Genomic DNA, 72,089 nt, shown 5'->3' with positions numbered 1-72,089 from the left:
GGGTCCGTGTACTGCTTATGTTGGGAAAAATATTGATGTATGCTTTGAGGTTTGATGTCTTGGTTTAGTGCACTGATTGACATGGTCGAGTCATTGGAATTTTAGCATGCCCTAAGTAAGCGATTGAGCTTAGGTATAGGCATGATGATTACGTCTAAGTCACGCAAGTTAAACTTTTGAGCTCATGTTAGCATGTTGCAGCAACGGCCCCAAACGAGATCCAACGAATCCCTCAACGCCAAGTAAGTATGATGACGTGCAAAAGAAAACATTTTAAAGTTTTGAGGTAAGCTAATTGCTTTGTGACCAAATGTATGAATGGGTTTGGAAGTCGGTGAACGTGGCCGAGGACCTCTCCGCCCCGTTAAACTTATGAACGGGTTCAGATCGGGATTGGAAAGCGATAAACTTATGAACAGGGACCAATCCACCCGTTAAACTTATGAACGGGGATCTTATGTATGCGGCAGTGGATACGTCCCTGTCAGCCCAGTACTTTGGTGTGTCTGATCAGGCCTTATTATGTTATGGGTCACTTACTTTGAAACATGCCTCTACGCAAAATTATGCTTTATACGCTCAAGTTTATGTTACGAGAATGTTTAAGAAAAGCTCATGTTGATGGCACGTCTAAGTTAAGCTCACGATGTTCAAGTTCCAAGCATGTTAAATTCAAGTTCAAGTATGTAAGTTCTATTTTTAAAGTTGCATGCGGTTTTATTATGTAGTACTCGCTATTTCCCAGTTTATACGTGTTGAGTCTTTAGACTAACTAGACTTGATCGATGCAGGGGAGTATGTTGATGAGGAGTCAGGAGGTGGCGACCAAGGGGCGGGCTTGGACTGAGCGGGAGGCTAATCCGAGGACCGCAATGTTTATGTTTTTATGCAAATGTTAATCTACTCTGATTTCATGTTTTGAGGGAAACACTTTGAGAAAATCTTTTGTGAGCAAATTTTATTGAAGTTAATTTGAGCAACCATGTCTTATGGGGGACTTGGTTGAGATATTTTATGGCAAATTTTGAAGGTTATGTTATGTTTAAGAAAATTTTAAATTTTTCCGCAAATTTTGAACGGTAAAAGTACGGTACGCTACAGGTAGTAACCAGCCAAGCCTAAGAAACTGCGGATTTCTGAAGCATTCTTCGGTTCAACCCAATCCTTAAAAGCTGCCACCTTTGCTGGATCCACCTCAATCACACTCCTAGACATATGTGACCAAAAAACGCTATCTTCTCCAGCCAGAATTCACACTTACTGAACTTCGCAAATAACTTGCGACTTTGCAAAGCTTGTAAAACTGTCCTCAAATGCTGGTTGTGCTCCTCATGGCTCTTCGAGTAAATAAGAATGTCGTCAATAGATACTATGACGAACTGATCAAGGTAAGGTTGAAATACTCGGTTCATGAGGTCCATGAAAATTGCTGGAGCATTCGTCAGTCCAAACGGCATCACTAAGAACTCGTAATGCCCATACCTGGTCCTGAAGGCTGTCTTGTGCACATCTGCATCTTTCACCTTCAACTGGTGATACCCTGATCGAAGATCTATCTTAGAGAACATTGTAGCTCCCTGCAACTGATCAAACAAGTCTTCGATTTTAGGAAGTGGGTATTTATTCTTGATCGTTACCTTGTTCAACTCTCGGTAATCGATGCACAGTCTCATGCTCCCATCTTTCTTTTTCACAAAGAGCACTGGTGCGCCCCACGGTGAGAAACTAAGGCGGATAAATTCCTTGTCAAGAAGCTCCTGAATCTTCTGCTTGAGCTCTAACATCTCAGCTGGAGCTAGACGGTACGGTGCCTTAGAGATTGGCACTGTTCCTGGCATAAGATCGATTGCAAACTCCACCTCCCTCTCTGGTGGAAGACATGTGACGTCGTCAGGAAAGACGTCTGGGAAGTCTCTGACTACTGGCACATCTGATAATGACGGAGTGGGTATGTCAGGTGTTGAAATGTTGCTGGCAAAGATAGCCTGACACCCCTTGGAAATGAGTCTCCGCGCCTGCATGCAAGAAATCATGCGAAGAAAACTCCTCCATCTAGCTGGCTCAAAGAAATACTGCTCCATACCTAAATTTCCTACTAGCACTGATATCTTCTGGAAGTCAATCAAGACCCTATTCTTCGTCAGCTAGTCCATTCCCAAAATAATGTCAAACTCTGGCATCGGCAAGACTATCAGATCGGCATATACTAGGTGGCCCTGCAGTTCAAGATCAATGTCTTTGACCACACTAGTAGCTGACAAACTCTTCCCCTGATGGGACTGTTAGTCTATTAGGGCCTTCATGGATACTCTCTATATGAAAATATTTCCTGAGATACGTTAGCACAACACAAAACTCATATCCCCAAAATTCTACATTAACCTCAAGCATCGTAGAAATTAATATCCCAAGTCACTCAAAAATACACACTAATAATCTCAAATAAAATTTCAACATGCAAGGAAAAATAATACTGAGCTTAGGTAGAAAAGTTTACCGGTCAGTAATGTCGTGTCTGGGTTTGTCTCCTGCGCATGCATGGCGAACACTCTGCCCTGGTTCGGCTGCCTCCACTGTGGGCACTCCTTCAACATGTGGTCACTTGCTCCGCATTTGATACACTTGCCTGACCCATAGAAACATTGTCCCGGGTGCTGGCAATTGCACTTCGGGCACACAGGGTACTCTCCCGGCCTCTGAGGAGCTTTCTGTTGTGGAACATGGCCCTTGCCTTTCAGTGGTCCCTGATAGGGCTTCTTCCTTGGCTGCCCCTGGAACGGCCTCTTAAACTGAGGTCTTTGTTGCTGCTGCTGCTGAGGTGCCTGATAGGGCCTCTTGCCCTGCCTATCAACCTCGATATCCCTTTGGTCCTGCTCTGCCACCAAGGCCCTAGATACGGCAACCGCATAGGCAGTAGGACCAGCAACCCTGACATCACGGCGTAAGATCGGCCGCAAACCATCAAAGAAATGCCTCAGCTTCCCCTGGGCATCATTAGCTATCATGGGCACAAAGTGACACCCCCTCTCAAACTTCCTCACGAACTCCGCAACGCTGCTATCCCCCTGACGCAACGTCATGAATTTCCTGGACAGTCTGGACCGTACTTCATCAGTGAAGTACTTGGAGTAGAATAACTCCTTAAAGCCATTCCAAGTCAACGTCTGCAAATTGACTGATACTGACACACTCTCCCACCATAGTCTGGCGTCCCCTGACACAAGGAAAATGGCACACCTGACCCGATCTGCGTCTGTCAGCTCCATGAAACCGAAGATTACTTCGATGGACTTATTCCATTCTTCAGCTATCATCGGGTCAGTGGTCCCCGAAAACTCCTTTGGGTTCATTCTTATGAACCTCTCATACACTGCTTCCGGTCTAGGCCTCGCCCCTGTATCCACTGCTGCCTGGTTCCCCGCAAACTGTGCGAAGAACTGTGTCATGCCTGCAAGCATCTGTGCCTGCATATCTGGTGGTGGAGATGGGGGATTGGCCCTCCCCTCATCTCGAGGCTCTCGGTTCTCTTCCCTTGCCTCACGGTCAATCACACGTCTAAGAGGTATACTGTTCCAACAATTCACCCAACACGTAAACCCAACATGCATGAACATGATATCAATGACATAAGATGCACGTAATTTGAGCTTAAAATATGGACATGCTGAAATCATGACTTAATGCTCACTACATAACAAAAATTTAAAACCTTAAAACTTCCAGACTTGAGGTGTGACTTCGTGAGCTTTTTGCGACTGGTAGTAGGCATAACCCTTTACAAGAACACCGCTCTCATACCAACTGTAACGTACCGTACTTTTTACTACTTAAAATTTGCGGAAAAATTAAAAATTTTCTTAAATAAGAAGTAAACTTTCAAAATTTTGATAAAGTAAACCGTACATCCCACAACCATTGTAACAAAAGATCGCAAAGTAAAGTTCACCAAAATATTTGCTTAAAATCTCATAACCAGTAAAGTAACTCAAAATATTTTAAACATTCATAAAACATAAAACATGGCGGTCCTCGGGTTTAGCCTCCCGCTCAGTCCAAGCCAGCTCCTTGGTCCCCACCCCTAGTCTCCTCGAAATCATCCTCACCTATATCGATCAAGTCTAGTGAGTCTAAAGACTCAACACGTATAAACTGGGAAGTAACGAGTAGTACGTAATAAAATCACATGCAACTTCAAACTAGAGAGTACATACTTGAAACTTGAACTTGCAACTAAACTTGAACATGCATACATAGCATAGACGTGCCATAACGTGAAAACTTTCATAAACATGATTGCATACTTGTACATACATAACTTCATCATTTTGTGTAGAGGCATGTTTCAAAGCAAGGGACCCATAACATAAATCGCCTGATCAGACTAAACCACAATACTGGGCTAACAGGGACGAATCCACTGCCACATACATGAGATCCTCGTTCATGATTTAATGGGTGGATTGGTCCTCGTTCATGCTTTAACGCTTTCCAATCATGATCTAAACTTGTTCATGATTTAACGGGGTGGATTGGTCCCTGGTCATGCTTTACCACTTTCCAATTCCATACATAATTTGGTCACAAGACATTTAGCATACCTCAAAAATATAAAATATTTTCTTTGCACGTCGAAGATACTTATTTGGCGTCGAGGGATTCGTTGGATCTCGCTTGGGGCCGCTGCTGCAACATACTAACCTGAATTCACACTCTTAATTTGCATAACTGTAATGCCCGAATTTTGAAAAATGTGGCAGTAGAATGGAATAGATAATGGAGGGGTAGAATCAAAGGTGGAATTTGAGCTGAATAGGTAATGGAAGTGCAGAAACGGTATGAAAAATGTGGCAGTAGTTGTGGTTTTTAGCATAATGTTTTGTATATTGATCCATTTGATATGAGGCTACTTCTATTAGAAAGATAAGACATAAGGCTATAACTTTCCTATTTTGAGTTTTGTTCAAATCATTAGGAAAGACGAGCCAAAAGCGCCCCGAAGTGTGTCGTGCGTATCGTCGTTCCTACAATGACACATGTTGGGAGATTGAGAATAACTTTTTACTCAGACCTCCAAATGACATGAGGCCAATTGGAGATGCAAGCCAAGACATAAGGCTACAACTTTCCTGTTTACCACTTTTCCGAATTCTGAAAAGAAGAGGCGTTTTTGAAGCAATCTTTGACGTAGCTGTGCGCAGAGCGCGTCCGAGCGGAAAAAGATGTCCGCCCGGGCGGGACTTGTTCGAAAATTTTATATTTATGGCCTAGAGTTCCGCACCCAAGCGGAAAAAGATGTCCGCCCGAGCGCCCATCAAGTTAAGAAAACGTGTTTTGGTGTTTGGGAAGGCATAAAATCGAATGGGATCATCTTTTTACTCATTTCCCTTCTCTTTCTTTTCTCTCCATTGGTCTAGAGCTAGGGTTCTTCATTCTCCTTCAATCCAATTTCTTCCAAAACATTAATCTTTGATCGAAGCCTTAATATTTGCTTGGAGATTAGAAGTTCTTCTCCTCAAGAGTTTATAAGCAAGGTAAGAAAGCTTATTTCCTTGGTTTAGTGATTGAAGGGAAAACAATGTGTTGTTTGGTTTGAGTGTTGAGGTAAAGTTGTTAATATAATGATTAATGGTATTATTATTGTATGTATTGATATTTTGAAAAGAAATAGAATTGTAGAGGAACTAACTCTTTAGCACGCACGTCACGTGTTTGACAAAATGATTCAATGAATGTTTTTATGTCATATTACGGTTAAGAAATGATATGGATTCCTTCTTTACACTATTGTTGGGATTTGAGTTTTCTTGAATATCCAAATTGTGGATCTTGATTCGAAGCATTACTGAATTAATTATGAGTTTTGTACAGAAATTGCTATGTTTGGATAAATGATCCGAGTTCTTGAGTTATAGTAGAATTCAGAGGTTCAAGACTTCTCACCTACACATTTCGATCTTTTTTTGGTAATATTTGAAAGGTATGTTACGGTCGGTAACATACGAGGTAAAAGTATCATTTTTATTTTAAATTGAAAACTCTATGGCTCGATGAACTATTGGTGATTTGATGATGATTGTTGTATTGAGATTAGTTGATTATGATATCGAAATGATGATATTGATTTGCATCATTACATTGCATATTGAGCCACTTTTTGATTCAGATTTGATATGGCGGAGGTCGCCTTGATTTATTGATTTGTTGGACGTATGGGCTTATAGTTGAGTTGGCATAGTGTATGCGGAGGTCGCTGCTATGGCCTGAACACTCTCTATAGGCGCACCATAGTCCTGGGATTGTAGAACACAGCACCCCACCCCGAGCGGATGAGTCGGTGGATGTTGCTGGGTGATTTTATTCCCTTGGGTACCCTATGACCAGATGATTCACTTGATCTTGAGATTTATTGATAGCCCACAGCTTCTGATCATGCATTGTATTATATTTCATCTTTATGAATTTTATATGAGATATTTGAAATGTTAATTCTCATATGTTATTGATTGTATTATACTGGGTTTATACTCATCGGCACGTCGACTACCTCTTGTTTTCATGTGCTTGATGGTAGGTGAAGCGAGGTTGGGGATGCCAGAGTCCAGCTCCAGGCGAGGAAATACGAGTTAGAGTGGGATTCTCGGGTCTTAGGAGCTATGTGATGATGTTTGGATTTCTTTGGTTCACTACTTTTTGTTGGCATGTTGAAAATTATATTTCAAACATTTGACACCATTAAATTATTTTGACAATGTTTATGTGAATTTGTGAACCACAAATTACGTATTTATTAAATCATTTGGTTTGTTACAATTATAATTATTAGTATTAGATATCGGACCCGGGGCCCCACATTAAATGGTATCAGAGCGTATGATATTTGGGAACAGGGTAGATCGAGTCAGTTTGAATTGCTTGATCATGTGATATATTTGTTAGCATTTTCATTGTGCTATGATGTGAAATACATGATTTAAATTGAGATATTATATTGTTGAGTTTTATTCGAGATTTTTGAGATTGTTGAGTCTCAAGAGCCAGAGATGATTGTTACAAGATTGAGATGATTATGATATTGTGATTTTATATGTGTTTGATCTATTTTATATCAGACATGGCTGCTCGAGGTAGAGGTCGTGGTAGACCTAGACAGGACATACCAGTGGCACAAGATCAGGGCAGTGCTACTCATACTCATATGGATATAACTCCGACTCCAATGGAGATACTGTTAGCCAGATTTCAGTCTTCGCACCCACCGATGTTGAAGGGTACCGAGAATGCATTAGAGTGTGAGAACTGGTTGGAGAATATGGATCAATTATTTGAATCTCTTGAGTATCCAGATGATCGTAGAATCAAATTAGTTGTTCATCAGTTATTGGATGTTGCTATGAGTTGGTGGATAATGACCAAGAAAGCTTTAGAGGGTCGAGGTACGATTGTTACCTGGGATATTTTTAAATCTGAATTTTATCAGCATTTCTTTCCTACCTCTTATAGGAAAGATAGGGGAGCCGAGTTTGCAAATTTAAAGCAGAGAAATCTGAATATTGAGGACTATGTTGCCAAGTTCTCGAATTTACTGAGATTTGCTCCTCATGTAGCATCCGATGAAGAAGCTAAGTCCGATCATTTCATAAATGGTCTTAATCCTGATATATTTACCCTGGTTAATACTGGAAGGCCTAACACTTTTGTTGAGGCTCTTGATCGAGCCAAGGGAGCTGAAACTGGAATCATTAGGCAGAGAGGTTCTCAGTATTCGCAACGATCCCAACAGCCACAGTTCCGACAGCAGTTCAGACAGGGTAATAGTGGCAACATAAGATAGCAGTTTAGGGCTAGAGGGAAGCAATTTAAGAGGCATGGCAGTAATTTTTCGAATTCTGGTGGATCGAGACAGTCTGGTTCAGTTCAGGGCACTGGTTATTCAGGCACAACTTGTGGTCAGTGTGGTGGTAGACATTATACCGATCAATGTAGAGGAATCTCGGGAGCTTGCCACTTGTGTAACAAGGTGGGACACTATGCTCGAGTGTGTCCTAATCGTGGAAGTGAAATATCTCAGAGTGGGAGATCATCGAGATAAACACCTCACCAGAATCGTCAGACCCCTACAGTTCATTCTTATCAGCAATCAAACCGGTCGGATCATAACCAACATAGTGGTGGCCACAGGGTAGGACAGCCACCTAGACAGCAGGCTCGAGTTTTTGCACTCACTGAGGATGAGGCACATAATGCTCCAGATAATGTTATTGCAGGTAATTGTTTTCTTTCAAGTTATCCTGCTTATGTTTTGATGGATACTGGTGCATCACATACTTTCATAGCTGAGCACTTTGTCTCGTTGCATTCATTGCATTCTATGCCATTATCATCTACATTATCTATTTCTATTCCACTGGGCAAAGTGATGAGGTCAGCAGAAATGATAAGTGGTTGTGAATTTCGTTATGAGGATAATGTCATTGAGATTGATTGCATTGTGTTGGAGATGTCTGATTTTGACTGCATAGTTGGTATTGACATGTTGACAAGATACAGGGCTACTGTAGATTGTTTTTAGAAGGTTGTTAAGTTTAGGCCTGATATGACAGATCACTGGACATTCTATGGTATAGGTTCTCGAGCTAAGATTCTTTTGATATCTGTTTTGTCCATGACTCGTTTGTTGCAGAAAAGAGCCGAATGTTTCTTGGTTTATGCGATTCATATTTCAAGGTCAGTACCTAAATTGGAAGATATTCCAATTGTTAGTGAATTTTCAGATGTATTTCCAGATGAAATTCCAGGATTTCCTCCAGTCCGAGAGGTTGAGTTCAACATTGAGTTGATGCCAGGTACACAACCTATTTCTAGAGCTCCTTATAGGATGGCGCCAATTGAACTGAAGGAACTAAAGGAACAACTTGAGGATCTATTGGCTAAAATATATATAAGACCAAGTGTTTCACCTTGGGGTGCTCCGGTTTTATTTGTGAAGAAAAAAGACGGGTCTATGAGGCTTTGTATCGATTATAGACAGTTGAATAAAGCCACAGTAAAGAATAAGTATCCTTTGCCAAGGATTGATGATCTCTTTGACCAGTTGCAGGGTTCTTCAGTATATTCTAAGATTGATTTAAGATCCGGATATCATCAGTTAAGAGTTAAAGAGGCAGATGTGCCTAAGACTGCTTTTCGTACCAGGTATGGACATTTTGAATTTTTGGTTATGCCTTTTGGGTTGACCAATGCACCTGCGGTATTTATGGATTTGATGAACCGTGTGTTTCAACGGTACATAAATCAATTTGTTGTGATCTTCATTGATGATATTCTTATTTATTCAAAATCTGAAATTGAGCATGCCGAGCACTTGAGATCTGTTTTGCAAATTTTGAGAACTAAAAAGTTGTATGCTAAATTATCGAAATGCGAGTTTTGGTTGGACAGAGTGGTTTTCCTTGGACATGTGATTCCAAGTGCAGGTATATCAGCTGATCCGAGTAAAGTTGAGGCAGTCATTAATTGGTCTAGACCGACATCAGTTACTGAGGTACGTAGTTTTATGGGTTTGGCAGGCTATTATCGCAGATTTATTGAAAGATTCTCACAGATTGCGAGGCCAATTACCCAGCTGACACAAAAGAATGTACCATTTATTTGGTCGCAAGCATGTGAGGCTAGTTTTGTTGAACTTAAGCAGAGATTGACTAGTGCTCCAGTTCTGATTATTCCATCAGGTGTAGGAGGATTTACAGTGCACACTGATGCTTCACATCAAGGACTGGGTTGTGTATAATGCAGCATGGCCGTGTGGTTGCCTATGCTTCACAACAGTTGAAGCCACATGAGTCTAGATACCCAGTGCATGACTTGGAACTAGCAGCAGTGGTTTTTGCCTTAAAGATTTGGCGTCACTACTTGTATGGGGAGAAATTTGAGATATTCACCGATCATAAGAGTTTGAAATACCTCTTTTAACAAGCGGAGCTGAACATGAGACAAAGACGCTGGTTAGACTTGTTGAAAGACTATGATTGCGAAATAAAATATTATCCAGGCAAGTCAAACGCAGCAGCTGATGCTTTGAGCAGAAAAGTATGTAATATGTTTTTGATCACTAGCAGTGTATCTGATCTAGTGGAAGAATGTCGTATTTCTGGTTTGGATTTTGTGGTAGATACTCAACCTGTAAGAGTATTTATGATTCAGGCAGAGCCAGAGTTGTTTGTAAAAATTAAAGAGGCCCAAAGGTTAGATCAAAGCATTCAGAAATTAGTTGACGAAATTGCCGAGGTTGTCGAGGGGTTGCGATTCAATTTGGGTTATCGTTGATAGATTAACCAAGTCTTCATGTTTTATTCCTTATCAGATGACATATAGGCATGATCAGATGGCCAGATTGTACATCAGAGAAGTTTTGAGATTGCATGGTGTGCCTAAGTCAATTGTATCAGATCGTGATCCCAGATTTTCTTCTCATTTTTGGTAGAGTTTACAAGAGGCCCTTGGTACTCGTTTGCATTTGAGTACAGCATATCATCCTCAGACAGACGGACAGTCAGAACGTACTATCCAGACATTAGAGGATATGCTGAGAGCTGTAGTGATGGATTTTGGTATTGGTTGGCAGGATTCGTTATCACTTGTCGAGTTTTCTTATAACAACAGTTATCAAGTGAGCATTGGAATTTCACCATTTGAAGCATTATATGGCAGGAAGTGTCGATCTCCTCTGTATTGGGACGATTTATCTGAAGCACCAATTGTAGGACCTGATATGATAAGAGATATGACAAACAAAGGTGAAATTGATTCGGAGTCGTATGAGAGCTGCTCAGGATAGACAGGCTAAGTATGCGAACATCAGGAGACGACCGTTGATTTTTGAGAAAGATGACAGGGTTTTTCTGAAAATATCTCCTTTTCGTGGTACAGTTAGATTTGGAAAGAAGGGTAAATTATCACCGAGATTCATAAGTCCGTATGAGATTTTGGAACGTGTTGGTGATTTGGCTTATAGATTAGCTCTTCCTCCTGTGTTATCAAGTGTTCATGATGTTTTTCATGTGTCCATGTTGAGGAAATATCATCCAGATCCTTCTCATGTACTTCCACCCGATGAGGTTGAGTTAGATCAGAATTTGAGCTACATTGAGAGACCGATTCAGATTCTAGACAGAAAAGATAAACAACTCAGAAATAAATTGATACCATTAGTTAAAGTACAGTGGAGTAGACATGGTGTCGAGGAGGCAACTTGGGAATTAGAAGATAAAATGAGACAAGAATATCCAGAGTTATTCAAATGAAGTATGCTTCTATTCTCAATTTTATTTTCATTATTGATTATTACATGTTAGACTTTAAAGAAATGATTGATTTCGAGGACGAAATCTATTTTAGAGGGGAGGAATTATAATGCCCGAATTTTGAAAAATTTGGCAGTAGAATGGAATAGATAATGGAGGGGTAGAATTAAAGGTGGAATTTGAGCTAAATAGGTAATGGAAGTGCAGAAACGGTATGAAAAATGTGGCAGTAGATGTGATTTTTAGCATAATGTTTTGTATATTGATCCATTTGATGTGAGGCCACTTCCATTAGAAAGATAAGACATAAGGCTATAACTTTCCTGTTTTGAGTTTTGTTCAAATCATTAGGAAAGACGAGCCTAAAGCGCCCCGAAGTGTGTTATTTTATATCCATTTAATTTTCCGCTGTGTTATTTTATAAAATCGGTCAGAGGTGTTACATACTTCCTCAGCATCGAGACGTGGAACACATTGTGTACCCCGGCCATATTCGGCGGGAGGGCAACACGATAGGCTAGTGTCCCAACTCAGTCCAGAATCTCGAAAGGTCCAATGAACCTCGGACTCAGCTTGCCTCTTTACCCAAATCTCATAACACCCTTCATGGTTGCTATCTTTACAAAAACGTGATCACCTACGGCAAACTCGAGATCTCTCCTTCTCTTATCAGTATAAATTTTCTGACGACTCTGGGCAGTCTTCATCCTATCTCGGATCTTGACCACCACATCTGCAGTCTGCTGAACTATCTCTGGACCAAGTTCTGCTCTCTCACCGACCTCATTCCAGTGAATCGGCAATCTGCACTTCCTCCCATACAATGCCTCGTAGGGAGCCATACCAATGGATGATTGAAAACTGTTTTTGTAGGTAAACTCCACTATAGGTAGCTTCGATTTCCAAGTCCCATGGAAATCGATCATACAGGCTCGCAATAAATCCTCCAGAATCTGAATCACTCGCTCAGTCTGGCCATCCGTCTGCGGGTGAAAAGCTGTACTGAATAGCAACTTCGTCCCCATGGTTGCATGTAAGCTCTTCCAAAAGGACGATGTAAACCTCGGGTCCCTTTCGGACACAATAGTAACTGGAATCCCATGCAATCGAACTATATCCCTTATATAAAGCTCCGCATACTGCGTCATGGAGAAAGTCGTCAAGCAGGAAATGTGCCGACTTGGTAAGTCGATCCACTATAACCCAAATGGCATTGAATCCTCTTATTGAATTTGGTAAACCAACAACGAAGTCCATTGTGATATTCTCCAATTTCCACTCTGGGATAGGGAGTGGCTTAAGCATTCCTGCTGTCCTCTGATGTTCCGCTTTCACTTGCTGACAAGTGAGACATTCCGATACGTATCGGTGGATGTCTCTCTTCACACCTGACCACCAATACAGGATTTGCAAATCTTTGTACATTTTGGTCCCTCCTGGGTGAATGGCATACGGAGATGCATGTGCCTCTGTCAGAATATCATCTCTAATTGAATCAACACTAGGCACCCACATTCTACCTCTGTATCTCGCAATACAATCAGACATTGTGTAGAGTACACTGCCCTTGGCTTCATCCTTCAGTCTCCATTTCTGCAACTATTCGTCTGAATGCTGGCCCGCACGAATACGGTTTAGCAAGGAAGATTGGACTGTCAGATTAGACAGCCTCAGAGCTCTGCCCTTGCGATAAACTTCTAAACCAAACATCTGAATCTCAGACTAAAGAGGTCTCTGCACTGACAACTGTGCTACAACGGCGAATTTTCTGCTCAAAGCGTCTGCGACAACATTAGCTTTCCCCGGGTGGTAGTTAATTTTGCAGTCGTAGTCTTTCACTAAATCCAACCACCGTCTCTGTCTCATATTTAGTTCTTTCTACATGAAGAAATACTTGAGACTCTTGTGATCAGTGAATATCTGACATTTCTCGCCATACAAGTAGTGTCTCCAAATCTTCAACGCAAAGACAACAGCGGCTAATTCCAGATCGTGAGTCGGGTAGTTCTTCTCATGCATCTTCAACTACATGGAAGCATAAGCTATTACCCGACCCTGCTGCATCAAGACCGCGCCTAAACCAAGCTTAGATGCATCGGTGTATAACACAAAATCTCCTTGCCCTGATGGCATGGCTAACACTGGTGCTGAAATAAAAGTTTGCTTCAAAGTATCGAAACTCTTCTGACATTCATCACTCCAAATGAATTTAGCATTCTTCTTGGTCAGTGAAGTGAGTGGCACTGCTATTGAACAAAACCCCTGAATAAACTTACGGTAGTAAGCTGCCAAGCCTAAGAAACTGCGGATTTCTGAAGCATTCTTCGGTTCAACCCAATCCTTAACAGCTGTCACCTTTGCTGGATCCACCTCAATCACACTCCTAGACATATGTGACCCAAAAACGCTACCTTCTCCAGCCAGAATTCACACTTACTGAACTTTGCAAATAACTTGCGACTTTGCAAAGCTTGTAAAACTGTCCTCAAATACTGGTTGTGATCCTCATGGCTCTTCGAGTAAATAAGAATGTCGTCAATAAATACTATGACGAACTGATCAAGGTAAGGTTGAAATACTCGGTTCATGAGGTCCATGAAAATTGCTGGAGCATTCGTCAGTCCAAACGGCATCACTAAGAACTCGTAATGCCCACACCTGGTCCTGAAGGCTGTCTTGTGCACATATGCATCTTTCACCTTCAACTGGTGATACCCTGATCGAAGATCTATTTTAGAGAACACTGTAGCTCCCTGCAACTGATCAAACAAGTCTTCGATTATAGGAAGTGGGTATTTATTCTTGATCGTTACCTTGTTCAACTCTCGGTAATCGATGCACAGTCTCATGCTCCCATCTTTCTTTTTCACAAAGAGCACTGGTGCGCCCCACGGTGAGAAACTAGGGCGGATAAATTCCTTGTCAAGAAGCTCCTGAATCTGCTGCTTGAGCTCAAACATCTCAGCTGGAGCTAGACGGTACGGTGCCTTAGAGATTGGCACTGTTCCTGGCATAAGATCGATTGCAAACTCCACCTCCCTCTCTGGTGGAAGACCTGTGACGTCGTCAGGAAAGACGTCTGGAAAGTCTCTGACTACTGGCACATCTGATAAAGACGGAGTGGGTATGTCAGGTGTTGAAATGTTGCTGGCCAAGATAGCCTGACACCCCTTGGAAATGAGTCTCCGCGCCTGCATGCAAGAAATCATGCGAAGAAAACTCCTCCATCTAGCTGGCTCAGACAAAAAATGCTCCATACCTAAGAGTCTTACCAGCACTGATATCTTCTGGAAGTCAATCAAGACCCTATTCTTCGTCAGCCAATCCATTCCCAAAATAATGTCAAACTCTGGCATCGGCAACACTATCAGATCGGCATATACTAGGTGGCCCTGCAGTTCAAGATCAATGTCTCTGACCACACTAGTAGCTGACAACTCTTCCCCTGATGGGACTGTTATTGAATAATTCACGTCGAGTCCAATAGACTTGACGTCTAGATGACTAGCGAACGATTCTGAGATAAAGGAGTGAGTGGCTCCTGAGTCTATTAGGGCCTTTCGTGGATATTCTCTATATGAAAATATTTCCTGAGATACGTTAGCACAACACAAAACTCATATCCCCAAAATTCAACATTAACCTCAAGCATCGTAGAAATTAATATCCCAAGTCACTCAAAAATATTACTAGCACACTAATAATCTCAAATAAAATTTCAACATGAAAGGCAAAATAATACTGAGCTTAGGTAGAAAAGTTTACCGGTCAGTAATGTCGTGTCTGGGTTTGTCTCCTGCGCATGCATGGCGAACACTCTGCCCTGGGTCGGCTGCCTCCACTGTGGGCACTCCTTCAACTATGTGGTCACTTGCTCCGCATTTGATACACTTGCCTGACCCATAGAAACATTGTCCCGGGTGCTGGCAATTGCACTTCGGGCACACAGGGTACTCTCCCGGCCTCTGAGGAGCTTTCTGTTGTGGAACATGGCCCTTGCCTTTCGGTTGTCCCTGATAGGGCTTCTTCCTTGGCTGCCCCTGGAACGGCCTCTTAAACTGAGGTCTTTGTTGCTGCTGCTGCTGAGGTGCCTGATAGGGCCTCTTGCCCTGCCTATCAACCTCGATATCCCTTTGGTCCTGCTCTGCCACCAAGGCCCTAGATACGGCAACCGCATAGGCAGTAGGACCAGCAACCCTGACATCACGGCGTAAGATCGGCCGCAAACCATCAAAGAAATGCCTCAGCTTCCCCTGGGCATCATTAGCTATCATGGGCACAAAGTGACACCCCCTCTCAAACTTCCTCACGAACTCCGCAACGCTGCTATCCCCCTGACACAACGTCATGAATTCCCTGGACAGTCTGGACCGTACTTCTTCAGTGAAGTACTTGGAGTAGAATAACTCCTTAAAGCCATTCCAAGTCAACGTCTGCAAATTGACTGATACTGACACACTCTCCCACCATAGTCTGGCGTCCCCTGACACAAGGAAAATGGCACACCTGACCCGGTCTGCGTCTGTCAGTTCCATTAAATCGAAGATTAATTCAATGGACTTAATCCATCCTTCAGCTATCATCGGGTCAGTGGTCCCCGAAAACTCCTTTGGGTTCATTCTCATGAACCTCTCATACACTGCTTTCGGTCTAGGCCTCGCCCCTGTATCCACTGCTGCCTGGTTCCCCGCAAACTGTGCGAAGAACTGTGTCATGCCTGCAAGCATCTGTGCCTGCATATCTGGTGGTGGAGATGGGGGATTGGCCCTCCCCTCATCTCTAGGCTCTCGGTTCTCTTCCCTTGCCTCACGATCAATCACACGTCTAAGAGGTATACTGTTCCAACAATTCACCCAACACGTAAACCCAACATGCATGAACATGATATCAATGGCATAAGATGCACGTAATTTGAGCTTAAAATATGGACATGTTGAAATCATGACTTAATGCTTACTACATAACATAAATTTAAAACCTTAAAACTTCCAGACTTGAGGTGTGACTTCATGAGCTTTTTGCGACTGGCAGTACCCTTTACAAGAACACCGCTCTCATACCAACTGTAACGTACCGTACTTTTTACTACTTAAAATTTGGGGAAAAATAAAAATTTTCTTAAATAAGAAGTAAACTTTCAAAATTTTGATAAAGTAAACCGTACATCCCACAACCATTGTAACAAAAGATCGCAAAGTAAAGTTCACCAAAATATTTGCTTAAAATCTCATAACCAGTAACGTAACTCAAAATATTTTAAACATTCATAAAACATAAAACATGGCGGTCCTCAGGTTTAGGCTCCCGCTCAGTTCAAGCCAGCTCCTTCCACCCCTAGTCTCCTCGAAATCATCCTCACATGTATCGATCAAGTCTAGTGAGTCTAAAGACTCAACACGTATAAACTGGGAAGTAACGAGTAGTACGTAATCAAATCACATGCAACTTCAAAATTGAGAGTACATACTTGAAACTTGAACTTGCAACTATACATAGCATAGAAGTGCCATAACGTGAAAACTTTCATAAACATGCTTGCATACTTGTACATACATAACTTCATCATTTTGCGTAGAGGCATGTTTCAAAGCAAGTGACCCATAACATAAATCGCCTGATCAGACTAAACCACAATACTGGGCTGACAGGGATGAATCCACTGCCACATACATGAGATCCTCGTTCATGATTTAACGGGTGGATTGGTCCCCGTTCATGCTTTAACGCTTTCCAATCCTGATCTAAACCTGTTCATGATTTAACTGGGTGAATTTGTCCCTGGTCATGCTTTACCGCTTTTCAATCCCATACATAATTTGGTCACAAGACATTTAGCATACCTCAAAAACATAAAATATTTTCTTTGCACGTCGAAGATACTTATTTGGCGTCGAGGGATTCGTTGGATCTCGCTTGGGGCCGCTGCTGCAACATACTAACCTGAATTCACACTCTTAATTTGCATAACTGTAATGCCCGAATTTTGAAAAATGTGGCAATAGAATGGAATAGATAATGGAGGGGTAGAATCAAAGGTGGAATTTGAGCTGAATAGGTAATGGAAGTGCAGAAACGGTATGAAAAATGTAGCAGTAGTTGTGGTTTTTAGAATAATGTTTTGTATATTGATCCATTTGATGTGAGGCCACTTCCATTAGAAAGATAAGACATAAGGCTATAACTTTCCTATTTTGAGTTTTGTTCAAAGTCGTTCTTACAATGACACATGTTGGGAGTTTGAGCATAACTTTTTACTCAGACCTCCAAATGATATGAGGCCAATTGGAGATGCAAGCCAAGACATAAGGCTACAACTTTCCTGTTTATCACTTTTCCGAATTCTGAAAAGAAGAGGCGTTTTTGAAGCAATCTTTGACGTAGCTGTGCGCAGAGCGCGTCCGAGCGGAAAAAAATGTCCGCCCGGGCGGGACTTGTTCGAAAATTTTATATTTATGGCCGAGAGTTCCGCACCCGAGCAGAAAAAGATGTCCGCCCGAGCGCCCAGCAAGTTAAGAAAACGTGTTTTGGTGTTTGGGAAGGCATAAAATCGAATGGGATCATCTTTTTACTCATTTCCCTTCTCTTTCTTTTCTCTCCATTGGTCTAGAGCTAGGGTTCTTCATTCTCCTTCAATCCAATTTCTTCCAAAACATTAATCTTTGATCGAAGCCTTAATATTTGCTTGGAGATTAGAATTTCTTCTCCTCAAGAGTTTATAAACAAGGTAAGAAAGCTCATTTCCTTGGTTTAGTGATTGAAGGGAAAACAATGTGTTTTTTGGTTTGAGTGTTGAGGTAAAGTTGTTAATATAATGATTAATGGTATTATTATTGTATGTATTGATATTTTGAAAAGAAATGGAATTGTAGAGGAGCTAACTCTTTAGCACGCACGTCACGTGTTCGACAAAATGATTCAATGAATGTTTTTATGTCATATTACGGTTAAGAAATGATATGGATTCCTTCTTTACACTATTGTTGGGATTTGAGTTTTCTTGAATATCCAAATTGTGGATCTTGATTCGAAGCATTACTGAATTAATTATGAGTTTTGTACAGAAATTGCTATGTTTGGATAAATGATCCGAGTTCTTGAGTTATAGTAGAATTCAGAGGTTCAAGACTTCTCACCTACACATTTCGATCTTCTTTTGGTAATATTTGAAAGGTATGTTACGGTCGATAACATACGAGGTAAAAGTATCATTTTTATTTTAAATTGAAAACTCTATGGCTCGATGAACTATTGGTGATTTGATGATGATTGTTGTATTGAGATTAGTTGATTATGATATCGAAATGATGATATTGATTTGCATCATTACATTGCATATTGAGCCACTTTTTGATTCAGATTAGATATGGCGGAGGTCGCCTTGATTTATTGATTTGTTGGACGTATGGGGCTATAGTTGAGTTGGGATAGTGTATGCGGAGGTCGCTGCTATGACCTGAACACTCTCTATAGGCGCATCATAGTCCTGGGATTGTAGAACACAGCACCCCACCCCGAGCGGATGAGTTGGTGGATGTTGCTTGGTGATTCTATTCCCTTGGGTACCCTATGACCAGATGATTCACTTGATCTTGAGATTTATTGATAGCCCACAGCTTCTGATCATGCATTGCATTATATTGCATCCTTATGAATTTTATATGAGATATTTGAAAGTTAATTCTCATATGTTATTGATTGTATCATACTGGGTTTATACTTACCGGCACGTCGGCTACCTCTTGTTTTCATGTGCTTGACGGTAGTGAGGCGAGGTTGGGGATGCCAGAGTCCAGCTCCAGCGAGGAGATACGAGTTAGAGTGGGATTCTCGGGTCTTAGGAGCTATGTGATGATGTTTGGATTTCTTTGGTTCACTACTTTTTGTTGGCATGTTGAAAATTATATTTCAAACATTTGAGACCATTAAATTATTTTGACGATGTTTATGTGAATTTGTGAACCACAAATTACGTATTTATTAAATCATTTGGTTTGTTACAATTATAATTATTAGTATTAGATATCGGACCCGGGGCCCCACAATAACTTAGACGTAGGTATTCGTACTCGCCTCGAATCAAGTAAATAGCTTAAGACATTCTAAAATACTCGGGAATTGACCTCATTCAATCAATGTATTAAACCATGACATGAAACCCCAAATCAAACATTAAAATTTTCCCAAAAAACTGAAGTACACGGACCCCGTGCCCAGGTCTGGCTCCGGGTCCGTGTAGGTACTGTAAAATGTATCGTATAGAAAAGGGAAGGCACGGACCCCTTGCTTAGGTCCGTGTAGGGGTTCGTGTAGATTCTGTTTGTTGACACTTCGGAGGAAACAAAGGCATGGACCCCGTGTAAGGGTCCGTGTGGGGGTCCGTGTAGCCGCGGTAGGAGAAAACCCATGAAACTTCTGTACATGTGCTGCTAATCCTAGGTTACTAATACATTGACACCACCTGTACAAACACCTCGAAACGACGCTATCCAACTTACGACACAATACAACTCAAAATATGGAATTTGACACCAAATTGTTTCCTACGACTTCTAATGAATTCAAGTGCCTATCGACACTAACCGGCATACCAAATATCAACCCAACATCATACTAAACATACCTATATGCAGCAACACTCACCCGTCGATTCTCAACGAAGCCTGCAACAATAAAACTTCAAGAACACATCAATAACATAATTTTTCAGAAACGTAGTTTGAGCAGTCTCACAAAAAACATCATAACTCACTCAATTTTTATTCAAATATTTCAAATTTTATATCAAATCGAAGGTATTGAAAAGTTCTACGATTCATATGTTGAAAGTTTTCTCAAAATCACGACCGAAATATCGCAGTTTTTAATGTAAAGTGAAAAACAAAATTTCAGATCTAAAAGTTATTTCAAAAATTATCTAAACACTTTTCTGCTCAAATAATGAACGTCATACATGAATTTTTACGCATAATAAACAATAAAATGCATAATATGATGAGATCGATGCATAAACGAAAGAATATATGTGCCTTTAAATCCTTAACGTTATCGAACGACGACACCGAAGCGGGAAGGATGCGAGAGACGATCCGGGACGAAGGTGGCACTATTTTCCTTGAAGAAAAGGGACGAAAATCCCTGAAATTCTTGAAGAGGGAGGGGCGGCTGCTACTAGGGCTAAGAACCCTAACTTTTCTCTCCTGTCAAATAATAAAAATCTGAAAGTATGTGTGTGTGTGTGTGTGTGTGTTTGTGTCGTGTGTTTGTGTGTGCGAGTGTGTGTGCGCGTGTATTTGGGTAGTGGGGAGGGGATTATGGATGTTAATTTGGAAACAAAATTGCTTAATTAGTAATTAACAACTAATAAAAATGCTAATCCACCTCTAACTTTAACAAAATCCCTTAATTTAAAATAAGGTGCACAAGAAATAAATCTTTAAAAGTTTTAAAACTCCAAAATTTCTAAATAAATAATTTAGGACTTTAAAGATGCTGAAACTTAACAAATTATTTAAAATGCCCCAACCTCAACTTAAAATAAAATACCGCATACAAAATTGCCAAATTCGTCACCGGTCTCTATTCCTCGATCCCGCCTCGAATAATTGCCTGAAACATGAAACTCGAAACACATTTTAACGTGCATCACATAAACGTAAATAATTTAAAATAATGCATTTAAATAAATCATGCACCACTAAGACTCATTTTAAAATTAAATAAATGCTTTAATAATTAAATAACTGCATGTGTTATACGTGTACTGAATTTGGGCTCTACACTAATGATCTATGAGCTTACACTCTTTAAGACCCCAAGCTATAAAATATGCTTGTTACAGAGAACTATTCAGAAGTAGCTCTAACTCTCCATACAAGAGACATATCTACAAAATGACATTTGCACCAAGTTTTTGTTTGCATCAACCTCATCCATTCTCAATCTCATCAAAAATTGTTGCACCATAAAATTGTGTTTTATCCGATTTCTAAAACCTCACATCGATGTCAAAGAGACACTAAAAGAAATGCAAGAAAACATAAGAAAATTCTCACATTCATTTCGTCAAACATATTGTGCGCATCAACCTCATTCATTTTTAATCCCATCAAATTTTTTCACTATGAAGTTGTGTTTTCTCAAGTTTCTAAATTATCATATTGATGTCAAAGGGACACTAGAAGAAATACAAGAAAACATAGGGAAATTCTCACATCTATATAATCAAACATACTATATGCATCAACTATTGTTGGACAAAATAAAAGATGATAAGAAATCATAAAAAATCATCAAACAAAGTGCAATAACACGTTCAAAAAGAAAATCCAACAAATCAATAACACAAGTAAATAAAATCTCATCAAGTGACAACGTCAAATAATATGAAATTGTGCTATCTATTTTCTTCTTGATAGAAATTTGTGTTTCTCTCTTTTATATGTTATTTTATTTTAACAAAATATTGTTGATAATGGAATCTCTTATAAAACTGGTTTTCAAACTCATTTTTATAATAATGTCGTGATAATAGAATCTCTTATAAAACTGGTTTTCAAACTCATTTTTTAAAAAAAACTCAATTTTAAAAAAATGTCGTTATCCTCGTTTTATTAAAACAATTTAAATGATAATATCTCAAATTGGTTGACTTCACTAAACTCATTATATAGTTAGAGAGTTCAAACAAACAAACATTTGCAGACAGAGACTGAAAACAAAAAACATCAGACAACTTGTAAGGAAGTTGAGTTTGATTTTACGTATTTTACAGCAATAGCTCTTTTAGTATTACAAATAATAATATATTTTTTCAGATAATAAATAATAAAGATTTAAATATGCTTTCCTTGTAGCATTTCATTTCATGGTCAGCTGAGGTCTTGAGGAGACTATGGATATTTTGTCTCTCCCCGCCAGCGCATATTATTCTAACACTCCGCCTCGTTACTCCGCCGTGAAACAACATCTCGGCGCCGCCACCACATCCTTCTTTATTCTTGCTTCAGAATTGTCACGAGACAGATCCGTCAAAACCTCCGCCGTTCTCCGCCGCCCCACAACTCATAATCCCACACAGACTTCTTCAACAGAAAACCCCCTAAAGAAACTTATTACTTCCCGTAACACTCCCAATTCGCCACCCCCGAATCGATTAAGTAATAAGCTTCGGTTGTCCAGCAAGCTCTCCTTACCACCCCCGGACATACCTGTACTTTCATTGGAAGAGACACTTCCAGTGGAATTTGAAGATGTTGTTCTTGAACATTCAGAAGAAAATGAAAAGGAAATAGGGTTAAGGGAAAAGTGTAAAATCTTTGTGGGCAATCTACCTATTTGGATAAAGAAAGTTGAGGTGGCTGAGTTTTTCAGGCAGTTTGGGCCAATCAAGAATGTGGTTCTTATAAAGGGTTATGATGACGTGGAGAGGAACATGGGATTCGGGTTCGTCCTGTACGATGGGCATCAGGCCGAAAAGGCTGCAATGAAGGCTGTGGAGTTTGACGGGGTGGAATTTCATGGCCGAGTGTTAACTGTGAAGTTGGACAATGGAAGAAGAACGAAGGAAAAACTGGCGGAGAGGGTTAGATGGGTGGAGGGCAGGGATGAAGATAGAAATGAGTTTAGGTCTAAGTGGCATGAAGAGAGGAATGGATCACGAAGAGAGTTCCAGAGGGTTTTGGAGACTCAACCAAAGAATTGGCAGGCTGTTGTGGGAGCTTTTGAGAGGATTAAGAAGGTTAATGTATATTTTTCTCTTGTATAACTTCTTCATGTACTTTATTAATCAATCATCTGATGCTGCATTTACTGTTGGATCTGAATCATGCGTGTGCTATCAGAAAAAAGTGAACTCTAAACTTGCTTTGTAATGTAGTATTATTAGGCATCTATAAACCAATCACCGGCACTATGTTAGACTAAGATGTGAATCATTCTATTTTCTAGTTTAACGACGTGGATTTTCATGTCGAAGTTAATTTTATTTGCCTCTGCAGTAAGAAGACGTTTGATGAGTAAACGCTAGAGACCTTAAGTAAAACTCTGCAAACGTTAGAGTTAACTTCAATTTGTGAAAGCCTTCCTTTTAATATTGTAGGGCTTCAATGAAGTCGAAAGCTACTCAGTAGTGTTACTAGTTTTTTCTTCTCAATTGATGGAAAGGAGAGAAGTGCAATAAATACGGGGACAGGAGTGGTTGGTCATTTAAGATGAATGAGTCATCTGGCTATGGGACTATATACTCTAAAATAGATAATTCGTGTTATACTCTGATTTAATATTATTTGTGCTCTCAAGAGCATTGGTCGGCTGAAAGAAGCTGCACTGCCTTGATTAAGGAGCACTGGAAAAAGTAAGTGGAGATAAAAATAGTTGCTTATTCATGAAATGGAATCATGTAGCCTTCATGTAACCTTATTAATATTATTCTTGCGCATAGTATTCCAACCAATCTAATATGGGTTTATTGTTTTGTGTAGCCTGCCAGGAAAGATTTCGGGTTAATGGTGAATTTTTATGCTAAGCGAGGTGATATGCATCATGCACGTGAAACATTTGAGAAGATGCGGGCACGGGGGATAGAGCCTACTTTACATGTATATACAAAGTAAAAGTTTACTATGTAGTTTAACTCTTTAATGTTGCACTTTTAGCAGTCATTTCTGGAGTTTTCTTAGATGTTTCAGTTTTAGTCCATTGTCATTTCTGAAGTTTTTTAAATTTTGCAATTTTACTTGTCACCAAGAGTGATTGATAGGACTTACCCATTTTTTTAATGTTCAGAGTTTCTGTCTGCACTTATTTTTAAGTTGATGATTTTAAATGAATTTATGAGTTATTCACATATTTTGCATGAGTATATTATTACTCAGTGGTTGTCCATGATTTCATAATCAATAAACGTGGCATGCTGCAGTCTCATTCACGCTTATGCAGTTGGAAGGGACATGGAAGAAGCATTGTCATGTGTGAGGAAGATGAAGGATGAGGGGATTGAGATGAGTCTGGTGACCTACAGTATTCTTGTTAGAGGATTTGGCGAAATTAGAAACTTTGAGTACGTAGCTATGTGCTGCACACAGACTAATTCTATCATAACACCTGCAGATATTTGAAAAAAGTTCCCTGTAATTTCTTTCTCTACTAATGTTTCTTTCTACTGTTTCTGAAAGAGCCGCAGAGCTTTGGTTTAAGGAGGCGAAAGAGAAGCTTGCAGGCTTAAATGCTATCATATACGGAAACATAATCTATGCTTGTTGGTGAGCATCAAAGATTTATTTATTTTCATTAGTATTGATTTCTGTTTTTATTTTACGTTGTTATCTTTATTTTTTTCATTGTACTACTTCAATCTTAATTTTAGCACACAAATTAGCAGTTATGACCTGCAATTCTGTATATTTATCGTGTTGTACTTGCCTCTTTCTCTTTCTCCCTCTTCCTCTCTCTGTTCTCTCTTCCCTTTGCCTTATGTTTTTTCTTGAGTATTGTTAGGGGCATTGTGGACCAAGGACAACCCAGTGATATTCTAATCAAAGGTCAGCCCAAACCAAAGGAAGTTGTCTATAAATGATTCACTCATAGGAAGTTTTAAAATAAAATATTGAGTTCAACTAATTTTATCTTCTTCGGATTTGGTTATTATCTTCCAGTTTTGTTATTTTCAAATAAATGATAATTCTTATCATTAAGGATTAGATTTGGAGTTAATCTGCATATGTTTGCGGATTTAGTGTAGTTATTTACGAATAGAAGATAATCCCTATGATTAAGTATTGGATTAGGAAGTTATTCTACAGATTTATCTGTATCATTTAGGGAACTTATATTTAAGGAAGTGATTGGAATGAAATTGTAGAGGCCCGAAGTTCGTACTTGAAAATTTGCGGAAAATTTTAAAATTTTCTTTTAAAATAAGTAATTTGACTCATTCGTAAAATAAACTGATAAATAGAGTTTAATGTTCAAGATAGCACAGCGGAAGTAATTATTGTTTGCAAAATAACAATTTAAAATAATCCAACGAAGATAAAATGTTTGGGCATAAAAATGGTAAATGCTGAAAATGAGGTCCTCGGGTTCCACTACTGCCGACCCAAGATGGCTCACTGGTCTCCGCCCTCGATCCCGACCTCATCAGTACCTACAACAATCAAGTCTAGTGATTCTAAAGACTCAGCATGCATATATCGAAAATAACGAGTAATAATAATAAAATTTCATGCAACGTAAAAATATCATGAGACTGGCATAACGTGCAAATATCATGTCATGAGTAATTATAATACGTGTATAACTGAACTGAAAATCATAAGTGAAATGTTTGCTCAATCGAGCCCTGTTCATAAAATATCATGTCATAAATTTTCTGTTGAGATTATGTTCTACGCAAGTGGCCCCTGAACTGAACTGAACTGGATCGCCTGATCAGACTAAACCACAGTATACTGCTCTTGGACTGGATATCCATACCAATAAATGAACTGAACCGATCCCATGATAATGAAGTGGCCACAAGCAATATCGCATAAATCTCAAAAATGAATATTTTATATTTTTGCACGTAATATAATTAAATAACATAATTAAATATCCTGTATTAATTTCACCGAATGGGTTGGATCGTTCCCAGGCTCGCTGCGATCTAATTTTAACATGAAATATATGCAAATGATTTAACTTGACCAAAACTTTGTAATTGAACCCAAAAACGAGACAATTACGCCCAACAACTTATTATTTAATCATGACTCCGTGCCAACCCGAACCCTCATATAGTCATGATTAAAATACACCTAAAATGATGAAATAATGCCCCTAAAATTTCAGTACTCGAAATGTTGGTGAATGTAGGCCAAAATATGAAACGCTCTTTCGAGAGTTACTTTGGCACATTGCACTGTAAATTCTTGTACGACCTCTAAACTTAACTGAATCACGAACGGCCAAAGACATGACCTTCCTAACTCGATGAGGCACTGTCCAGTCCGAGGCTATAGGCTAAATGCCAACCAAGAACTCAAACGAGCCTCTGAACCGAAGCACAACTTGCTGTCACAAAAATACAGCAGCAGCGCTTGCGTTGTTTGCGAGGTTAATGGCCATTGGGGCTTGAACCACCAACCAGAGTCTCTTTCCAACATCTTAAGGTGTGGCTTGAACCATGACTAAGGACCCTAGGCCAGACACAATCCAAGCAACACCATGGATCACCCGAAACTCCCACCCGAGAGGCAAACCTGCGCGCGTGGGGGAAATTGCTTCGTTTGCTGTCATGGACCTTTCCAGTGGCCATTTGATTGGCCATGGCATGATCTAGACATCAAGGGGTATGATATGAACCGTGGCTAAGGGCTAAAAAGCCAACCAAGATCCACACCAACAACATAAACTCGAAACTCACATGCAGAACAATGAAGGAGATCGAAGGGGCTGTGCTTGTTTTATTTGAAAACCGATGCAACCATGGACCGAGCCTTGGAAGGCCGACTTGTTCTCGTCTTAGACATAATGAGGAGATGTTCTAACCATGGCTACAGCCCTTAGGGCAGCCAAAATCTGAACCCACACCTTAGGCAAGAAAACAAGAAATCGAAACACAAAAACTGCACTATGGGAGTTGCTGTCCATTTCGTCTTGCTTGTGGCGAAGGGACTCAAACCGATGGACCAGCACCTCCTTAACACATCCTAGTACGTGTCTAAAAGCAGCCTTGAGCCCCTGGAAATCAAGCCAACCCTGAAACCATCAAAACAATACCAACGTGAAGCATAGGAAGGGGCCGAAAAACTGTGCAGAATTTTGTTTGTGTAGTTGCTGTAAAATTTCGGTTTTCCCTTTAAATCATGTACATGTGATGTTTAAAAATAATTATATGACTTGATTGAAGAGCAAAGAAATAACATATACATGCCTTGGATTTGTTTGAAATGAAAACAAATCGATTACGACGACACGGCGCGGAGGAGACGGAGTTGCTTCTTACTTTTCTTGTTTTCTCTCTTATTTCTTCTTGCTTCTCACGTTTTCTCCTACTGAATTCTCTCTGAAATTTCGAAAATATTGAGAGGAGAGAAGGCTAGGAATGAAATGGGGAAGTTGCAAAGTAGTTTGGGAGATATAATGGCAAGATAGAAATCTTTCTATCCTTGAGTTGAGAGATAAGGGAAATGATTGATATTATCTGATATCAAGGGATTTGAAGGAAAATTGGGAGGGGCATGGCCGATTCTTCCATGTCAAATAAGGGTAGGAAAATTGTTTAATGATTAATTATTGAAGATTAAATGTGATGGAATTATCTCCCCAAGGAAAGATTAGGAAACGAATTAAAGATGGAGAGTTGCCAAATATTTTAAATTCTATCCAAGGAGTGGCCGATTTCTACAAAAATATGAAGGGGAAATATTGCTTAAATCATTAATTATTGTTGATTAAAAATGAAGGGATTATCTACCAAGGATGGATATGGAAAGAATCAAAGTTTGTGAGTTGTCAACTAAATTCAAATCTTCTACAAAGGGGTGACCGAAAATCTTTTAAATAAATGAGGTGAAATATTACTTAAATCTTGTATTTTAAATCTTTAAAGTTTTATCTACTCATTAGGTATTTTAGTGAATTAATAAATTAGTTTAGGATGGTAATTATCTTACATGCATGGCTAATTCTTTAAATTAAATTGCTAACATGTTAAGTTGAAATTTCTTAATTAAAATAAGCCTAGATTAACTTATCTCAATTGGTCATATATTTTAATTTAGGCTTTTAAATTAATTATTGAACCTAAAGGAATTCGTTTACTACTTATCTTCTAATTAATTAATTAAATTCTTAAACTTTCTTTAAACATTCTTTTACATTAAATTAACTTATTATTTATCTTAAATAAATTCTAGGAATGTTTTCTAAATATTAAATTTTATCTCAAAACTCTAACTCCAGTCCGGCCTCACTTAATTAACTGAAAAGATAATAACTAAACTAATGCATAAAATAATTAAATTTAAAGAAAAGAATTTAAATCCTCATGCAATAAAATCATTTTAAATTTAAATACTAGAAATTATGCATGGCTTATACGTAGTCTGATTTAACGGGTTCTACAACTCTCCCCCCTTAAAAGAAATTTCGTTCCCGAAATTCGCTTATCCTCGATAAATGAAAAGTTTAGACTCTTAATTCTAGAATCCTAATAATCCACGCTTCCAATGCGCTACTTTGATAAGATAAATATTAAGCTGTCCTTCCGTCTCCTCAATCCTAAATAAATTTGTCTACCAAAATCCTCGTTTGTGAATCGCAACTTAAAACAACTTATGGTGACTTAGTACTATTCAACTATAGCCCCGAATTTTGACTTATCCGCAATTCCTCATACTAGAGATGGATGTCCAATTTTAACGCACCTTACTTTCTTATAATATACCCAAGATGTTCATTAACCTATTATATTCCAATATTGAAATCTTAACAGCATCCCTTCTTAACTTTATTGACCTCAAGATATGTTAAAGCTTCAAGTCCAAGTATTGGCATTCATGCAGTTCGACTTAGGAGATCTTAGTAAAGCACTTAAAAGTTAAACCTTATCTCAACCCCATAATAATATTAGACTAAGATCCTTGAATCGAATCTTTACCTTACCGCACCAAACTTAAATAACTTGACTATTTAGAAGTACATCCCAATATAACGTTGTTGCAAATCTTAAGTTCGAGTAGTCTTAATCCATAAAACCCAAAATATACTATACCGATCTTCCACCTAAATAACAAAATTATTCTAGCACCAATTTCATGCTTAAACTATTTCCTGTTCAATTAGAATAAAGTTGAGACCTAAGATCCTTGGACTTTCCTTATTGAAGCGAATGTCGCATTCTTACGTATCCTTAATGCTTAATAATACTAGCGTATAAAACTTAATAAGTTCTCCTATGATAATGATGGGCTAACTCTAATAAATCAACTTCACTTATAACCCATAAATTCTAGAATCCCCATATCAAGATTTCAGATTTCTTATTCTATAAAAATCTTAATATTTGTTCATTGATAACCTATGATGAACACAACTTGTTTCTTTTTGTTTTTATTTCACCCAAAATTTTCGTACGAACACCTATTTCATAAACTTAAAATTCAAGCTTACGCGACCCAAATAGTATTAGATAACATAATCCCAACACACATATTCATTTATTCTCAAGTTTCTCAATGATTTTCAAAAATTTCTTAAAACCAGGTGTCTACCTCAAATCTTATATGCGTCTTTCAAGTAATCTAACCATCGATCGTACCCAATTTTTTTTGAAAAATTAAATTCCAACAAAGGTATAATTTTAACTCTTAAGATCATGATTAAAAATTATGATTCATCAAACTTAAATTCCCAATTTTTTTTTGTTAGCTCCATATCTATTCTTATAACTTAACTAGCTGATCAACTTTATCTTAGATTGTTATCACCCTAAATTTTTAATTTGTCACAGTATTAATTCACTAGAGCTTAAACTTTCAAGCCAAATGTTGATTCATCCTACAATGCCCTTGGCTACCATTCCTTATAACCTTATAACCCAATTGTTTCAAGGTTCTAGATATCCCTTCAAACCTAAATCATCAAATTTCATATCCTTTAAACCATTCGCTTCTCACTTACTGCTAACCAAGTTCCAAAGTTTCTTAAAAATTGCAAAATTAGTTCTTACTTTCCTCGAATATTATCCGATTTGTCCTTAATCTCGAGAATCCAACAATTACCCATAAGTTGTTGGCGTTCCTAATTCCATTCTATAGGTTTCCCGTAACATAAAGTTCAATGATCTTAAGCTTATTAAAACAAAAAAATTCAATTCTCATAACCTCGAAAATTACTGATTTACCCCAATTGTTCCTCCAAAGTTCGAATTTAATCCTCAAAATTTCAGAATTTGCAATTTGGCCCTTAAAGTTCTCGAAAATTATCATTTTGGCCCTACAACCCTACAAAATTTGCATTTCTGGTTCCCATAAAATTTTCAATTTTAGTCTCATTAAACCTTAAAATTCTCAAAACTTGGAATTTAATCCCAAAATTCGATAAACTCGAAAATAGTCTCTTAGAATTTTATTTTTTGCACTTAGGTTCTCAATTATTAGTTATTATAGTCTCTTAGAATTTAATTTTTGCACTTAGGTTCTCAATTATTAGTTATTACAATTAGGTCCTTAAAATTCTCAATTCATGCAATTCAATCCTTAAATCCAACTGGGTAGAGCATGCATCCTAAATAAATTCTACGTTTTTATACTTTCAAATTTAGTCGTAGTCCCGAATCATTAATCCTTACATGGAATTCTCAAAAACTAACTAAACTAGCAACCTCGAACCATCAGCAGTTTCTTAGAAAATCTACAAGTCTCAAGAGCATTTATAATCTTCAAGATTAACTTATGATCCAAAAAGTAGAACATCAGTACTACTAGCCAAAAAATCATTATTAACAATCCATTATTTCTTTAAATTTAAGTAAGTACTGCATAATTAAAGTCTTGACACAAAACATTTCATGAAAATATGCTGTGAAAATATTTCATGCTTTAAAAGAAATGCGTAAACGTAAAACTTACAGACCGAAGACGTGACTTCGTGAGCTTCTCGAGGTCAGTAGTAGTACAACCCTCTACAAGAACATAGGCTCTGATACCAGCTGTAGAGGCCCGAAATTCGTACTTGAAAATTTGCGGAAAAATTTAAAATTTTCTTTTAAAATAAGTAATTTGCCTCATTCGTAAAATAAACTGATAAATAGAGTTTAATGTTCAACATAGCACAGCGGAAGTAATTATTGTTTGCAAAATAACAATTTAAAATAATCCAACGAAGATAAAATGTTTGGGCATAAAAATGGTAAATGCTGAAAATGAGGTCCTCGGGTTCCACTACTGCCGACCCAAGATGGCTCACTGGTCTCCGCCCTCGATCCCGACCTCATCAGTACCTACAACAATCAAGTCTAGTGATTCTAAAGACTCAGCATGCATATATCGAAAATAACGAGTAATAATAATAAAATTTGACGCAACGTAAAAATATCATGAGACTGGCATAACGTGCAAATATCATGTCATGAGTAATTATAATACTTGTATAACTGAACTGAAAATCATAAGTGAAATGTTTGCTCAATCGAGCCCTGTTCATAAAATATCATGTCATAAATTTTCTGTTGAGATTATGTTCTACGCAAGTGGCCCCTGAACTGAACTGAACAGGATCGCCTGATCAGACTAAACCACAGTATACTGGGCGGTAGAGATCATCACAGCCTTTGGACTGGATATCCATACCAATAAATGAACTGAAATGAACCGGTAAGTGACCAACGGGTGAAGTAATAATCCCATGATAATGAAGTGGCCACAAGCAATATCGCATAAATCTCAAAAATGAATATTTTATATTTTTGCACGTAATATAATTAAATAACATAATTAAATATCCTGTATTAATTTCACCGAATGGGTTGGATCGTTCCCAGGCTCGCTGCGATCTAATTTTAACATGAAAAATATGCAAATGATTTAACTTGACCAAAACATTGTAATTGAACCCAAAAACGAGACAATTACGCCGAACAACTTATTATTTAATCATGACTCCGTGCCAACCCGAACCCTCATATAGTCATGATTAAAATACACCTAAAATGATGAAATAATGCCCCTAAAATTTCAGTACTCGAAATGTTGGTGAATGGAGGCCAAAACATGAAACGCTCTTTCGAGAGTCACTTTGGCACATTGCACTGTAAATTCTTGTACGACCTCTAAACTTAACCGAATCACGAACGGCCAAAGACATGACCTTCCTAACTCGATGAGGCACTGTCCAGTCCGAGGCTATAGGCTAAATGCCAACCAAGAACTCAAACGAGCCTCTGAACCGAAGCACAACTTGCTGTCACAAAAATACAGCAGCAGCGCTTGCGTTGTTTGCGAGGTTAATGGCCATTGGGGCTTGAACCACCAACCAGAGCCTCTTTCCAACATCTTAAGGTGTGGCTTGAACCATGACTAAGGACCCTAGGCCAGCCACAATCCAAGCAACACCATGGATCACCCGAAACTCCCACCCGAGAGGCAAACCTGCGCGCGTGGGGGAAATTGCTTTGTTTGCTGTCATGGACCTTTCCAGCGGCCATTTGATTGGCCATGACATGATCTAGACATCAAGGGGTATGATATGAACCGTGGCTAAGGGCTAAAAAGCCAACCAAGATCCACACCAACAACATAAACTCGAAACTCACATGCAGAACAATGAAGGAGATCGAAGGGGCTGTGCTTGTTTTATTTGAAAACCGATGCAACCATGGACCGAGCCTTGAAAGGCCGACTTGGTCTCGTCTGAGACATAATGAGGAGATGTTCTAACCATGGCTACAGCCCCTAGGGCAGCCAAAATCAGAACCCACACCTTAGGCAAGAAAACAAGAAATCGAAACACAAAAACTGCACTATGGGAGTTACTGTCCATTTCGTCTTGCTTGTGGCGAAGGGACTCAAATCGATGGACCAGCACCTCCCTAACACATCCTAGTACGTGTCTAAAAGCAGCCTCGAGCCCCTGGAAATCGAGCCTACCCTGAAACCACCAAAACAATACCAACGTGAAGCATAGGAAGGGGCCGAAAAACTGTGCAGAATTTTGTTTGTGTAGTTGCTGTAAAATTTCGGTTTTCCCTTTAAATCTTGTACATGTGATGTTTAAAAATAATTATATGACTTGATTGAAGAGCAAAGAAATAACATATACATGCCTTGGATTTGTTTGAAATGAAAACAAATCGATTACGACGACACGTCGCGGAGGAGACGGAGTTGCTTCTTACTTCTCTTGTTTTCTCTCTTATTTCTTCCTTGCTTCTCACGTTTTCTCCTACTGAATTCTCTCTGAAATTTCGAAAATATTGAGAGGAGAGAAGGCTAGGAATGAAATGGGGAAGTTGCAAAGTATTTGGGAGATATAATGACAAGATAGAAACCTTTCTATCCTTGAGTTGAGAGATAAGGGAAATGATTGATATTATTTGATATCAAGGGATTTGAAGGAAAATTGGGAGGGGCATGGCCGATTCTTCCATGTCAAATAAGGGTAGGAAAATTGTTTAATGATTAATTATTGAAGATTAAATGTGATGGAATTATCTCCCCAAGGAAAGATTAGGAAATGAATTAAAGATGGAGAGTTGCCAAATATTTTAAATTCTATCCAAGGAGTGGCCGATTTCTACAAAAATATGAAGGGGAAATATTGCTTAAATCATTAATTATTGTTGATTAAAAATGAAGGGATTATCTACCAAGGATGGATATGGAAAGAATCAAAGTTTGTGAGTTGTCAACTAAATTCAAATCTTCTACAAAGGGGTGACCGAAAATCTTTTAAATAAATGAGGTGAAATATTACTTAAATCTTGTATTTTAAATCTTTAAAGTTTTATCTACTCATTAGGTATTTTAGTGAATTAATAAATTAGTTTAGGATGGTAATTATCTTACATGCATGGCTAATTCTTTAAATTAAATTGCTAACATGTTAAGTTGAAATTTCTTAATTAAAATAAGCCTAGATTAACTTATCTCAATTGGCCACATATTTTAATTTAGGCTTTTAAATTAATTATTGAACCTAAAGGAATTCGTTTACTACTTATCTTCTAATTAATTAATTAAATTCTTAAACTTTCTTTAAACATTCTTTTACATTAAATTAACTTATTATTTATCTTAAATAAATTCTAGGAATGTTTTCTAAATATTAAATTTTATCTCAAAACTCTAACTCCAGTCCGGCCTCACTTAATTAGCTGAAAAGATAATAACTAAACTAATGCATAAAATAATTAAATTTAAAGAAAAGAATTTAAATCCTCATGCAATAAAATCATTTTAAATTTAAATACTAGAAATTATGCATGGCTTATACGTAGTCTGATTTAACGGGTTCTACAGAAATACAAACAACACGAATTTATTTTCAATGGTGTTTGTCATGATAATGTTAGGTTCTCAAACCCGTGATCCATTACCCGTTAACCACACCATAACGCGATCCATGACTCGGGACCGTAACAAGTATCCATTTAGAGGTGCATAGATGGGATTTAAGGAGCTGAGGTTCAGGTCTTGGTGGACTGTTTAAAGGGTTATAACTTAGATGTGTTGTACTGCTGTTCTATGTGGGAATTTCAATGTTTTGATATTCATTCTTTTAGCTTTTGTTCCTGAGGTCAGTGAGAGTAAACAATCCTAACCAACATTTCAGCATATATTAACATGTTATGTGTATTGGAGTTATGTTTTTTTTGCAAGAGGATTATCCCAGCAGCAAACTAATTCTCCAAATCTAATTCTCCATGTACCACTTTTTAATGTGCAAGAACTGTATTTTGTTCTTATATTTTTATTTGGACTTTGAAATGAGCGTCAAAGATAACAGTAATCTAAACCAATTTGAACATGATAGATTATTGTATACTGAAATTGCAAATAATTATCTTATTTGGAGTTTTGGGGGATATAAACAGAGGTCAAATGACTGGAGAGTTAGAAATAGAAACTGTCTTGATTTTGACAATTGGTGGATTGTCAATTCCATATATAAGTGACATGTACAAGGTTTCATCTATGAGCATTTCATGATTTCTGTATCAACACAACTCTAATTGTTTTGGGTTTGCTGCTGCTGAATATCGTCCAATGAGTTGGGAGTTTAACGGGGCCTTGTTATCTTGGCACTCTTGGGTGATTGATCCCAAACGTTATTTATAACAAATGTATTATGGAACTTTCCATTGTCTAAACATCGACATTAATTGGGTGGTTTTTTTTACTGAAGTATCAAGTACCTTTTTTTGGTAATTGCATTTCCAAAATATAAGGTTCTGTTGTTTATTTTCCAATATCCCTCTGACTTCGTATTTTTTATCTGCAATATCTGCAGTCAAGCATGTAACATGAACCGTGCAGAAGCACTGGTAAGAGAAATGGAGAAAGAGGGTATAGATGCTCCAATAGACATTTATCATACCATGATGGATGGTTATACGATGATAAAAGATGAGAACAAATGTTTAATGGTATTCGACAGACTTAAGGTAATTCAACGAAAATTACCTGAGTGTTGTTGATTAAGTAGACCATTACTTTTACCTCCAAACTGTGAGAGAAAAAACATTCTTTGCCAAGTCTATTCAATGTTATTTTCTTTATCTCTTGAATGAAGCTATTTACCAATCAAATTGTTTGGGGACAAGGTAAAAATGACTTTCATATCATCACTGTAATGCTCAAGGGCAACTTGGTTGCAAAGAATGAGATCAAAGTAAGGGAGCTTATTACTGATGGTTGGATAAATATAAATGGCCTGGTGCAAGGACTGAATATAAAAATATAATCTTGACAAATTGTATTAGTTGCATATGTAGTAGCTGTCATTTTGCTGTAAGAAATGATTCATTGTTCATTATCTTTCTGGGAGTTGTCAGAAAGATGTATTTGTTTTGGCTTATTAACTTGTAGAATATCTATCAAGAGGTAGGTAGCTGAATTCAAACTTGAAGAACAATGTGCTAATTGTTTCTTTGTCTTTTCGTCATGCGTAGTATTTTTTAGACAATGTAAACATGCAGAGGTTATGCAGTGATAAGCTCTTGTGAACAGGATTATTTGAGCTATTATATCCATGCTACTTGCTGACATTGGATTGTTGTTATAGGAATGTGGCTTAACACCTTCTGTTATAAGTTATGGATGTCTCATCAATCTTTATACTAAGGTAACTGAGTTCTTTCTCTTGTGTAAATTTAATTGTATGTTTCTTTGTGATTTAGTTCAGCGCTTTCAGATTTCCTTCAGCTTGTAATTTATATTTATCTGTATTCTTCCTGTACTCATTTTAACATCAGAAAAATTTTCTCTTCTGCTACACTAGTATCTGTATATGGTCCACTTATTCAGCCTCAAAATATCCAATAACATGGTGCGCATGCATATGACATTGAAGAAGCTAAGAAAACTAGTTTTTGCCTTATCTGGCGTGGACCTCTGGTCCATTTTTTATAATTAACAAAATTTATATTTTTAATATAATATCATTTCTTATGCAAAAAAAAAAATATATATGTTGAAGATACCTTGCTAGGTGTAATGGAAAAAAGAGGAGGATGAGAGTTGCTAGAGTCCATGTGGTATGTTGATTCATAGGTTGGTGAATGAGTACCGTCTTCAAATGAATCTGCTTAAATCCATGATTCTAAAACATTATCATTTAATGTGGGTTACCTGAGAGATATCCATGATTCTAAAACTTATCATTTTATGTGGGTTTCCTGAGAGGAAGGTGAGTGGGCATGATAAAATTTAGCTGAACGATTTTCATATATTTTCAGGAGATATTTATTCAAATGACATGTGTTGTGCTCTTCAAATAAATGAACAGTAAGACGAACAACACAAAGGTAACTGAAATAATTGTACAACCCAGAGTGAATCACCCTGTACAATGGTTTTCTCCCTAGCTCCCAGAGTGAATCACCCTGTACAATGGTTTTCACCCTAGCTAAGTGCTAGTCACTTTTTCTACGTAAATATCTAACTGAATGCTCGCCTATACAATTCCTCTCTATTATGTACCCCCACCCACTTCATGTGTATTTCTTTTTTGATCTCCTAACATACAGTAACAATCTTGGCCTTCCCATGTTCACTTCCACTTGGGCTCTCATGACTTGATATCCCTGGCCCCAATGACTCCCTGTTTTTCTCAATTGGATCTGAATTCATAACATCTCTGGCCTCCTCAAAAATCGCCTTGTCCTCAAGGAGAAAATCAGGGAACTGTGAAGCAAAATCAACTAAGTTTTCCCACGTAGCATCCTCCTCCGATCTGCCTTTCCACATGACCAATAGTTGCTTAGCAGGCTCCCCCTTATCCATTTAATTCGCTATGCTACCACGTAATCCGGTTCAAACGTCATAAACATGTCAGAATCCAGCTCCTGTGGCAGTCTTGCCTCCCCAAAATCCTTACCCATGGCTCTTTTGAAACGCGAAACATGAAAAACTGGATGCACGTTAGACACCTCAGGTAACTGTAATCGATAGGCCACCTTTCCCACATTTTTGATCTCCTTAAAGGGCCATAAAACTTGGCTGCCAACTTCTGAAAGACCCGTGTACAAACTGATATTTGTCAATGCAGTCGCAACTTTAAATAAACCATATCCCCCACCTGAAAATGAACCTCCCTTCTTCGCCGATTAGCATACTTAGACATATGTTGAGCCCGCTCAAGATTGAATTTTAGCTGCTTCAAAAGTTCATCTCTGTCCCACAGCGCATGTGAGACAGCAGCTATCACAGTTTCCCCAGGGAGAAAACGGATTATAGCTGGTGGTTTGCGCCCGTAGACCACCTCAGGAGGACATAAACCCGCAGAAGTCTGGTAAGAAGTGTTATACTAGAATTCTGCCAAATGCAACCACTGTGCCAAATTCTCGGTTGCTCCAAACGAAAACACCTCAAGTACGTCTCAATGCACTTGTTCAATGCTTCACTTGGACATCGGTTTCAGGGTGGTACGCTGTACTCATTTTAAGTTGTGTGCCTTGTGGACCGAAAAGTTCCGACCAAAAGAAACTCATGAACACAGGATCTCTGTCACTCACGATCGTTTTTGGGACTCCATGTAGCTTCACCACAATCTTAATAAAGAGATCAGCCACTGTACTTGCGGTGTAGGAAAATATCCATATTTGGACAATCTGTCAATCACAACTAAGATTACATCATACCCCTTTGACTTGGTTAGCCCTGTGATGAAATCTCTGGCCTCGTTTTCCCAAATCACCTCCCGAATGGCCAGAGGTTGCAACAACCAGTGGGGGATGTAGCCTCGTACTCGTGTTTCTGACAAACTTCACATTCTGCACAAACTTACTCACATCTACCTCATTCCCTTCCAAAAAAATTGTTTCTAAGTGCCCCGAACGACCCCCTACCATTGTGACCTGGAATTCATTCAGCAATTTAGGGACCCACAACGAAGCTCGAGGAACAACCAATTTGCCTTGATGCAATAGACAATCATTGACGATGGAATTAGGCCTTGCTTTTAATGGCTCCCTGGTTCCGGTTCCCGTTTTGTTCTGGGTCGATTGGTTCCCATTCCGATTCCAAGGTAATCCGAACCGCTGACCGGTTCTATATTTTATAGACCTGTTCCGGGTTTTGAATTTTATTATATTTTAATATAACATTACCTTTATTGATGAGAATTTTTTTGTTTAGTATTTTGAATGGAAATAATACTGACTAATCATACAAATAAAACTAAAGTAAATTAAACATTGATTTTTACAATTGAACATCTCATGATTTATTAAAATATATTTTGAATACTTTGTATCTTCGACGGAGATTGAAATTCTTCGATCGCTACAACGGTCTTATTCTATTTTCGGATGCAAACCAATCTTATAAGCATGTAAGCATGCTAAGTGTTTTTGACTTCAAATTAGTTCTTTGTTCACCAATTATTCTTTTACTATCCAATGATCCTTCCACATACTGAAAATGCTGATTGGGAAGCAGCACTTGAACTTTGAACGGTTAGGACATCTCTTGCAATTGCCGTTAACATTGGATAGAGTTGAGAATTTACTTTCCACCAATCAAGAACATCGAAATTCTCTGTAGTTTCAATATATTGGCTTGGATAAATTTGGATTTCATTGTAATTTGTTGCTGTTACCGATTTTCCTTTGAATTTTTTGTTGTTTCAAACTTTGAAAGAAGTGAAGTGCTCTACTTTTGCTTTTGATAATGCATGATATATTTATATTTTATATATACATTTATATCTCCATATAAAGTATATATAAATATATTAATACATTTACACATGAACATTTAATACATGCATAGACATATTGATCTAAGTTAAATAACTATAATTTCAATTCTTAATTAACTTATTATTTAATTAATTCTAGACCCTCTAGAACTTTTATGAAAAACTTGCACATATTTGTAGTCACTACTACTAGTATTATTATTTAACTAGTAAACTCCAAATTCACTAAATAAATAATTCTGAACTAATTATAATCCCGATCGACGATCTAACATAGCCGATGTGCCAATGATACAAATGTTGTTCATATAATGAAAATTGAAAATTTCGAAGATCAAAATTTTGAGAGTCCCAAAGCCGCTGGTTTTGTGAACTCTTCACCAAAACTGGCCGTTCCACTCTCCTTCCTCAATTAGGGGTTAAGCTAACTTCCATTTCTTCCGTCTTATGGAACCAATTTATAAACTCGTGTATAATCATTTTGTTTGATATTCATCAAACTATAGTCGCCAAATTCAACTCCTTGAACTTTGACTTTCTCAACAAGAACACATAATATGATACTTGCATGACCCTTAATGATTGAAGGATACATCTAGTTGTGGGTTCACATCTGCATTTGATTTAGAATAACATGTATTCTTATTCGGACATACCGTAATTAGTTCTATTCTTTTCATCAACCCCCTGTTCTAGAATGTCAAAACTCATTTCTGATTGCATCCATCGGACCATATTAAGCGTCTAGTAGCATCGCCCCATGATCCCCTAAGTATCGCTGATAGTGCCTACAAGAACTTTAAGTTATGGTTAGCATATAGTACGGTCCTTCAACTCATATATCCCGATCGAATTTGCAATCATTGGTATAGTCGAGAGTTGCATATCAATTCGATGACGATGTGATGCATATTTGAGTACTAACAGTGACATCGTATGTGCAATTAGGAAAAGACATTTCTCTAAACACATTTCTTGCTCTGGCCAGAGACCCCTTTCATTATTAACTTATCAGATTACGTAGGATTTCTTCACCCTTAGGCAAACAGTGAATCTTCGGCTACAATCAATTTGCTCCTACGTATTTCAAAACTGCATCCATTCTCGCCAACTGACGACCCTCAATGGAGTCGGTAAATGGATCAAAGTGCATGCTAGTACGTAGGCTTCTACATTGTCCCGGGTCAAAGTACTAATGTTGTACAACCATAACTGCAGACTATTTCACTCGATAAGTGAAAACCACTTGGACAGTCCTCGGGAGGGTTGTTCAGTACATCATCATATGATCAACCATCTGTATGAATGGACATCTCTATGCCCTTACCAATGAAACATGACATTTACATCACATATGATAGTTTCAAGCTCAAGCGATCTTTATCCTTATTTTATGCTGCTGATTTGAGTAAGAACCTGTTTAAAATATATGGTACACTTCCTAATGAGTTTCATGATCTTACTCTGAGAGGCAGACCTCATGGTACCTATTATATATTCAAGGATTTTATCTATGCAGCTTGCATAGGTATACAAATAAAGTGAATGTCACAATTGGATAAATTAGTAAAATATTATTAAAATAAAGATTGTTTTTACATTAGAGTCAATTAACCCCAAGTGACAAGTTGGTTCGCTGGGCACCTACTTTAACAACTACCACCACCTGTACCAGCGACACTCTCTCCCTTCTCCTATGCTATTTACCATCTCCCTGCCCTGCCCTTTGATCATCTACTCCATTAAGGTTCTCAAATCCCTTCCCTTAGAGAGCTCTATCGATCTTCTTCAATCTGCCCTGCTTCTGTAGCATATTTCTTGCAACCCACTCACTGGCCTCTCTATGGCTTCGAATTTCGCTTCTTCTCGTGTGCTGGCTGTAGCCCCTTTACTTGAGCCACTACTAAACAAACTAATAAGCATGCAAAATTTAAACTTGATAACGATAATTAAACAGCGAAAACCAAATAACTTAATCATCTTTTAAACCAAATGAAATCATAACAATAATCTCAGTCTAAAACGTTAATACAACCATATCGAAAACATAATCCTGCACGAGAATACGATAAACCAAATAAAACAGCCACTGGATCACCACCGAAAACCCAACTACTTTAGCCACTGCCCTGGCCGTCTAAACTGTCCAACCTAAGACCTTCCCCGTGGAATGGGGGGCCCAAGATGAAAACAAGTACGTGAGCGAGAATCGTCCAATACGAGAATGTACGAGCATACAAACAGATATGATGAATGTGAAAGACAATATGCTCGGATATCAACGATCAAGTCAAAAATCTCATGCTCAGTCTAGATGCGCTTGATTGTGTAGTCTCCGATCGCCCTAGGCATGTCTCTTACACTCATCATCAAGACGTGGACCTACAATGTCCAAGGTCATCAGAGACTGTGGGTCACGTCGTTCACTGTAGCTCTCGATGTCCAACCGTCCACAATACAGAACAGGGCTGAGCGGCTCCAACGAACGAGGTATATCTCAAAAGATATCAGGCCTAACATGATATGTCATACATAATAGGCCAAAACAGCAAAATATTTATCATGCAAAAGATAAATATGCAGCATATAAGTGTATACTATGCTTGGATATCTAAGTTAGTATATCACATAAGTCACTAAAATAATCTGACAGAAAGCTCACTCGTCTGAACCTAGAGAATACCAACATAATGAAATCACTATTAAGCCAGATCCTGTGTTACCAACTATGCTTCAAAGTTCTTCCTAATGATATTTAAATCCCTATTTAAGGCTTTAGATTATACCGTCGTCAGCCCGTTGATGATGTCTCGATCCACGTCCCCATCACCGACCTCTCATCGAGTCGACACTAGTTCCAAAACTTCTCGACACCAAATTGCCCTAGAAACTGGCTAGAAAACCTAAAGTATATGGCTAGAACTCGAGAGAGAGTAGCTGAAGGAAGTGGTATAGGAAACAAATGAAATCAGCTTCCATTTATATGCTGCATCCGGACTAGTTCAGAAGATTCAAAATCATTCTTATCTGCCACATGTTAGAATCACATTCGTCTAGTTGGATTTCTCGGAATAATGTAATTTGAGTAGATTGGGTTGTCCATTTTAAATTCGGTGGATCCTGTTGATCCCGAATTATCAATTCCTTAATAATGCTTAATTAACAACTCTTCAATCGTCTCTTAATTAGTATATCATTCAAAATAAGGATTTTGGTCATTACACTGGCCATCGTGAATCGTCACTCTTTAATCCTGACATATCGGACCAATGTTGTGCTCTTCAAGTAAACGAACAGAAAGATGAAGAACTCAAAGGAAACTGAAATAATCGTGTTGCAAAAATAAAAACAACCCAGAGTGAATCACCTTGTACAATAGTTTTCTTCCCTAACTAAGTGCTAGTCGCTCTTTCCACGTAAATCTATATCTGAATACTCGTTTATACAATTCCTCTCTATTATATACCCCCACCCACTTTACATGTATTTCTTTTTTGATCTCCTAACATACACATTAACAATCTTGGGCTTCCCATGTCCACTTCCACTTGGGCTCTCACGACTTGATATCCCAGGGCTCAATGACTCCCTGTTTTTCTCAGTTGGATACTTGGATCTGATCATAACAACATTTGCTTTGAATTCAATTTACCATAAAATTTGAAATAATTTGACAATGAATATCCAGATTCTAATTAAAAAATTCAATATAAAAAGAAATGTGATAATACGTAATATTATGCAAGATAAATATGCTTACTCTACCTCTCAAGTTGGGGAGTAGATATCTCCTTCTCTTATTCCCAACTTGGATACTTTAGTATAGAATGGCCCACTGGGAACAACATGAGCCGTCATATCAATTAGTTGGTTTGCAACCTTAAGAAACTTTTATCTTGCAACAATCTAGTTATCTTTGATGTAGTTTATGTCAAGCTCAACATTTTTTGGCTGATTGTAAGGCATTGGATTATTTGTAATCTCGATAGCTAAGAGTGTCATAGGTTTTCTGAACCAAAATTGAATTGCTTGTGAGAATTTTCAGCTAGGTATACTTTGTTATTGCTTTATGAAGAGCATGGTATTCAGCTTCTGTACTAGACAATAAAACCACATTCTGTTACCTGCATCTCTGAATCACTTGAATGTATCCAACAAATTACACATATCCGATGAAGACTTCCTATCCGTAATTCAACAATAACTGAGTTTATATAACTAACCATGTCCAAATGACCTTGTCGGGAGAGTGTCGTACTTTATCCTTGAGAAAACATAACCCAAAATATGATTCGCTGCATTCATGTGTTGATTGCTTGAACAAAACATAAATGACTTGCTACACCAACTGCATGAGATAATTTGGATCTAGTGTGATTCAGCTCATAGGCCATGGGGAGCCCGATGTGTAATGCCAAGTGCACGCTTTATTGAAGTAAGACACGCTGGGCACAAATTTTAGATCACTTTTATATAAGCTGAATGTTACTGAAATATTACGTAAAAAAAGAGAATATATATTTCATAAAATATTGAATTATAATGTAAATAAAAAATTCATTTGTGAACATATATCTTTAGGTAAATAAAAACAATTTAATTTTTTTAAGTAAATAAAAACACTTTAATTGTTTTGGAAAACAAAATGAAGGATCAAATAACTCTCTGTGAAGGAAATTGAGTTGAAGAAAGTGTTTGGTTGGAGAGAAACAGGAGGATTTTTTATGATCAAGATGATTTTGCTGATGGTTACTGGAACAAGATTAAGTTTAGGGTTCCATGTTGGCTTCATTCTATTGAGGATTTAAGTTTTACTCTGTGTCAGACTTCTAGGGATTAGAGTCTTTCTCTCTTCTGGTGGGCTTGAGTTTCTAGATTTTTGGTAGTTACTTGTTGAGTTGACCTCTGGTCCACATTTGTAATTATTTCTCTCTTTAATATCAATATTAATCAGTTTCCTATAAGAACAATGCGTTGAAGAAAGAGTGCGCTATGAAAATTGGATAAATCAACATGAAAATGTAAAAGTATTTGGTATGGATTGTTAATTAATTTTGTAATAATTGCGGGCTTAGGTAATTGGGCTTCAATTAGTTGGGTGCAATTATGGGTTGTCTTTTTAACATTGGAATGAATGCGCCCAACCAAGCGCTCACTTTTCACATCTATAATTCACCTCAATGGGGATTATATACAGGTTGACAAGCCAAGTTCTTGGTTTTAGCCAAAGGATACGATGAACAATTCAGTTGAAAGAGAAAGTAACCGAGAGACTTCAATGCCCAAGATATATTTATAGCTCCCAAGTATTTTATTTTAGCTTCTCTATCACGTTGGAGGTACTTCTTCCAATTATCATAGCATCAACATAGTCCATATATAGAGTAATATTATCACCATTTCTCCTATAAAACATAGAGTGATCTACCATAGCTTGCTTGAAATCATACCGATTCATAGAATAGCTCAATTTTCCAAACCATGCCCTTGGTGATTGTTCCATTCAGTACATGGTCTTTTTTTTCTGCTTCTAGGAGGGTCTTTATAGTCCTCTTCAGACATTGTGTACTGAGGATTCTCACATGAACCGCCTAATAGTCGATCTAGATTGATTGCAAAAGATAGTGTGACTGACAATATTTATTTTGGTTAGTCGATTCATAAGCCTGGGTGTATCTTTTGGCAACAAAACTACTTTTGTAACCTACCTGTCAATTGTTCCACCCAACTTATACTTCAACCAAAAAACCACTTACATCAAGTTGTCTTCTCATCTCTTGCAAGCTTGACCATTTTCCAAGAACAATTCCTGGAGAGTCTTGATTTCGCTACTTTTTAGCAAACTTCCATTGAGTATCTTAGGGTTCTTGAAAATGACTAGGAATAGATAGAGAAGATAATTGATGTTCAAAAGCAAAACGAATCATATGTCCATGATATCCATAGTCAAAATAGTAAGATGAGTTTGGGATAGATGATGATATTAGGTAAAATCAGAAACGGGAAAGGCACTATTAGATGATGATTTGGAGAACTTGTCAGGTGCTTTACAAATTGAAAAGAGGGTACCTCCTACATTGATCTTCGTCCACTGGATTTAGGATAGGAGGTTCTTGATTCAGAAAATTGAAGAAGTATCAGAACTTATCTAGAAGACTCATTCAATGACACGGTAGCATCCCTGAGAGGAGCATTGAAGCTTGGAGGGGTATGACTACAACTTCCTTGTTCTTCATGGTTTATCCAGACTGTTGGAGTATCGTTTTCTTGCACTTTTCAGTTTTGACGTTCAAAACGTTCCTTAGGCTTCAAATGATTTTAAACATTCATAGGGTGTTTAAATCTGTTTATCTTTCTCTATTTAATGGTTTTTAAGCGGATATAACACTTCACGTAATTCTCTACGACAGTCGTCTAATCAGGTTCACGATCGAAGACTGTATTCCTTGTTTAGATCATACTAGAGATCTTAAAAATATTTGTGTCGAGAACGGATCGCCTGAATTCCAGAGACTTTGCGGCGATATGGCCGTGGAAGTAGCCGTGAAATATTTTTTCAAAAATTTTACTATGGCCGAAATTTCTGAGGATAGGGGGAACAAAAATTCTCTGCCAAAATATGTGTAAACTTATGTTATTTCATATCACTCTCCATAAAATATTTATAAGCTATCATCAGGAATCCCGCTCAAATTAGGATTATTATCAGGAATTCTCGCTCATATTAGGATTCATTATCCTAATCCTATCAGTATTCCTATTTTCATTAATTAATTAAAATTATCATGTTTTATATATCATACATCTTCAACTCTTGATAATGCATTATATATATATATATATGCATAAATAAAATTAAATTACCATTATTTAATTAATTGATAATCGATCAATTATAAACTCCTCTTGAATATTCCATGAGAATCATGTACATATAGTAATCACCATTACTAACATTATTATTTAACTAATAGATTCTATATTTAATAAATAAATAACCGTGGACTCATTATAAGTTCGATCAACGCCCACACAGCGCCGATGTACCGATGGTACAAATCTCGTGCATATATTGAAAATTGAAAATTTCGAAGGTCAAAATTAGAACTAATCCATTTTTGGAAGCTGTCGGTTTTGTGAACTCTTTCACCAAAATAAACAGTTTCACTTTCCTCGCAAAATTAGCAGTTAAGCTAAACATATTCTATAAAGTTTAGGAAATGTAGAGAGAGAACTTTTCAAAAATGCTCTCTATTCCAAAACTCCGTTTATTCCTTCATTATTAGTAATGCATCCCATTACTCTACTCCTTTGATCGCATCGGCCCTCCGGGTCCCGCGCCGTTCTCCGGTCGCCGGTTTCTAGGGTTCCGTTTTGCCTTTTTTCCGTCTTCCTTCTCGTCACTTCCTCTTTATTGCATCCGGGTTGTTTCGTTTCGAGTTTTATTATTTAAACTCTACTCTTTCGTTTTCATCTTCCGCTTGATTTTATCTTCAGCCTTCGGCGACCCCTGTTCGATAGTTTCTTTTATTCCTTGCAAAGTTGTTTTTGTGGGTTTGTGTCTTCTTTACAGATTATCTTCGAAATGCAAGCCAGGTCCTGCTGGCTATTGCCTCATGCGTTTAAGCCAATGGATAGAGATGAAGTGGTTAAGATCGAGTTTAAGCTGTTCTCGCTAAAGATGGTTCACAGAGGCTCCACGATTCGGTGGTCTGAAAGAACAAGGAATGCGAGCTTTTTCCTGGACTTAGATCGAGACGAGGCTTGTTGGCTCAGCTCTAAATTCGGAAATTTCATTCTTAATCCCCTAGCATGCTTGGACATTTACCGTTTTAGGGGCAGTAATGCGACAATCATCCATCGCACAGAAGTGGTCGTTTCTTAGAGATCTCAAGATTCAGCATTACCGGAAAGAAGCAGAACATAATCATGCCAAGTGGTATAAAGCTACAAGGGTGGAAAAGGATATCAGATATCCTCATTAACATACTTTCAGGGAACTCTACGAACCTGGACAAAAACCTCTTCAGTATGGAAAAGCCCCAAACTCAATTACTCGCATTCATCAGCCAGCTAAAATTGAAGAACGGACTTACAGCCATGGATTGAAGATGGTCAAGGAGGCCATTTGCTGGAAATCATCAGAGAAAAACTGGAATGAAGCCCTTATTGTCACTAGAAGAAGGGTTAATGTATCGTGGGATCAGGTTGCTATGGTTGTAGGAAAAGACGTTAAGAGGAGGATCGAATTACATCCGTTTCAAGCTAACAAAGCGGTTTGGTGGCCTGCCTCTCCAAAGGAATTGGAGTATTATCTTAACTTGAAAAGAGGCTTCTTCGACGGTGGAGTGGCATTAGATTGAAGAATGGAGGCCAGATATTAACTCAGCGGACACGGTCCTCAAGTGCTGCAACAGCTGGATTAAGATTGTGGGCTATGTAGCACGGATACCTTAAATTTTTTTTTTTTGAAGTATCGGATACGGATACGACACACGGATACGCGTGTCGGATACCTCAAAATCCGTATCGTTTACTTTGTTTAGGGTTGACTAGCCGGATACGTTTTGGACACGGCGAGGACACGCCATTGATACGGCATAGATACGTTTTTCGGATACATTTGGGCAAAATTGCAAATATTTAAAAGTTTTAGGGGTTAATTAAAAAAATTAAAATTTCTAGGGACTAAAGAAAAATAATTTAAAATAAATTTGGATGGGCTTTTAAATCCCTAAATACATTTGTCCGTCTCTTTCATTCCATTCCTATAATTTTTACTTTTCAATACTAAATTTATATAAATATAAATATATATAATATTTATATATATTTTAATGATTGTCGTATCTTAGCCGTATCGTATCTAAAATTTTCAAAATTTGACGTGTCGCCGTATCCGTATCGTATTCGATACGATACTCGTACCCGTATCCATGCAACATAGATTGTGGGGTTACCATGGAACTTATCGTCTCTTGATAACTTCAAAACAATCGGGGATCAATGTGGGGGTCTAGTGGAGGTCAGCAACGATACAAGGCTTCTCCGAGATTTAGGGGCAGCTAAGATTGAGGTTAAAGGAACAAAAGATGGTTTTATCCTTAACAGAATGAGGTTGCTCTTAAACGGGGTCAATACGGATCTTATTATTAGCATTGAAACCTTCGATATAAAGGCCTATGAGTTTTACGAAAGACAGACGTACACCCAGGTGGTGGTGAATGGAAAGAGGATAGTGGTAGGATGGGGAAGCACTAATATCCGCAGGGTCATGGAGGAAAATGGAGTGTCAACACTCTGTCACAACGTAAGGACCGAAGATGTGCAGGGGTTGAAGCCTTCGATCAGAGCAGTTGAAGAGATTTCAGACAAGATTTTGTCGGTAGCCCAACCGATGGAAAGAAAGGTGGAAAAATCCTACAAAGAATTTCACCTAAACATATTGCGGAATTTAGAAGATCTCGCATCCACTCTATATCCAATAGAGAAGATGATGACAGGGACCTAAGAAAGAGTGATGATGGACCACATTCGGCTCTGTTTGGAGAAAGTCACTGCAGAAGACTTAACAAAGCTACCAAAGAGGTTCTGGTATCTTCTGAAGACATAGGAAGGGCAAAAGCTGATGACCAATTTAGGGAGGATTTAAGCAGGACACTGGAGTTCAATCAGGACGACATTGATGATATTGAACTCAATCAATCAGAAGACGACTAACTGGACGATGGACCTGACTCCACTGAATCGGGCAGCCTAATATCTTCTCAGTCGGAGCTCTTGGTTAATAATGACGCAGATGATGTGGACATCCAGAGGCTGTTCTCACAAGAGGATGAAATCCCGCCATACAAAGATCCTTCCATTCTCGGTAACACTAACCCTTTAGTGGGAAAGGTACTTTTCTGTTTTCAATCATCGAGTCTCAATCATTCTTTTACACTTCATTCAATTCTACCTATGTCTTTTTCCGTCTTGGGGCTGTCTAGTGGGTTCCTAGGAAGGGGTCAATCAAGTGCAATTGACAATCATGGTTCCGAGGGAATAACTTCATCAGGAGATGTAAGGGAGGTTAACTCAAATGTCTCAAGGAATTATCAGGAAGGCGGCCTTCATCCTATAACAAAAAAAAAATGAGCAAATCAACGGGTAGGTTAAGTATAGAGCTTCTTAGATTGAAGTGTCGGATCAATTATGAGAAATGATCGACTTCGAAGGGTTCCATTCGATTTTTATGAAGATTTGTTCTTGGAACATTGGGGGAGGGTCGGCGAGAAGACAGGATTTAATGCGTACGGTTATCCGCAAGGAAAATCCGGACATTGCTGTGATTTTAGAGACTGAGAATTTTGCAGTGGATCGTCGATCCGTCACAAGTTTGTGGAAATCCAGATTTGTTCGTTGGGTGTGTTTACCAGCGGAAGGCAGATCAAGAGGCATTCTAGTGATGTGGGATCCTCGAGTTGTACTGGCGAGTGACAATCTGATTGGGAATTTTTCGGTTTCGGTTCATATCCAGGGGAAAGACGACACTAATTGGTGGTTCTCAGCCATTTACGGCCCATGCAACCCAAGACTCGAGATTTATTTTGGGATGAACTAGCAGGGTTGCACTCCATTTGTGGGGATAAATGGTGTGTCGGTGAAGACTTTAACGTTGTTAGGAATTTGAGCGAAAAGTTGAATAGCAATTCCTACACAACAAGTATCCACTGCTTTGATAGTCTGATCGAGGAATTGAGTCTACACGATCCACCTTTACTAAATGCTAAGTTCACTTGGTCGAACTTCAGGGCTACCCCGATTTGTTGCAGATTAGACAGGTTCTTTATCTCTGAGGGGTGGAAAGACCTTTTCCCCACGTTCAGACAGACGGTGCTGCCGAGAATTACATTGGATCATTACCCGATCGTATTGGACACTACGAAGTTGAAATGGGGCCCATCTCCGTTCAGATTCGAGAATGTTTGGTTGACGCACAACAAGTTTAGAGAGTCACTTGCAGCTTGGTTAAACAGCGGGAACACCCGAGGTTGGGAAGGACACTAGTTCATGAAAAAACTCAAAGAAATGAAAAAAAAGGTTTCCAACTGGAATAAAGAGGTCTTTGGAGATCTTAATGTCAAAATTTCTGAGCTGCGAAATAATGTTTCTCAGTTAGATGCGAGAGAGGCGGAAGGAATTTGGTCCGATTATCTAAAAGAGCAGCGTCGGGGGGCAAGATGTGAACTGGAAATTATGACCATTCGTAGATTATAGATGGAAAGTCAAAAAGCAAAAGTTAAGTGGCTGAAAGATGGGGACCATCACTCCAAGTTTTTCCATACAATACTGAAGAACAGAAGAAACAAATCTATGATAGACAAGATTGAGTTGGAGGATGGGTCACTCATTTCAGAAGAGGTAGAGATTGAGAAAGCAATCATCGGTTACTACAAACGGTTATACAGAAAATCGGAAGGAGATGGATCGGGTCTAGATGGGTTGGAGTGGATGCCATTAAATACGATTGAGGCCAAATAGTTGGAAGAGCCATTCTCGGAGGAGGAGATGAAAGGTGCTGTGTTTCAATGTGATGGCGACAAAGCTCCGGGGCCGGACGGTTTCACTTTAGCGTTCTATCAAAAGAGTTGGGATACGATCAAAGATGATCTCTTTAAAGTGTTTGCTGAATTATTTGAAGACGACATTGTTAACGGAATTACGAATGAAACTTACATCTGTCTTATCCCAAAGAAACAAGATGCCACGAAGGTTAAGGACTTTAGACCTATCAGCCTAATAACGAGCTTGTACAAAATTTTGGCAAAAGTCTTGATGAACAGATTGAAAAAAGTGATGAGCAAAACAGTGGCGGAAAATCAATGCGCTTTCATTCAAGGAAGACAGATAACAGATGGTTGCCTCATAGCCAACGAAGTTGTGGAGGAGTACACAGAAGGAAAAAGAAGGAAGGACGGATAATGAAAGTTGATCTGGAAAAGGCTTATGATAACGTGGATTGGAGATTTTTAGATTTTGTGCTTCAAAAGAAGGGGTTTGGGGTTAAGTGGAGGAAGTGGATCACGGGTTGCGTTTCTAATGTTTTGTCTTCAATTTTCATCAATGGGAGTTCAAAGGGGAAAGGGGCCTCAGACAAGGAGACCCCTTATCCCCTTTTCTGTTTAATTTAGTGATTGACGGGCTAGGTAGATTGATTGTTACGGCAAAGACGTCAAATGTCGTGAGAGGACTGGAGGTTGGGAGAGATAAAATAGAAATTTCACACATTCAATTTGCAGATGACACTCTCTTCCTTGTTCAATCTGAGCAACACACGAAGGCCGTTGTAGACCTCCTTAAAATGTTCTGTTCTAAATCGGGATTGAAAATTAACTTTGAAAAAAGTTCTTTGTTGGGATTGAATCATTCGGATGATGAAGTTGACGGTTTGGCGGCAGAAGTTGGGTGTAAGAAAGAACTATGGCCGATTAAGTACCTCGATGCGCCTTTGGGAGGAAATCCAACAAAATTGGAATTTTGGGCACCAGTGGTTTCTAAGATGTCCACTAAACTGGCAAGTTGGAAAAAGGGATTCCTATCTCGAGGCGGTCGACTAACATTGATTCAATCGGTGTTAAGCGGCTACCTACTTACTTCATGTCCCTTTTTATGGTCCCAAAACGAGTGGCGAAGCAAATGGAAACATTGATGAGAAATTTTCTGTGGGACGGACTAGATGGGGAGACGCATTGCCACATAGTTAATTGGACTCAGGTGTGCAAACCGAAAGAAAAGGGAGGTTTAGGATTGGGAAGTATCCGTCTTAGGAATACGGCTCTGCTAGGGAAATGGTGGTGGAAATGTGCGGTAGAAAAAAATTCTTTGTGGAAAAGAGTTTTGGGAAGTATTTATGGATTTCATGATAACGGTTCGGATATAAGGGTGGCAAGGAACTCCACTTTTAAAAGCCCTTGATAGTTTATCTCTCGGTCTCATCCTCATTGTTAGCACTTGATTGGTTCTGTGCTTAAGGGAGGGAATCTCATTCGGTTTTGGGAGGATATGTGGGTGGGTATGTGTTCTTTCCAAGAGTGTTTTCCTCGTTTATTTCTTCTCTCTTTGTCCACTAACAAACCAATTAACCATTTTTATTCGGTCTCGGTTAGTCAAGGCCTTTCTGTCGTTCAGTGGGATGTGCGGTTCAGAAGAGGGTTGAATAACATCGAGTTGGAAGAGTTCACATCTCTTACGGGGGTATTAGAGTCATCATCTTTGAGTGTGGGTTTGGCAAACGAAAGGGTTTGGTTAGGGGATCCTACGGGTGTCTTTTCTGTTAATTCACTTTACTCTTCTTTTTTCCAGAATACTAATACTCCCACTTTCCCTTTCTTCACTAACATTTGGAAAGTCCCAATCCCACAAAAGGTGAAGGTGTTCTCTTGGATAGTTGCGTTGGGAAAATTGCAAACAAATGATAATTTGCAGAAAAGAAAACCGGGTTATGCTTTATGTCCACATCAGTGCGTTTTGTGCAAGGAAAATGAGGAGAACCAAGATCGTCTCTTGATACATTGTTCCTTTACGAGACGTATTTGGATCAAGGTTATGCAACACTTGGGTTTCGAGTGGACCTTTCCACAAAACTCGAAAGATTTGTTTGTTATGGAGCACGGATATCTCAATGGCAAGGGCCTCGGGAAATTCTGTTGCATTATTGTTCACTATATATTTTGGTTTATATGGATGGAGCGAAATAACAGAATTTTCAACGACAGGGAAGACTCTTGGGAGGATTTATGGGAGAAGATCAGATTCAGAGTAGCGAGATGAACGCTTATCATACCAATGTTTCAACCTTTTCTCCTATCCGACCTAGTTAGGGATTGTTTTTTTATTCGCTTTTGAAGAGTTTCTATATTTTATTTCTTGAGTTGGATCGTGGATCGCTCATCCACTTTGTTATGTAACCTAAATTAAGATTATTATAATAAAATGATAGTTTCTTATAAAAAAAAACATATTCTATCATATGGAATTCATTATAATCTTCTTTATAAGCAATTTGTTTTATCTCTATCAAATTACAGTCACGAAATTCAATTCCTTGAACTTGACTATCTCAATGGGAACACAGAATCCAATACTTGTGTGACTTTCAATGGTTCAAGGATACACTTATGTGTGGATTCACAACTTCATGTCATTCAAAATAATATTTATTCTTATTCGGGCCAACCTTAATTAGCCTTATTCTTTTCATCAATACTTTGATAAAGAGATCAAGAGTGTCATAACTCAAGTCTGATTGCACTCATTGGATCATGGTAAAAGCATTTAGCAGCATCACCCCACGATCCCTAGGTATCACTGATAGTGCCTGCAAGAAACTTAACTTATGGTTAGCGTATAGTACGGTCCTTTCAACTCATATATCCCGATCGAATATGCAATCATTGACTTATCGGGAGTTGCAAATGAATTCGACAACGATGTGATATATCTTTGAGTAATATTAGAGACATCATATATGCAACTAGGAAAATACATTTCCCATGTCTTGCTCTTGACAACGATGTGATATATCTTTGAGTAATATTAGAGACATCATATATGCAACTAGGAAAGTACATTTCCCATGTCTTGCTCTGGACAGAGATTTGTTGCACTATTAACTAATCAGATCATATGATATCTTCACCCGTAGGAAAATGGTGAATCTTCGACTAGGATACATTTGCTTCTACGTATTTCGAAACTACACCAAACCTCGCCACCTGATCACCCTCAATGGAGTCGGTAAACGAATCAAAGTGCTTGCTAGTACCTAGAGCATCTATGTTGTTCCGGGTCAAAAGACCAATAGTGTACAACTATTGCCGCAGATTATTTCACTCTATAAGTGATAACTACTTAGACAGTCAGAGGGAGGGTGTCTATCTGCTAGTGCTGTCTCATATCTGCTAATGGGTGGGGCTGTTAGGCCCATGAGTCCACCGTCCGAGGATGTGCATGTCTATCTCCTAGTGCTGTCTCATATCCCTTAGAGATCGGTTTTACCATTTCACTACCGTCGGCCATGTCCTCAGCAGAGAGAATATTATCCGTTAAGATCTGGTGTCACTCTTTCATGGCCCACTTAGCCAACCAGATCAAGGGCGTGATGTCAGCAGCTTGACGCACTGAGAACTTCCCCAGAGATCACTCATCCCAGTATTAGTCACTCATGCATGCTTAACCCAACATTTCCCCCTTCCCCAACACACACACACACACACACACAAGAAGTGTAGAAATATTCTTTTTGGGAGACTTGAACTCATGACCTTTTTTTATACCAATTGTAATGTCCCAAATTCGACGACTGTCCTCACTGTACCAAGACAGGTCGTTCTAGTTTGTTTATGTCCTCACTCATACGCACCCTAAGAAACTTCCTAGTGGGTCACCCATTCCAGAATTGTCCCAAGTCAACCATGCTTAAATTTGGAGTTCTTAAGTGATGAGCTTCCGAAAAGAAAATGCTCCTTCTTGATATGAGTAGTACCTATCAAATCTTTTAACCCCTCTTCAACTGTACAGTCTCATACCTGAACAGTTTTGGAACCCTCTTATTCCAGTGTGAGATTGGATCATTCATGTTTTATTTGCCTAGTAGCCTGTCAGGAGCCGCTCATTGTTCGTGTAACCTCATCATACCGGCGATCTTCTCCTGCTATCTTCGGCCCCGGGCCTCACATGCCCACCGGCTTCCGCTTGGTTCGTCCCCGAACCACACCGTACTAAGAGATGTCAGCTCTGATACCAATTGTTAGGATCAAGCGCTTACCACTAGGCCAAAACCTATATCTGTTAGCCTATGCACAAAATTATTTCCTTATACTTGTGGCGGCGTAAAGTGTACCTACTTGGGTGCTAATGGGTCGGGCTGTTAGGCCCATGAGTCCGGGGACGTGTGTATCTATCTGCTAGTGCTGTCTCATATCTCTTAGATATCGGTCTCACCTTTTCCTTACCGTCGGTCATGTCCCTAGCAGAGACAGCATTACCCGTTAAGATCTAGTGTCACTCTTTTACGACCAACTTAACTAACCAGATCAAGTGGCGCAACGTCAGCAGCTTGACGCATGAAAACTTCCCAAGAGATCACTCATCCCATTACTATTCTCAATCATGCACGCTTAGGCCAACAATTTATATTAAATTTCCGTGGCACATTAAGATACAAATTTAGGGGTGGGAACGGGCCATAAACCAGACGCACTTTAAATAATTATCAAATAGTTAAAAAACACAACTGTAAAATATTCTTACATACACCTAATAAATTGGTCATGGCTCTCGATCATCTTTTTACCATATAATGTCACATGTTATATTAAATCCATAATATAGCATATTATCAACAAATAATATATTTTGTAAATTATAACTAACCGTTATAATCAATAAGTTAATAAAACACTTCTATTTAACATCAATTAATTAAATTTCTTGTAAAACACATTTTACTATAATTTTATTTTATAAGAAAAGTCAATGATTTTATCAAAAATTTATTACAAGGTAAATGCAATCATATTTTCATAATGTTCCGTGCAACGTGCGAAAATTAAAAATAATTTTTTTGATCCGCGCCCACTGCTCGGAAAAGTTTCTGGCAGCCGTGAAAATTTCTTTTGTTTCTGAAAACGTTTTTCATGGGCTGCGATTTTCTGGAAAAATTCTTATGCGGTTAGAAACAATTAACTCAACACGATTGAAACAATAAAATCATGCGATAGAGAAAAACTGGCTCTGATACCACTATCGGATTACCGTTTTCTCGCACACAAGGCGCAACAGAAGTTCAAAATTTTAGTTTTGACGTTCAAAATATTTCTTGGGTATCGTATGATTTAAAACATTCAACACTGCCTCCGACTATTCTGATTTTTATGTGAATGTAGCACTTTTTGTAATTCCATACGAAGGGATATCCCCTTTGATCGTCTAATCTGGTCTATGATCAAAGACTGAATTCTTTGTTTAGTTCGCAATATAAATTTTAAACAATTTTACATCGAGACTAGATTGCCTGAATTCCAGAGACCCTGCAGCAATGTGGTTGTGGAAATGGCCGTAAAATTTTTATTCAAAAATTTTATTATGGCCGAAAATTCCGCGGAGAAGAGGGGGAAAACCTTTGTGATGGCCGGGAGGAGAGGGAAAAATTTTGGAGAAAATTTTGTCCGCCAAAATCTGTGTAAAACTTGTGATATTTCATATGACCCTCACTGAATATTTATAAGTTTGATTCCTCATATTGGGATTCATAATCCTAATTCCATGATTTGATATGATTTTCAATGAAATATTTATAAGCTTTGATTCCTGATCACATCAGGATTTCCCCACATGATTCATAATCCTAATCTCATTAGGATTCTTATTTTCATTAAGTAATTAAAATTATATGTTTTATATATATAAATATATAAAACATATATACATATGCAAAATTAAATAACTATTATTTAATTTCTTAATTAATTAATCAATTTTAGAACCCTCTAGAATATTTCATGAGAATCATGTACATATATTATTCACCAATACTAACATTATCATTTAATCAGTAGATTCTAAATTACTAAATAAAAATTATGAACACTCTATAACCCGATCGACTATCAGACATCGCTGATGTACTGAGGGTACAAATCTTGTTCATATAATGAAATTTAAAATTTCGTAGATCAAAATTTTCACTGATCTATTTTTGGCAGCTGTCAATTTTGGCAACTCTTTTACCAAAATAGGCAATTCCACTCTTCTCACAAAATTAGTAGTTAAGCTAACTTCCACATATTCCGTCATATGGAATTCACTTGTTAACTCCTTTAAAAGCAATTTGTTTCATTTTCATCAAGCTACAGTCGCCAAATTTAACTCCTTGAACTTAACTATCTTAACGGAAACACATAATCCGATACTTATGTGATCTTCAATAGTTCAGGGATACAGCTAGCCATGAGTTCACAACTTCATGTTATTGAGAATAACATTTATTCTTATTCGAGTTTACCCCAATTATCCTCATTCTTTTAACCAACACCATGATCGAGAATGTCGGAACTCAAGTCTGATTGCACCCATCGAATCACGGTAAGAGCGTCTTGTAGCATCGCCCAATGATTCTCTAGGTATCAGTGATAGTGTCTACAATAACCTTAAGCTAAATGGTTAGTGTACAATACGGTTTTTTCAACTCATTGGTTTATCGAGAGTTGCAAATAAATTCGATAATGATTTGATATATCTTTGAATAATTATAGTGACATCGTATGTGCAACTAGAAAACACATTTTCCTAATGCACATGTCTTGCTCTAGCCAGAGACTCTTTGCACTATTAACTCATCAGATCACATAGGATATCTTCACTATTAGGCAAATGGTGAATCCCAGACTACAATGCATTTGCTCATACGTATTTCGAAACTACACCCAACCTCGCCTCCTGATGTCAATCAATAGAGTTGGCAAACGAATCAAATTGCATGCTAGTACGTAGAGCCTCTAAGTTGTCCGAGGTCAAAGGACTAATGGTGTTCAACTATAACCAGAACTATTCCACTGATAAATGATAACCACTTGGACAATTCGAGAGAAGGTTGTTCAGTGCATCATCTGTATGAATGGATATCTCGATACCTTTATCAATTACATATGACATTTATATCACAGATGCTAGTATCAAGTTTAATCGACCTTTATTTTTATTTTAGGTGGCAGATTTAATTAGAAACTTGTTTAGAATATACGATGCATTTTTTAATGAGTTTTATGATCTTACGTTATTATATTCAAGGGTATGGGTATACAAGTAAATTAAATGTCATAATTAGATATTACTGTAAAATATTATTAAAATTACATAAAAGTTAATAAACCCCAAGCCATATGTGTGCTCGTTGGGCACCTACTCTAACATATGCTCGAAGAATAATTCCTCCGGTATCTCCCTTTTCCTCGGATGGGGTCATTCTGAAGAGGATCTGGATTACCAGGAGACTTCTCCAGTCCTGACCATCTGCAGAAGACTTCTCTGGACATTAGAAGGCCCCCCTGGTCTGCTGAAATTAAAAATCTCCTTTTTCCAGCTGACCAGCCATTTGTTGCTTGTGCAGACACTGTCAATTAGTGTGAGAATTTATGTAAAAACTTCAAATTTTATTAAGCATCTTAGGGGAGTATTTATTTTCTTACATATTACTTTTCATCAGGCTAGGTTGGCCTGCTTTGTAAGAACTGATCTTTATTGTTGTCTGTTACATCCCTTCTCTATATAGCTCCACAATATCCACTTGCATGGAATGTATTCATTGTGTTCTCTTTGATCTTTAGGTAGGAAAAATTTCTAAAGCTCTGGAAATCAGTGACATGATGAAAGTGGCAGGCATAAAGCATAACATGAAGACTTATTCCATGTTGATCAATGGATTTATGAAACTGAAAGATTGGGCTAATGTTTTCTCAATTTTTGAAGATGTGATCAGAGATGGATTAAAACCAGATGTCATTCTTTACAATAACATCGTTACATCATTTTGTGGCATGGGTAACGTAGAACGTGCAATTCGCACTGTTGAAGAAATGAAAAGGGTGAGACATCAACCCTCTACAAGGACATTTATGCCCATAATTCTAACTTTTGCAAGAGCAGGAGAAACGAGAAAAGCTTTAGAGGTTTTTGATTTGATGAGGAGGAGCGGCTGTATTCCTATTGTGCACACATATAATGCTCTTATTCTTGGCCTTGTCAAGAAACGTCAGGTACATCATTTATGAAAAAGGCATTTTTAATCTCTTTACTTCAAAGTTAATGTGTCGTTACAGTGCATTAGTTATATTGTAATTAAAATTTGTGTACCATATATGCTTCGTTGTTTCATGTGTTTTAGTATCCGCATTTTCCTTTTGACCAGAAAGATTGAATCTGCTAACTCAGACTTGTAACTTTTTTTAAGTGGTTATCTATATTACTTGCAGATGGAGAAGGCTGTGGCTATTTTAGAAGAAATGTTGCTTGCAAGCATTAGTCCCAATGAGCACACATACACAACCATTATGAATGGTTACGCGTCATTGGGAGATACTGGAAACACTTTCAAATACTTCTCTAAACTAAAAAATGAAGGGCTTGAGCTTGATGTATACACTTACGAGGCTTTACTCAAGGCATGCTGTAAAGCAGGCAGGATGCAAAGTGCTTTAGCAGTGACGAAAGAGATGAGAATTCGAAATATCCCAAGGAACACATATATTTACAACATATTAATTGATGGGTATGATTAATCTACATTTTTATGCGCTATATTTCAACATCTGCTTGAAACTTCATATATTCGTTAAGTTGCTCATGCATGTCTATTCTTGATTTCGTAGTTTTTGTTCAACGCAGATGGGCTCGCCGAGGTGATGTTTGGGAGGCTGCAGATCTGATGCAGCAAATGAGGCAAGAAGGGGTACAGCCAGATATCCACACTTTTACATCTTTTATAAATGCTTGTTGCAAGGCCGGAGATATGCTGGTAAGTTTTTTGCTTATATGTGGTCTGTACAGCCACTATCATATACAGCGACCATAAGTTGGCTATATCACGTTGCTAACCTTTTCTGGTGTTACATCTGGAAATTTCACAAATTGGCAGTGTTACATCTGGGAATTTCACACTTTGGTAGCAGCGTTGATGATGTACCAAATAAGAACCTGCAATGTAGAGGCCACCTTTTTAATGCTTTGAGGGATGCATAGAATAATCAATGAGAATTATGTTAAAGCCGATTTCTTAGAGAATGAAATTAGTTAGGTAAAGAGGCAAGGCTTGAAACAATTGGTAGTTGAAGATTTGCAGATGGCGTTAAGATCTAAACCGTGATGTCTTTCATCACATTGGAAATAAAATGCGGGGAAATATTCCATGTATTTGCCACAATGTGTCCAAAACCTACAATTTGACTGCAAGCATTAGTTAGTGGCTTGTTTTTAAGCGTAATTTGAAAAACAGGTGTGTTGTACTCTTGAAGATTTCTCACACCTTATCATGACCAGGGTCTTGAGGTGTTAGTGTGCTAGTATCCTAACTGTTAATTATGAAGACCACCTTAATAACTTGTGGAGAAATAATACTGTTAAGAGTTACGCAGTTGCTGTCATACGAATCAATTATGTGCGATATTACTTTTAAACCTAAAAGAGAACTAGGAAATGAGGTTTCTCCTTGATTTTCACTAAAATATGAGCTTTCCAATGTCCCATAATATTACAGAACCATAATTTATGAAGTTCCTGTATTAGAGCTACACATGTGAGGACTGGCCCAATGTGATATCTGCCATTCAGTTTGACGTCCTGTCATTGAACTTTGTGCTAATCTATGATGACATTTGATTAAGCATTTCTTAGCAGAAACTGTTGAAATAAATCAAGCAGTAGCCATGAAGTTGAGGAAAAACTCGAAAGAAATTTTGTTGCTTACACAACTCATTAACTACAATACAAGATGCTTAAACAAATTGATTATATGAACTACAATGTTCCAACAATTCTGGGCTATGCAATGAACTAATTATACACCTAACAAAAATAAAAAAATATCATTTATATCTTTCTACTTTTCTACAATTGTAATAGTAAGCTATGTCTAGATGATGGGCATTTTTTTCTGAATGTCTTATTTATGAGAGTTGGTGAGCTAAGACAGCTGAGCTCATGAGCTTAATGAATCTGTTGGAGTAAGGCTTGACTTAGGCTAAAACTTTGGCAAGCTTTTAATTCGTGCTTGATATATCACAATTCAAAATTTCATGTTGCCTAATGAATTATTTATTGTTTATATCAATGTATTGAATATGTGGTGTATTATATGATTATTGAAAATATAATCATTAAAATTCAATTTTTCATGTCCACTGTGCACTTTCCTTATATAAGCTCAAATTTAATGTGTGCACTATAAATTGGCAGAATGAGTTTGAGATTCATAATCCATTCGAGTTTAAACTTGATCATAAAAATTTTAGGCCATTCACTTGTGTGGTTTACAATCCCGATTATGCAACCAACGAACCATGATGTGCCTTCTGTTGCGGGTCAATTACAAAAAGAAAAGGAAGGAACATGGAGAAATGAATAAATCTAGAAAACTAAATTGTGTAGTATCTCAGCATTACAAAACAATTTCTCTTTCTTTTCCATACTTCAGAATATTTGAGACTGTATCATGAGCTAGAATTTAGACTTCAATATGCAGCTAAATTCGAAAGAATATATCTGATAATTATAGATTGACCTCTGAAGTATGTTAAAATTATTACCCGACAATGAATCAAATTAACGTACATTCTTCTTGCAGTTTTTTGTTGGAGCTATATTTTCTAGAGATATATCCCGACAACTTGGTATGTTTTGCTGTTAAGTGGAAACTTTATATTCTGTCTGCAGAGAGCAATGAAAACGTTAGAAGAGATGGAAGCACTTGGAGTGAAGGCCAACATCAAAACCTATACAACACTAATACACGGCTGGTCGCGAGCATCTCTCCCTGAGAAGGCTTTAAAATGCTTCAAAGAGATGAAAGGTGCCGGATTAACACCAGACAAAGCTGTATATCATTGTCTAATGACATCTTTATTATCTAGAGCAACTGTCGCTGAAGATTACATTTATAAAGGAATTCTTGGCATATGTGAAGAAATGGTAAATTCTGGATTAACTGTCGATATGGGAACTGCAGTTCACTGGTCAAAATGTTTACGCAAAATGGAATGGGGGGGTGCTGGAATTACTGAGGCCCTTCAAAAGACATTCCCTCCCGACTGGAATTCACACAAAACTCTCGATGCTATTTCTGGTACTGATGAAGATTATGGTAGTACATTACATAACAGCGATTCAGATGGTGAGGATGCAAGGTTTCAGTTTTAACTTGATTGTATAGGTGTGTTGTTTCTTGCACATTCTTTGTTCTGGTTGTAGCTTTGATGAGATTATATTTGTCAGATGTAGGTCTCTTTTCGAGTTCTTAGTTGTAAATATAATCTCGATATATTTCGAGTTTTTATAGCCACTCGCTTCCGTGTAAAAGATACGAACACAATAGTCTAATGGAGAAATATTTGCAATAATTTCTGGGTTCTTTCTTTCAAGTGTAAAGTGACAAAAATGGAATATAATCAATGAGTGGATGATGGCGCATGTTGGGGTTTCAGCTGGCGTGTTCTTGTTGGATCTCGATTTTCTAGTGTTTAAACGCAGCAGAAGTTTTAAAAATTTTATTTTATTTTAACAATAAAAATATATTTGTTTTGGGCACTCATATGGTTTTTTGTACATAGGTTGTTAGAATTTATACATTCGGTGAAAATTTCACAAGACTCCAACTATTCCGGGGTTAGCGGAGATAATTTTTGATAAATTCCCTATGAACTTTCTTCGAGTCTCCTTCTATCAAGTCACGATCAGAAGATTAATTCCTCTTTCAAATATCACTAGAATATTTGAAAGAAGTTTTTACGTTGAGATAAAAAATTTGAGAGAGGACTCAAATCTCTTTTTCTTGAAAAGTGGCCAAAAATATTTGGAGGATTTGGATATGTAATTCTCCTGAATCACAATTGGGAATAGTGGAGGCTAGGTCATTTGTTTTCTTTTCTTGTTTCCTTAAAAACAATAGCCTTAAGCTAAATTTCATAATTAACATTAATGAGTTTGATTAATTAATTGGGTTAGTCCAACTAGTTTAATTAATTAATCAAAGTTCATTAATAAACTTTCATTATTTAATATGTTGGACTTGTACTCATACAAGTCCATTAAACATTATCCCACTATATTTAATTTAATATTTAATAAACTCAACTTTTGAGCTTAACAAATTAAATCCATTATAAATTCAACATTTGAATTTAATATTTAAATTATAAATTCAACTACTTGAATATATCACCTAAAATATTTAATAAACTCAACTTTTGAGTTTAATAAATTAAATTTTAAAATTTTATAAATTCAACTCCTTGAATTTATTCTCTCAAAAATTTAATTATCATAAATTCAAGTGCTTGTGATAAATTCAAGATGTTTATCACAAGCACTTGATCGATGGGTTCAAGGGTACACCTAGTCGTGGGTTCACAACTTCTTGCGATTCAGGACATAATCCTTTATTCGGGCTTACCCTTATTTGTCGCATTCTATGTATCAACAATTGATCATGAGAATGTCAGAAATCATATTTCTGATTAAACCCATCGAACCATGGTAAGAGCGTCTAGTAGCAGCGCCCCATGATTCCCTAGATATCACTGATAGTGCCTGCAAGAACCAGTCGATTATGATTAATGTACAGTACGGTCCCTTCAACTCATATATCCCGATCGAATCTGCAACCATTGATTCACCGAGGGTTGCATATAAATTCGATATGTAATGCCCCGAAAATTTAAAGGTCCACGCGAACCACATGCATGCAATTATTAAATTCTCTTGTATTTTAATTAAATGTTTTAATTGCATTAATTAACTATCCATATTGACATGTTTAAAATATACTTTTCTACATGATTGCATTAAAATATATTTTGGAAGGTTATTCGAGTTGCGATCGAGTAACGGAGACTGAGAGCTGAAAAATATAAAAATGTTTTTATTAAATAATTGTTTTTAATTATTTAAAATAGGATTGATGCTTTTTATTACTTTTGAAAATAAAGGGTTTTGAGGTGATTTTATATACCGTGATGTAATTTTTATCGATCTTGGATTTTCAACAAAAATATAAACGTTTTGGCAACCCGGCTAATAAATTCACAAACTTATTTAAACAAAACTATTTTAATATTTTAATTAAATTCTAATTAAGTACTATTGGTGTAACGTCCGAAAAATAAACCAACGTAAACCACATGCATGCAAAATTATTTTAATTGCTTAATTGTTTTACTTAATTGATTTTAAATGTTAGCATGATGTTTATTATATGATTAAATCTATAATTGCATGATTAAATGATTATCTGACACGTTTACCTGAAATTAAGGATTTTACCCGAATATTCGATAATAGGCAGGGAAAAGGAGACCGTTGACGACCAAGACAAGAATATATATTTTAATTTAAATAATGGCAAGGCTTCCTAATATGATTTAAAAATGATTTAATTTTCCTAAAGATGTTGGAGTTCGAATTATTTTACGAGTCGAGCTCGATTTTTCTCAGGAAGCCGGTTTTGGGCAAACAAGGAGTTTAAAATATCAAAAATATTATTTTATGAAAACTAATTTTATAAACTTTTATTATTTAATTAATTAAGTGTTATTGGGCCCAATTTAATTATTTAAAGAAGGTTCAATTATCTTTAAACTTGCAAGCCCAAAACAAAGCCCATTAGCATGTTAATTTAGTTATAAATAAGTGTTTTAGGTCTTATAAACCTCATAATTCAGCCTCCGTCAGCTGGGAACACCTTGCACACACTCACAATATTTTTGAAAAATAGGAGCAAAGAAAAAGCTTGTGTTCTTCGTCGTCCGGTCGTCCAACGTCGTACCCTCGCCGAAGATCGTACATTCGAGCGTTATAAACGCAAAGGCACGTTTTCTATACTCTTTTAACATCATAAAAATCATAATATGCTTGATTTAATTGTTTATGCATGAAAAATATTGATGCTCGATTATTTTACGGTACGTTAAGTATTTTCAAAATTTTAAGGATTTTACGCTTGTTTTAAAATCGTTTTTGAATCCGACGGACACGCCGCCAAAACCTGATAAAATATAAATGAATTATAGTAAAAAACATGATATAATAAGGGAGTAGAGTATGCTGGGACCGAGGTTTAAAATCAAAAAAAAAAAAAAAAAAAAGGAGAAAGAAGAGGAAGAAACCGTAGGTTACTTAGCTTGTTCTTAATGCTATGGTTCGATCACTATGCTCGGGGCTTGGGTGCTCGGTCAGAGCTGGGTCAGGGTCTGGGGTGGTCTCGGTCTAGGTCTGGGTTGAGTCCTAGGGTGGCTAGGGTTCGGGATCTAGGCTTGGGGAAGGAGTCCACCCAAAGTGGGACTCCTCCCATAATCACGCACAGGAACTGTCGAGGAAGAAGAAGGGCGCGCGGCTGGCCTGGGGGCGAGCCAGGTTGGTCCATGAGGGTTCTAAGGTTATGGGCAGGGGTCGGGCCAGGGTTTGGTGCGGCTGGGTTCGCTGCTGGCTCGGCTAGAAGTTGAAAAACGTGAGGAACCTCCTTGGTGCGGCTGGGTTCGCTGCTGGCTTTGGCTCGAGGCGGCTCGGGCGTGCCTCGAGTAAATCGGGAGATGGCTCGGGTTGATCGGTTAAGGGTCAATTTCGTAAATTAAAAGGCTAAAATTGAGTCCGTGGATACACGGGTGTGGCTCATAACTTGGAAGGGTAGAATAAATACTAAAAATGTTATGTTTGAAATTTGGGATCAAAATAATGAGTTTTGGAATTTTCCGAGATTTAATCGCCGCACGAAACGTTAATTAACGAGTTAATTGAAACACCTAGTTTTAAGCTTTATAAAATTATGGAAAATTAGTGTTAAGCTTAAATAATTATTAAAAGTATAAGTTTTTAATTTGAGAATTTTATATTAAAGTTTGGTTTAATTCGGGATTAAAACGCGTTAATATGTCTTATTTAAAGATTAATTTAAAAGTCATCGATTTAAGCCAAATAAAAATATGTGAAAATTCATGTAAGCTTAAATAATTATTTAGAATAATCCCATGTCATTAAAAGTGAGAAAAAGATAAATTCGAGAATTTTTACGTCTAGGGGCAAAACGGTCTTTTTACACTTAGGAAAATTCATAAATGCTTGGCAGCGTCCCGAAGGATCATAACGAATGTTAAATGATATTATATGATTTAAAATGATAATTTTGATGATAATATGTAATTTTATGATTTATGTTAAAGTTGTGCAATTTATACTGTTTAAAATGCTATTTGTGGAAAGTTGTATTTTATGATTTTAAAAGAAAAAGAAAAATATTTTGAGGAATGTGAATTGACTGTGACAAAAGATATGATTTATGATATATGATTTTATGGGGATAACGTGAGGGGAAAAGGCCCCAGAGGGAACCCATTACGAGAAAAGGCCCCAGAGGGAACCCATGTTTGGGAAAAGGCCCCCGAGGGAACCCGTCTATGGGAAAAGGCCCCCGAGAGAACCCCAACGATCGTATTTCCACGGTGGAGCCTAGTGCACACCCCCATGGACCATGTGGAGCTAAGACTGCAATCGACCAAAGGATAAAAGCTAGTCACTTTCAAGGATCAAACTTCACCCAAAATGATATATCATTGAATGCTTATGATAAAAATGATTTTTATGATATATGATTTATGATGATGATTTGTAAGGCCCGAGATGTTATCAATTTTATGAGACCCCGAAAAGAAAATATTATGGATGACATTTTTGTAATTAAGTGGAAAAATACTTGATTTAAAATTTGATGGCAATTTCGTAATTATTGAGGGCCGAATTGCAAATAGTGAAAAGTTGAGGGACTAAAGTGCAAATATGGAAAATTGAGTGGGAAACTTGGTTTTCTTATGCAACTTGATATATATATATATAATGTTATTTCCCTCAAATTTCAGAAGAAAGAATCGAGAACTCCAGAGAAAATTTTCCTCAAAGTTATTCGTACCGTAGAATTTCGATTTTGGCAAATTCGGTTATCAGAATTTAAATCCGGACACAGTTCTGTGATCCTCTCATCGACAGGTACAACTGGACGTACGTTTTATTGTGTTCTGTTATCATTTGAAATTATGATATTGGAGAAATTATTATTTGATCACTATTATGTGTTCTGGGAATACTACACATCGTAGAATTGAAGTCAGACCGAAGAACAGATTGATTATGGAATTGTTATAAATTTCTGATTATATGGACTGAAAACCGGACATATTTAGATTATTGATTGATTACAGATTGTATCGGATATGGGTTATGATTTGTAATTGATATTTGTTGATATGGTATTTACGGGGATATTGAGATTGTGCCGTTATGCCGATGATTTGAATTAAATTCAAATTAATCAGATTCAGTATTGAATTGAGAATGGAAGGTTCATATTATTATTCTCGATATGTCATTTCAGATTTACAGAGACAGTCTTGAGTTCAGAACGTATATTGCTTCAGACCGAGACTACGAACGAAAAGTATAAGTCAATGTGGTATTGGGAGATCGACTCAAGTAGGATATACTTGAGTTTCCCTAAATCACATACTTATTGTTGTTATGTGCATTGATTTGATTTTATATGCTGTTCTATGGATTTATAGGAAGCATGTATTAGACGAATATTAGACGAGTGATCTTGTGACAGAAGTGCCTGATAGTGGTGGGATCGCCACGAGCACATTGCACGATGTCACAAGATAGAGTATTGGCGATAGTGCCACAGTCTGTGACGGATAGGTCAAGACACTTGATGTTTGGTTATATCGACGTGGATAGAATCGGAGTTTCTTCTATTACTGTTAGTCGATATAGGAATACCAACATCTGGAAACCGGGATCCCTAGACTAGGATTGAGTCTAGTCTGAGTCGTGGAGTCACGAGGATAATTGATAGTTTGATATTAATTATGTTTCAGACTTTGATATATATATATATCTGATATCAGTTTCATGCTTTATATTGATTATTGATTGCATGTTCATTGATTTATACTGGGATTATATTCTCACTGGAATTATCCGGCTGTTGTCGTGTTTGTATGTGTGCATGACAACAGGTGGGACAGGATCAAGGTCGAGGAGATGACGAGAGATCATGATTAGAGTGGAGACCACGGACTTTGAGGTTGCTGTAGATAGGGTTTGAACACTTGATAGCTAGTTGTTGAACCTTAGTCTATATTGAATATATGCTGTACAGGACTTGTACCTTATTTTATACTGATATGTGTAATAGTATGAGTATGATTTCCATTACGTTCCGCATTTTAAAAAAAAATTTTAGACCCTGTTTAGTATAATTGATTAAATTGTCCTAATGATAATTAAGAGTATGATTAGCGTCCGGGTCCCCTTAACAGGTGGTATCAGAGCGATAGATCCTTTAGATTGAGATAGGAGCTAGTGAGCGGGGTAGATTGAGTTTCCTTTCCTGCTTTTGAATGCTAGCATGTCTTACTGCTTTAATACATGTTACTTGCTTATCTGATTTGATATAGTAATATGTTTTATTGAGGATGAATCAGCACCGATTATGGATCAGCAGTAAGATGATCGAAGGAGGACTGAAATAGAATTCTTGTTTGGGGTTACTAATCCTTTTGATTATCAGATATGCCTCCGAGAAGAATACCAGAACAGGGTAGTACTTCGGATCCTCCGATGGACGTTACAGCCACTCCTATGGAGACATTATTGAAAAGGTTTCAGTCGTTCCATCCACCGACTTTGAAGGGTACTGAGACTTCGGTAGATTGTGAGAGTTGGCTAGACGATATCGAGATGCAGTTTGATTCCTTGGACTATACTGATGAGAGGAGAGTGAAACTAATTGGACACCAGTTGCACGATATTGCAAAGAACTGGTGGATTACCACGAAGAAGGCATTAGAACATCGAGGTACGACTATTACCTGGAATGTGTTTAGAACTGAATTTTATCAGAGATTCTTTCCAGTGTCATACAGGAAGGACAAGGGGGCCGAGTTTGCTAATTTGAGACAGGACCAGCTAAATATTGAGGAATATGTGGCCAAGTTCTCGACCTTGTTGCGGTTTGCTCCACATGTGGCAGAAAATGATGAGGCCGTTGCTGATCAGTTTATTAATGGCCTAAATCCTGAAATCTTTACCTTGGTGAATACTGGGAGGCCAAACAATTTCACTGATGCCTTGAATCGAGCTAAGGGAGCCGAAGCAGGTCTGATGAGACAGAGAGGAGCTTCGTTTGTGTCTCCAGCACCGAGATCAGAACAACCACCTCCTCGATTCGAGAGTGGCGGTGGTAGTGGGAAGAAAGACTTCCTGAAAGCTAGGGGAAAGTAGTTCAAGAAGTCTGGCAGCAGTTCTTCCAGTTCTAGTGGCTCGAGACAGACTGGTCAGGGCCAGAGTTATACCGGACCCTATTGCAGCACCTGTGGAGGGAAGCATTCCACAGAGCAGTGCCGAGGAGTGTTTGGCAGCTGTCGTATTTGTAGACAGCAGGGACATTTTGCCCGAGTATGTCCACAGAGAGGTGCCCAGGGATCCCAGGAAGCAGAGTCATCTGGATCAGTGGCTCAGACAGGGAGACGACCATCTGGTGTTCATTCTTTCCAGCCAGCACCGCCTACTCAGTCACAGCAGAGGCCAAGAGGAAGCCAGATAGTGAACCAGCCTCCGAGACAGCAGGCCAGAGTGTTCTCTTTGACTGAGGACCAGACACAGGATGCACTTGATGATGTTTTTGCAGTTAATGTTTTATTTCTGGTTATCCTGCATATGTATTGATTGATACTGGTGCATCGCATACATTTATATCGGAGCGATTTGCATTGAGTCATGCACTGCCTATTGAGTCATTATCTGCTGTAGTGTCTGTCTCTTCTCCGTTGGAGACATGTTTGATATCAGTGAAGTCTGTTAAACATTGTATGCTACAGTATGATGGGCATGAGATTGAGTTAGACTGTATTGTGCTTGGGATATCTGACTTTGATTGTATTATTGGTATCGACATGTTGACCAAGTACAGGGTTACAGTCGATTGTTTCCACAAGATTGTTCGATTCAGACCTGAGATGGCTGATGAGTGGAAATTTTATGGTAAGGGTTCTCGAGCTAGAATTCCTTTGATATCTGTGATGAATATGACTCGATTATTGCAGAAAGGAGCGGATGGATTCCTTGTTTACTCAGTTGATTTACTTAAATCGAGTCCATCATTGGCAGATTTGCCAGTGGTGTGTGAATTTGCAGATGTCTTTCCAGATGAGATTCCTGGTTTGCCTCCGATTCGAGAGATAGACTTCAGCATTGAATTGATGCCAGGTACAGTTCCGATTTCGAGGGCTCCATACCGAATGACACCGATCGAATTGAAAGAACTGAAAGAACAGTTGGAGGATTTACTCGCCAAGGGGTATATCAGACCGACTGTATATCCTTGGGGTGCTCCAGTACTGTTCGTGAGGAAGAAAGACGGTTCAATGAGGCTCTGTATTGATTACCGGCAACTGAACAAAGCAACAGTAAAGAATAAATATCCATTGCCCCGTATAGATGATTTGTTTGACCAGTTGCAGGGTTCTTCTATTTATTTCAAGATCGATCTGAGATCTGGATATCATCCGCTGAGAATCAGGGATTCTGATATCTCGAAGACAGCGTTCAGGACCAGGTATGGACACTATGAGTTTATTGTCATGCCGTTTGGTTTGACCAATGCTCCAGCTGTGTTTATGGGTCTGATGAATCGTGTATTTCAGAAGTATCTCCATGATTTCATTATCATTTTTATTGATGATATATTGATTTATTCGAAGAATATGATTGAGCATGCAGAGCATTTAAGAACTGCGTTGCGAATTTTGAGGACTGAGAAGTTATATGCTAAACTGTCGAAATGCGAGTTCTGGTTGAGACAGGTTGTATTTTTGGGGCATATTATATCCGGAGACGGTATATCAGTGGATCCCAGTAAGGTTAAAGCCGTGATTTCTTGGCCGAGACCGACTTCTGTGCCCGAGATTCGCAGTTTTATGGGTTTGACAGGATATTATCGTCGATTCATCAAAGATTTTTCCAGTATTGCCAAACCGATTACACAGTTGACTCAGAAGAATGTTCCATTCGTTTGGTCTGATGAATGTGAGACCAGTTTTCTTGAATTAAAGAAAAGACTGACCAGTGCACCGATATTGACTATCCCCTCAGGTACTGGTGATTTTTTGGTTTATTGTGATGCATCTCATCGAGGATTGGGTTGTGTTTTGATGCAGCGAGGGCATGTGATTGCTTATGCCTCGAGGGCACCTTTTGAAGCTTTGTACGAAAAGAAGTGTCGATCCCCTCTTTATTGGGATGATATCTCTGAAGTTTTTGAGACTGGACCTGACATGATCAGAGATATGACTGAAAAAGTGAAACTGATTCAGAAGAAAATGAAGGCAGCTCAGGACCGACAAGCCAAATATGCCAACCTTCGACGTAGACCGTTGGTATTTGAGGTAGGAGATCGAGTATTCCTGAAGATTTCTCCTTTTAGGGGTGTGGTCAGATTTGGCAAGAAAGGCAAATTGTCTCCAAGATACGTTGGTCCGTATGAGATTCTCGAGAAGATAGGAGATCGTGCTTATCGACTTGCATTACCGCCTTCTTTATCTGGAATACATGATGTCTTTCATTTATCTATATTACGGAAATATCTCCCCGATGATCCCCATATTATCCAGCCAGACGAGGCTGAGCTTGATGAGTCTCTGAGTTATATTGAGAAACCGGTTAAGATTGTTGATCGTAAAGAAAAGCAACTCAGAACGAAGACCATCCCACTTGTGAAAGTCCAGTGGACTCGTCATGGCATTGAAGAAGCTACTTGGGAGACTGAATCAGATATGAGACAGGAATTCCCAGAGTTATTCCACTGATGTGAGTTTACTATTTTAGTTTCTGTTATTTCTGATTTGATTATCGGTGATATGATTGCTTGAGATTTCGAGGACGAAATCATGTCTCAGAGGGGGAGAATTGTAAGGCCCGAGATGTTATCAATTTTATGAGACCCCGAAAAGAAAATATTATGGATGGACATTTTTGTAATTAAGTGGAAAAATACTTGATTTAAAATTTGATGGCAATTGAAAGGGGATCGGT

The 72,089-nt window shown here is 38.0% G+C and overlaps 1 protein-coding gene across 3 annotated transcripts; it reads left to right on the top strand.

The window, feature by feature from the left end:
* The first annotated feature begins 22,158 nt into the window (after positions 1 to 22,158).
* Positions 22,159 to 62,353, top strand: LOC142533423 (uncharacterized). Of its 3 annotated transcripts, none has more exons than XM_075640181.1 (10): positions 22,159 to 23,043; positions 23,780 to 23,907; positions 24,217 to 24,357; positions 24,473 to 24,559; positions 35,292 to 35,445; positions 36,066 to 36,125; positions 58,571 to 58,999; positions 59,216 to 59,511; positions 59,628 to 59,757; positions 59,878 to 61,652. In XM_075640181.1, exons 1-10 carry the CDS (start codon positions 22,192 to 22,194, stop codon positions 59,968 to 59,970), a joined length of 2,370 nt encoding a protein of 789 aa, XP_075496296.1. In that variant the 5' UTR covers positions 22,159 to 22,191; the 3' UTR covers positions 59,971 to 61,652. The 3 variants fall into 3 exon arrangements, with proteins under 3 accessions (XP_075496296.1, XP_075496295.1, XP_075496294.1); XM_075640180.1 differs by lacking the exon at positions 59,878 to 61,652 and adding an exon at positions 61,671 to 62,353 and having other exon boundaries at positions 22,160 to 23,037; XM_075640179.1 differs by lacking the exon at positions 59,878 to 61,652 and adding an exon at positions 61,671 to 62,353 and having other exon boundaries at positions 22,160 to 23,043.
* The last annotated feature ends 9,736 nt before the right edge of the window (positions 62,354 to 72,089 follow it).

Source organism: Primulina tabacum, chromosome 18 (genome assembly GCF_025594145.1).
Source record: "Primulina tabacum isolate GXHZ01 chromosome 18, ASM2559414v2, whole genome shotgun sequence".
NCBI classification, from domain to species: Eukaryota; Viridiplantae; Streptophyta; class Magnoliopsida; order Lamiales; family Gesneriaceae; genus Primulina; species Primulina tabacum.
This window is presented reverse-complemented; position numbering and strand designations above follow the sequence as displayed.

Excerpts from the sequence above, each read along its gene's own strand:
- LOC142533423 (XM_075640179.1), top strand. The coding sequence starts at position 22,192 with ATGGATATTTTGTCTCTCCCCGCCAGCGCATATTATTCTAACACTCCG. Across the intron at positions 23,908-24,216 it reads ACTTTACATGTATATACAAA|TCTCATTCACGCTTATGCAG; the intron begins GTAAAAGTTTAC and ends GGCATGCTGCAG. Across the intron at positions 36,126-58,570 it reads TCATCAATCTTTATACTAAG|GTAGGAAAAATTTCTAAAGC; the intron begins GTAACTGAGTTC and ends TTTGATCTTTAG.